A 72089-nucleotide genomic window follows, 5' to 3' on the forward strand; every position below is an offset into this window, starting at 1 on the left:
TTAGACTAAATACAACTAGTTCAACTAAGTTAAACTGAACACAACTCCATCAACTACTCATCCAACTCCACAGAACTCAACCACATGAGTTCTATCCGATGTCCTGCATGCAATAGCTCAACTGACTCACAAAGAAAACCTATTTCCTTCTAACAGCTGCATGTGCCACATCTGTAGCTCAAACTGAAGTGCTCCAAGAGGATAAGATAAAGTTTATAGTCTAAATATTATTATGAGACAATAATATTTGACTTTTCTATTTTTGACTAGCAGTCTAAAAATAAACTCTGATCACTCTTGTTGTGATCACTCCTACTGTGATCACTCCTGCTGTGATCCAAAAATAGACTTTGCGCCATAATTTGCCTGCGGGCCCACTTAGTGAAGGTGACTCCTTTCCACTAAGCTCCATCATCTTGTTGCATTCTCAACAAGCATTTCTTGTTGCACACTTTTCAACACTATAATCCGGACACATGCGCCATGATCCATCCTTCTTGTGCACCAATATTACTGGAGCAGAGAAAGAACTTTGACTAGGTTGAATTATACCAGCCTCTAGCATTTCTGCAACCATACGTTCAATTTCACTCTCTTGGGAATAGGGATATCTGTACGGCCTGATGTTTGGAGGAACACTTCCTAGAATCAAATGAATAGCATGATCATGATCACAAATAGGTGGGAGAACTTTGGGAGTCTCAAATAACTTGGAATGATTGTCCAAGACTTTTTGGAGATCTGGAGAAATAGATGATTTTGATGTGGGAACCTCTAGCGAACATAATTGTGCAATTACACCTCATTGTTCCTTCTTTAGAAGCTTTGTCATACTATTAGAGCTGATTATCTTTCTTTGTTTCCCTGCAATACCCCTTAATTCAACTTCCTTTCCTTCCGCAAAAAATTTCGTGAAAAGTTCTTGAAAATTAAAAGCTATTATACCCAAGGATTGTAGTCATTGGACTCCTAATACAACATCAACACCACCAATTGGAATGGAAAGCATAGGGCTATTCAATACATATTCTCCCTTGGATAGCTTGATATATGGCACTTTCCAGAGCAATTTATGATTCCTCCACTTGCAACCATCACTTGACACTCTAGTGTTGGATATAGGAAGCAATTCAATTCCTTTGCTATCTTACAATGAATAAAATTATGGGTACCTCCCGAATCATTCAACACTATTACCTTTTTCTTCTTGATATGTCCTTCTATCTTGATAGTTTTAGGAGTGGTAAATCCAGCCAATGCATTACAAGATATGGTCGGATTCATTTCTTCTTTATCTAGGATTTGTTCCTGGAGTATATCCTCTTCTTTTGACATTTCTTGTTCCTTTTCTTCCTCCTCTTCACAATATATGTAGAATAATTTCTTCTCAGCACACTTATGACCTTTAGTGTATTTGCTATCACAACTGTAACAAAGCCCTTTTGCTATTTTTCTTCCAATTTTTGTGGTGTCAACCTTGTAGGTTGTGGAAGGCTAGGGGCAACAACACTTCCATCTTTATAGTTGTGAGTGGTAGGCTTCTTGGTTGCCATAATTTTCTTTCCATTTTTCTTGCTAACCTGAATGCCTTCTCCAATGAATCAAGTTCCCAAAGGTGAACCTCATGTTGATTATCCTTTAAATTCCCTATGAACACATCAATCCTATGCTCCTCTGGAATATCTTTTATCCTTATGTTCAATTTTTGGAAGTCCTCAATATGCTCCATCATTAAACCCTTTTGTTTGATATTTATCAATTGGCTAAAAAAGATGTTGCTTTTTGTATCCTCATAATGTGCTATCATTTCTTCTGTAAAAATTTCCCAAGTGACAATTTGTTTACGAGAGCAAATCCATTGATACCCTACAAGCTAATTTGGTTCCAAATATAGAGTTGCAATATGTACCTTTTGTGTGTTTTGCACATTATGGACAATGAAAAATTGCTTCATCTGTAGTATCCATGTTCCAGGATCCTTGCCATAAAACTTCCTCATATCGATTTTTGGAACAGGTGGGTCTTCAATCCAACATTAGAGTGTATGAAATCATGACTAACATTTATTTTGTTCTCATCATGAGTTTCCTTTACTACCCTTTCACCATTAGTGACCATTTCTTGTAGCAACTTATTCAAATTTATCTTCAATTCTTTCATCTCATCATCCATGCCATCCATCTTAGCGTCCATGCCATTCATCTTAGCTTCCATGTCATCCATATTAGCTTCCACACCATGCATCTTATCTTCCACGCCATCCATCTTAACTTGCATGACATTCATTTTAGCTTCCACACCATTCATCTTGGCTTCATTTACCTTTAGTGAGAGTGAAATTTGTTGTACCTGGTCTTGTAATTTTGATATATCACGCTGCATTTCTTCCTCTTCTTCATGAGTCATGCTAGAGATTTTAGGTTGCTTACTAGGTGTTTCCATTTTATTTCTTTGGTACATTAATTAATGCTAATAATTCTTCACTATTCCCTTTGAATTCCTTCAAACTAATTTTTCAAACCAATCTTATGCAAAATTAAAAAAAAAAAAAACTACACACCTTTTTTTCACTTTGTAAGAGCTCAATATTGAATCCGTTGTATCTCTGTAATTGCAGATCTCGAATATCTAAAATCTTTTTCTGCGATATCCCTTTGAGTCCTCTTTCTAACCTCACAAGTCTAATCAAGATTGGATTCTCCAAGGAAGAGTTATGCCAAATTTCCCATGGTGACCTGATTATAAACTAGTTCAGTCGAGCAAACTTGTACGATGTGCGATGGGTCATTTTTTCGACCTTAGTACCTAGATCTGATACACCGAAAACTAAAGGAAGTCCTCTTTCTAAAACTTCTGACGAAATTTCAATCTGATGCTCAAAACAAAAGTTATGAGGATTTTCCCCAGGTCCTCTATTTGGAATGTAATTCGGGAGTTTGTGAAAACCCTAACTTCATCAGATCATAGCTCCGCAAATATAGCAAAACAAGCTTTGAAATTCGGACCCGAAGTTTAGAGCGATTTCGGCTCAAATGGGTTTTTTTTAGCGTCTGAAACATCGCAAAAAAAGAAGAAGTAAAGTTATAGCAAAAATTCCACGATGACTTGTTTGGAGCAGTGCAACCCTAGAATCCAAAGCTATGATACCAAATGTTAGGAAACTAGCTCACACAAAGATAAAAAATATAGATCAACGCCTTAGAATTCAGCCTCTTCGAGGGGGCAACCTCCTTTACATTACACAAATGAAAAATTCTTGGATGATACAAATGACTAAACCTCCCTTCTATATATAGGAGTCTAAGGGGTCACAATATAATCAAGCTGACATAACAGTGATAACATAAGGGCACAAAAATAACAATAGTGGGTTTCTATGGGGCATACTAATAACAATATGGGAACAATAGGGCCACAATAATAACAATAAGGGATACAATGACAATAGTAATGAGGAAATCACTAGTATTATAGAGGCCTAACAACCTTAGCTTCCTTTTACCCTCCAGCTTCTTAGCATCTCACATATTGTCCTTAAAACTAGAGATAATAGTATCTTTGATACTGTCCTTACTTCCCAGAATGTTCTCCTCACAAAATAAATATCATTTATAAACCATTTTGATTTACTAATGAAATATCGCTCCCCTTTCAAATTTAGCTATAAGAAAAGATCATAAAAATATATTATAATATTTCTCTTTATAAATAAAACTTACAACTTACATGATGTTTGGTAACTTAATTATCATTAATATATATATATATATATTTTTTTTACAGAATCGGGTACTTATGTATTATAAAATCCAACAAAACAGAGTTCTAGTACATAAGGGAAATAAGTCTGAGAGCTGAGGATCAAAAGCGGGTTCGCAGACCCAGATTCCTCGTTGCTTCTCTTGGTTAAACAGAAAGCAAAATGAAGACGACTATATTGTCTAACGAAGGAGCCACCTATCCAGCAAAATTTACAATGCATAATCTTTATGGAAGATTTTGAGTGGCGGAATCATCAGGAAGCGGGTCTTTCCTGAAACTGGCTTTGGTTGAAGCCTCTGCTTGGTAGCTCTGAGTTAGGGAGCGGATGTGTTCGATGGCCTCCTCCAGGTGGCTGCATCTTTCCTTCAGCGTTTCTATCTCCGCCTTTCTTTTCTCCAACTTTTTGCGCTTCGAATTCCTGTCTGACTGATAATCTTCCTTCAGCTCAGTGAGTTGCTTAGTCAGGCGATTGATCATGAAGGTGTGGGTTTTGCACATGGTGCAATCCTTATTGTTGAAGATCTTGTCAAGGGGATTGCTGGCCTTGTCTGGAGCAGAAGTTTGACCCTGTTGGTCTGCCATTCGTGCTGCTTGAAGCTGAGGAAATTGTGAATGAGGAGGCGAGCCGAGATCAAATGGGGGAAGGAAACCAGAGGGGAGAGCTGTGAGAGGGAGGGGATAAGTCAGAAGAGGGAAAGGCGGAGCTGCACCGGGATGGCCGGAGAGAACCAGAGAGACCTGAGGAGCTTTGCTGCCACTGTTTATCCAACTGTTAGCGGAATTAAACACAGAAGTTGTTAAAACGGAGGTTACCTTGACCCGGGAGCGCTGTGCACGTTTCCGATGAGATCGATCCGCTTCAGGAGAATGTCGACGCCTGAGGATTTCGCACTGTAGGAGCCCAGTGACAGTGGAGTGTGCGTGATCGCTTTGCTCTGAGCTACTATATGTAGGTTGATGAAGAGCCCCTCCTTGCTTGGGCCAAGGCTGAGTTGGTCTGTTCAAGAAGAGATTGAGATCTTCAGGAAGAATCTTGCTGCACGCGAAATGAGTGTCGGTGCGTTGAAACAGAGGGTCAATGCAGAGAATATCTGCAGAGTGATTCTGAGACTCATGTGAAAAGATGGCTGATATGTCATGGAGCGGGAAAGAGGACCTGATCAGAGAGGAATAGTACCAGTTTGGACTATCGAGAGGATAAGGCAGGAGGAGAGAAGGATCAATATGATATCGATCTCGGGCGAAGCGGAGTCTGAGAAGAGGGAACAAATCTTGCTTCAAATTCGACGTGCGATCTCCAGAAGAGCTGAAATGATGACTTCCTGAAGAGTCAGAGGTGAGAACACTGGGGGAATGAGAATGCCATGTTCTGGGATCGATGGGAGGGGAGAAAGACGGCGGAGAGAGGGAGAAAGGAGAGATGGAAGATGAGTGACCGATGAAGTGATTGCTGATATGACAAGTTCCGAGGGCGCTATTTTTGTAAGCTGTCTGGCTATCTGGTTCCTTATGGTATCTCCCTTTCATATATTCTCTCATTCTCGCGAACCTGCCCTTGCTGCCTGTTAACTGCCTTGCTGGCTAAGTAATCCGCCTCGGAATTATTTTCTCTTAGGACGTGCCTTAAGGTTACTTCACCCAGATTTTTGATGTTGTCGATAATTCTCTGCCTTATGTTGCTGAGACCTGCTTTGTTGAAGTCTTTGCCTGTGTTCATAGCTGAGATAATGATGGCGTCCCTTAGTCCCAGTCTGGAGAGGATCTCTGTACCTAGGAATAAACTGTATGCTTCAGCTATGTTGTTCGAGGCCTTTCCAAGTCCCCATTCATAACTGCATATGGAAATCCCCTTATGGTCTTTAATTATGCCTCCTGCCCCTGCTTCTCCGGGGTTTTTCTTTGAGGCGCCATCGAAGAAAAGAAGGGGGCGATTTTGATTGAGAATCCATTGGCTTACCTCTTCTTTAGTTCCCCTGATTTTCCATTTGGAAGGCTTCTGATGTGCTTTGTTCTGGAGGGGAGGACTCTGAGAGTGGCTGATGTTAAATTTACTGTACCAATCCTTTTCCTCTTGAGTCCAGCTCGTCTGGTCTGGAGGGGTTATGAAGTTAGCGCTGACAGCTTCAGAGATGTTAGCAATTGTTTTTGCTATGACATTGGCTAGTTTAGGCGTTTTGCTGTTGAAGACGTGATTGTTCCTAGCTAGCCATAGATTCCAGCATAGGGTAGGAGGGATGCACTTCCACACTCTAATAAGATTGTTCTTGCCTTTTCTAGAGTAAGGGAAATCCTTCTTCCAGTTCTTCTGTAGAATGTGCATTTGGTCAGGGATTGCCCGAGTATCCAAAGGCCTTGTTAACTGGTTCCAGCAACTTTTAGCAAAGGGGAAGAGAAGGAAGGAGTGTTGGATAGACTCTTCCTCTGATCGGCAGAAATAGCAGATCGAAGGGCCTTGAATTCCTCTCTTTCGCAGATTCTCAGCTGTGAGGATTCTCCCTTTTAAAAGGGTCCAATTGAAGTGTTTTACTTTTGGGAGGCATTTTGTCTTCCAGGCAGCAGTATGAAGGTTCCATTTTGGTGCAGGGTTTGAGTTTTGTAAAGATTTATATCCTTCTTTAACTGAGAAGGGCCCTCCACTAGTGTCCCAGATGTGTCTGTCTTCTTTCTCCTTGTTGATTGGTGCTGATCCTGAGAGTGACAGCTTCAGAGTGAGCCAGAGCTCTTTGAGGTCCAGAGGGAGTTGCAAGTCTTTCCAGGCGTACCATTTATTTTGGTTCCACAGAGATATATCATACAGGGTGATTATCTTTCTTTCCTCCATCCAGTTTTGCAGAGGCCTGAGCTCTTGGAGGAGGTTTCTAGGATTAGAGTTCATTATTATGTCCGACCATATTTTGGAGTTCTTTCCATTGCCTGGGAGTTTGGAGACGTTTTCTCTAAAGTGTGCCAAGACTTTCTTGATAAGGCGCCACATCGGAGTGCATGGCCTGTCTGCTATTGGATCATTGAGGATGTTGGAGTTTGGACCTCTGAGATATTTCCTTTTTATTGTCTCCACCCACCACGAGCCATTTCCTGTGAGGATCCTCCAGATCAGTTTGAGCCCTAGCGCCTGATTGGAGAGGCTTGGGATTTTTATGGAGAGGCCTCCTTTTTCATATGGAAGGGTGACTTGTTCCCAGTTGACAAGGCTAAATTTCTTTGTGTCCTGTTTGCCTCCCTGCCAGAGGAAACTTCTCATTATAAGTTCCATATGCTTATGAATACTTGCAGGGGCCATGATGACCGCATATTGGTAAATTGGGAGACCTGAAAGGACAGACTTTATGAGGATGGTTCTGCCTGCAAGGTTTAGCCAAGAGGCGCCCCAGCTCAAGAGAAGGCCTTTCATTTTTTCAATGTGGTTTGTCCAAACCTCTGCTTTGATGTGATTCTTCGCCAGGGGCAGGCCCAAGTAAGGAAAGGAGCTCCAATTTTTTTGAAGTGTAATGTCCAAAATTTGAGCTATTCTCTGTTGTGTCTGGTAGGGCACATTCCAAGTGTACAGTTTACATTTTCTATTGTTCATTTTGCCTCCGGAAGCTTGACGAAATGCATCCAGCACTCTTTTGAACCTCCTAGCCATCAGACTGGAGGCTCCCCCAATTAGTAAAGTGTCATCCGCAAATAGCGAATGATTTATCTCCTTTATTCCTCTTTCAATGCGGATACCTGTGATTTCTTTTTTGGTTTGAAGATTTTCTAGATGAACACTCAGAGTCTCCGCCATGATAATGTAAAGAAAGGGGGAGAGAGGGCAGCCTTGCCTTAGCCCCCTGGAGCTTCTAAAGAAATTGCTGGGGCGACCATTGATCAGCGGGGCAGTCCAGGTGTTGGAGATACACCCGGTGATGATGCTAACAAAGTTGGGGGAAAAGCCAATTTTTTTTAGGACTGCACTTAAGAAGGAGTGGTCCACTCTGTCAAATGCGTTGGCCATGTCCAGTTTGATGATCATTCCACGTTCTCCTCTATTGTGACTACTATGGATAGCTTCCTGGATTAGAATAACATTATCAATGATCTGCCTCTTTGGGACAAAGCCGCCCTGGTTCTCTGAAATTAGAAGAGGAAGATAATTCTTCAGCCTGTTGGCTATGATTTTTGTTATGATCTTGTGTGAAACATTACAGAGCGAAATGGGCCGGAACCTATCAAAGGATTTGGGATTTGCTTCCTTGGGAATCAAGGCTATAAACGAAGACTTGGTGTTGTCTCCCAACTTGTGTTTTCTAAATGCATTTTTAACCATTCTCACAAAATCTTTCTTTATAGTTTCCCAGTGCTGCCTGTAGAATGCAACTGTAAAACCATCCGGCCCCGGGGCCTTGTCTAGCTGCATGTTGAAGATAGCTTCTTTGATTTCTTCTGCTGTGGGATCTTGCTCCAACTTGTTGTTGTGTTCCTTTGTTATTTTGTTCTCTATTACACTTAGGAATGCCGCGCTGTCATGTTGTTGGGGTTCTGCCGTAAGGAGAGCCTTGAAGTGGTGGAGTGCTGCGTTTTTTATGTCTTCTTGATCCCTCAATTCCCTCCCTTCCACTTCTATTTTATCTATCTGATTGTTGGCTCTTCTGATTTTGACATTGTTGTGGAAGAAAGAGGTATTTTTATCCCCAGCTTTCAGCCATAAGCAGCGGGATTTCATTCTTTGCTCCTCTTCTTCCACGCGGTTTTGCCTGTACAGCTCTTTGTACAAGTTTTTTTCCTTCTCTAGATCTTCTGGTGTGTATTGCATCTGCTCTTTTTCTTTGTGCCAGCTCTCCATCTCTGTTAACAGGTCTGTTTTCTTTTTCCTTTCAGAGATTGCTTTCTCTTTCGCCCATTGTTTTATGACTGTCCTGAGATGTTTTATCTTAGTTTCCCAAACGAAATGTGGCGAGCCTATTACTTCATTTGCCCATTGATTTCGGACAAGGGTGCGAAAGTCCTCATAGGAATCCCAAGCTTTATTGTATTTAAAGGGAAGAGGGCCTAAATTTGTTCCTTTGTCCAAGGTGAGGACCACGGCCTTATGATCTGAGGCTGTGCCATGAACAATGTAGCTCCTTATTGCTTGAAAATTGCCTGCTACACCTTCCTGTATTAGGATCCTATCCAACCTCTCTTTTATATTGTGCGATCCTGTTCTCTTGTTGGTCCATGTATATTTGCCATTCGACAGAGGAGTGTCTATCAAGTTGAAGAGCTGAATGATGGTTTCTAACTTGTCTCTTGATGGATCTGCATGGTAGTTCCCACCATATTTTTCTTCCACATGCCTAATTAGATTCAGGTCTCCCCCTAGTATTATCCTACTGTTATGAATGGTGGTGAGGTCTGCTTCTATCGAGTTCCAGCAGCTGGCTTTGTCTCTGTAGTGGTTAGGTGCATATATATTATAGATATGATAAACTTCTTGATTGCTTTTATTCCTTAGATCTGATCTGATCCACCAATTGCATAGCTAGGAGTTGATGATTTCCCACTTGTTCTTAATCCATAATGTTCCTAAACCTCCTGAAGCCCCATCTGAACCTTTTGAGATGCCTGTGTAGTTTTTGAATCTTTGGATTTGGAGAAGAAAGTCCTACTCGATGGTTTTGGTCTCCTGGATTAGGAGAATGTCTGGCTGTTCCTGATTTATGAGATCCTTGATTGCTTTCATCTTTAAGGAAGAGCCGATCCCCCTACAGTTCCAAGAGACCAAATTCATTATTTACCAGTTATGGGGTGGGATCCTGACTTCTCCTTGGCCTTTTCACCACTTCCTTTTAGCTTGCCTAGGAATGAGTCCAAGGGTTGTTGGGTACCTGTTGCCATCTCTTTGGCTGCTGATTCATCCCTTAGCTCTTTATTCGATTTTCGACCAACTTTTCTCGGAGGATCTGATGGTTGGTTGGCTTCTTTTGCTTTGTTTCTAGTGAGGATTCTTTCGATGGTAGGGGGGGGGGAGGGGGGAGGGTTGGAGCTCGGAGAGACTGGGCGAGGAGATTGTGGGGGGGAGGGCGGAACTTCAACTGCTAGGGATTCGAAGGGGTTGGAGGAGGAGGGAAAGGCTGAGGAAGGAGGAGGAGGAGGGTTAGGTTGGTTTGGAGCCGGAGGGGTTGCGGAGCTAGTGCCCGGATGAGAGGAGGACTTTTTCCTTTTGACTTGTTCCCATGGTACTTCTGCATTTTCCTCATTATGTTCTACTTCATTTACTTTTAACTTGCTACATCTATTGGCAAAATGACCATACTCGTGGCATACCTTGCATTTGAAGGGCAGCTGTTCGTAGTCCAGCTGCTGGATGTGCATCCACTGGTCCACCTTTATCTTAATGGCTTCTGGCAGTCCTTTACCAAGATCAACTTCAACGCAGATCCTTGCGCATGCATGCATATTCTCCCTTGGTTCCGATCTGTCTATGTATTTTCCAACTGCATTGCCGATTGCTTTAACCGATTCGTCCCCCCAGCAGTGCAGAGGCAAATGGGGGAGGTGCACCCAAACAGGGACCGCGTTGGGGATGTCCATTTCCGGATCGAAGTCCGGGGTCCATCTGTTCAGATAGAGACCTCTTGTGTCCATGAAGTAAGGTTCATTGCGAAAGATGAGGTGTCTGTCTTCTTTAGTCTCGAACAGGAAGGTGAAGTATCCTCGCCCGCAGAATCTGATGGCGATCTTGCCTTGGATCATTGAGCTCCAGTTGCGCTCCACCCATTTTTGGACAGTTCTTGGGGATGGCCAGAGTCCCGTGAACTGACCCACAAGACCTCTTTCTGAAAGAGCTATTGCCGATTTCCTTGGGAGGGAAGGAGGTAGGATCACCTCAGGGATCTCGTCCAGCTTTTTTATGAACTTTGAAAGAGAGGGGCGGGGTCTGGCATCGGGGTTCGCTGACAGAAGAGAGGCAAAGATGACCTCTGGATTCTCAGAAGCAGGGGGAGGGGAGGCGGAACCTGCCATTGCAGGCCCGCAGAGAACGACAAAAGGGGCAGGCCGTTAGGCAGCCGAGACCCCGAAGGTGGGGTCCGCGCAGAGCGAAGGGATCAAGGGAGCAGCGGAGGCCCAGCCAGGCAGAGCCTGGGGGCGAGGGCAAAGGCACGAGGGATCGATCAGAGGGCGCAGATCGCCATTCCCGCGTTCGAAGAACTTGTTAATTATCATTAATATTTAATATAAATATAATTTTATAATTATTAATGGTTAATATGAATTAATACAAAAAAAATAAAAAATAAAATAGTTTTTAATAATAAATTAATATTCATTATTATATTATCCATATAATCAATTAATTAATTTAATAATAACTATATTATTATATTAAAAATAAATTATTAAAATCATAATATAAAACAAAATTTCAATAAATTATTATTACACTTCCATTACTTAAAGTACTTAACTATTTTCCATAAAAAGTGGTACATTATCTCTCCACCCATGATTTATTGCAGTTTTTTCATTGAAACTTTCACCAACTTAAGCACAAAATTATAATGCAATTCAAACTCAACTATATCTGATTTAATGTACGTGAGAAGCAACCATTTACGGATTTATAATTTCTTTTTTAGTAATGCATTATTACAAATTTTCAGTCCACCACAATCAAATAATTATACAGAGGTGGGTATTTTTTCTCATAACCAAAAGAGTCATATAATTTGATGTTAATATTAATGATAATTTTAAAATTAAATTTTATATATAATAATAACCTTAAAATTATATATAAAGAAATAAAGCTTAATAGTTCAATTTATTATATTGATTTATTGCTTTGTTATAAAGTATTATTTAAATTATGAAATTCAAAGTTTAAATTTTTATGTTCAAATGAGCTTTTTCTGGCCTATGGCCATCGATAATCAGAATGTCACACATGGAGTTTTTTGGCATTGATCGTTGATTACAACTCTGATCATGTGGCCTTCCTCCATCCATTGTTCTCTATTGTGTGAGAGGTTGCTTTGTCACCATCTCAGCTAAGGGCCTTTTCAACACATTCTTATTCGATGTTGTAGTAATGGACAAAGGGTTGCTTGATTTTTCTGAAATCTCACTGCAATCCTTACTGTCATAGGAAGAGTACGTGTCACTCCTTGCTAAGAAACCCTCTCTTCACCACAAACTTGGCCTTACATTTGATCCCAATGCTTCAATGGATCCATGCAGGATGCAATTTAGTTTCCATGAACCCTCATCAACATTGGAGCCTGCAAAGGAGGGTACCGACTCTTCTTTAGCTCCCATTTACTCTAACATTCAAAGCTTGCTCCCACTCCAGACTTTTCCTTCCTCTGATGGAGTTGGCCCCTCCTCCCTATCTACCCCCTCCCCTTCCTCTGTTCACCATTCATAGCTTCCTCTTCCATTGGATCTTGCACACCATAAACCGACTAAGTGTATAAGGCATAGGAAAATACTAGCTTTGTTGGATTTTGGTCATGATGTGTCATTGGAGGCCATTCCATTTTTTTGGACAAAATCCTTATTAGGAAATTCAGTGGCAAGGTCATCTTTGAGAGAAAATTCAAAAATTGGATTGAAGCTAATTGGAAACTGTGGTTGGGTTACTCCCCCTCCTATTTTCTCATGGCGTAGGGGTGGTTGGCTTTTATCTTCTCAGTAGAGGACGATGTCTTGAAGGTTTTGAATGTTCAGTGGATTTGGGGAGTTTCCACTCTTTTTCTCAAGCCATGTTCGCTAGACTTTGACCTTGTTTATGAGCCTTTTTGAATTGAAAGGGTTTGGGCCATACTAATAGGGCTTCTTCTTTTCTTCTGGTCAAAATAAATTCTTCATGTTGTTGGGAAAAAAATTGGTGTTTTCCTTCAACTGGAAATCTCTTTGGAAGATAAATGTGGTAGACGCTTGTTATGGATGCAAGTGGAGGTTGATTTAAGAGATGAGTTGTTGAATGAAATCAATCTAAGTACTATGGGCAATGATGCATCCATACTATTTATTCCTTAAGATTGATTGATTCTTCACCTTGTCCTGAGGATGGACCACACTAGTTGGTTCGAAACATCGTCCAAATCCTGATAATGTGATTAATTCGAAAGACATCTATCTATATATGGACCTTTGATTGGAAGCAGAGAATCAACTATTGGAGGATTCCATTCATATGTTACATTTTTCATGATACAAGCCATATTCAGGCACAATGCACATCTTTCAGATCATGAGCCATAATATACAAAAATATTTGGAAAAAGAAGGGCAATTCATCCCCCGTCGCTCCATCAATTTCGGCTTCTTTAGCTACAATTTGAGGAGAGGATGCGACTGCATCAAAAATTCCACCATAAGTATTTCAAGATCCAACTCCTCTACTTTACTTCTCTTTTTCATGACTATTTATGCTCTACTTTCTCTAGTCTCTCTGCCCTTACCTGATCTTGACTCCCCTTCTATGCCCATGAACTCCCACACCCCTCCTGCCCTCACTTCTTGCTCAGATCCCTCTTTGATTAATCTTTCTAATCCTTGTGTTTCCCTTCCCTTTACTTTTGAATTTGTGTCGGTGCATGCCTCCTCTTACCCTCTCATTATCCCTAATAATATTTCCCCACCTCACAAGTCATATGGCATGTGCGATTGACTGAGAATAAAGGAGGAAATCCCCTCACGGGGTGACCTGATAGTGGTATGTATCCTAAAAAACCTGGTTGGCTACAAATTTCAAGTTGTTTTAGACATTAGTAAAGAGAGATAATCTACAATTTCCAGGTTAGTAGAGTAGACCCCGAAAAAATGATAATCCTTGCCTTCAATGCCAGAGGGATGGGGGAACTCAGAACCATATCACATGTTAAAAAAAAGTAGCAAGAAATGTTCAAATTGACTTTTGCCTTAGTAAAATTGAGTAATTCAAATTTCCACATCAGCAGGACAACTTGGAGGTATTTAACTAGTGTGACATGGATCTTGTCTCTCAGTTAGCTCAGTAAATTTGAGTTAGATGGATTGAAGTTTAGTTATGCATGTGTGATTACTACAGTTTAGTAATCCAGTTCAGTTATTCTTAGTTGTATTCAGTTAACTGGCCTCTAACTATTGTTGGAGTTAGTTTAAGGTCAATTGTGTAGTGGGACAACTGTCTAACTCATAGATCTATCAATTAACTGATCAATCAACCCAAAATAGCTAGTGCATGCAAGGAATTCAAATTTCTCGGCTAAAGTGGAGATCAGTTGTAAACTAGTTTTGATTGTGCAAGTGTTGCATGCAATCATTGATCAATCATCGGGAATTGTGCAATCAATTTGAAGGAAATTCCTATATTTTAGGGGCTAATTTCCTCAGGAATTGTGCAAGGAAATAGGAGGCTTGCTGAGCAAAGAATTAGCTAAGTGTTGGCCAGAGTTTGTCATTGGGCAGAGAGAAAAAATATTCTTTTGTAGGTTGAACTTAGAGCTGAAGTTAAAAATTGCAATAGTTTATTTGTTCATTTGATTAATGCACAATGGCTTGAGGGTTTTTCCTAGTTGGGTTCCGCTAGATATCACTGTGTATTTCTGGTTTGGCTTATTGCATGTCTATGCATATTTTTCTAAATTGTGATTTTCTTTCCACATATGAGTAGAGCAAAATTGTGTCTCTTGATTTCAAGTTCAAATATTGAGCAGTTGTAATTTCTATCAAATTTCTACATGGTATTAGAGCCCTGAAATCACTTTAGAACCTATATTTATAACTTGTCTCTCAAGAATTTCGAAGTAGCAGCTTTAGTGCAACAATTTTTCTTCAGGATTAGAAGAATACCTTTCAATGGTCTAAGATTGGAGTATGCCTTGGAGGGTAGCTCAAATTTCATAGCCTACAAGGAGGTCGTGCTTGATGACAATGGTGTGTTAGAACATGTTAAAAATGACATTGCAAAACCCCAACAATTAGATGCAGAACAATTAGGCTAATGGAAGAAGGATGTTGCAAAGGCAAGAAGAATTATTTTGGAAGGTGTGAGGGACCATGTGGTCTCAAATATCCATGGAAAAGAGACATTGTTTCCTATGTGGAAGACATTGAATGAGCTATTCGAAAATAAAAGTGACCATAGAAAACTGGCCCTGAAAGACAAAATTCAAATCATTAGAATGTAGAAGAATAATACTATTCTGCAGTGTCTCTCCAGGTTTACACAAGTTCGAGATGAGCTTGGAGGGGTTGGGGTGAATGTAGAAGAAGATAACCTCGTAATCCTAACTCTTCTAGGCCTTCCAAAATCCTAGCACAACTACTAGGACTTTGTGAATGGAGGGAAAAATTATCGAATTGGGAAAGGTTTTGGTTTGATTTGGTTCAAGAAGATTTTAGGAGAAATAATAGAGATGGAACATCATCCAAGGCTGAGGATGAAGAGAATTTTTCATTTTTTGGAAAGGGGAAGAAGTGAAAAGGAAATAAGACCTAGAGGAAACCTGAATTCAGCCAAAATAATGGCAAGAATAAAGACTTGAGCAAGATAAAATGCTTCCATTGCCATGAATTCAGGCACTATGCAACAAAATGTTCACACAAGAAGTCTAACAAGAAGCCTCAGGAGGAGCAAAGGGTGAAGCACTGGCTTCGCAATTTGAATTATACTTCACCCTAATAGCATTCATGGCCAACTTTATTATGGGGGCTGTGTGATACTTTGATTGTGGTGCCTCATTCCATACGACAATATAACACCCTCCTCCCACACTTACCGAAGCTAACCATTCCACCGGGGTAAATATGTGAAGAAGGGTTACTATGATATGATTCAACTCCCCAAGTAGAGTTATGGAAGTGGAATCGACAAACCAAATACAAACTGACCTTCCTCAGGAGCTACAGGACCCAAAGGGGCTAACCAACCACTCCAGGTGCCAAACCCCTGAGTTAAATTTATTTTCAACTGAACTAAACCCCTAGTCGCTCCCATGAAGAGACCTCCATGTAACTATAACCCTTCATTTTCTCCCACAACAAGGCCTCCATGCGACTGTGGGCTCTTTCACCTAGTTCCGTGCCAACGACTATGAGATTTACGCCACTTTTTCAGGCTAGTCTCCAAACCACTGCCCAAAACTTCATAAAACTCTTACGAATGATAAATGACATAAGGACAAAGCCTTTCACACAAAACTTAGACAATAAATTGACCTAACCAAACCTATCCATGATAGACATTTCATCAAACATAACATGAACATGTAATCTACTAACCATAACTACATGTCTGATCATAGGGGTCTCAAACTTATATGAGATTAACTAAGAAGGTCTAATGCCCTTTCATAATAGCTGCAATAACATTTTTTATTCCATGCATTCATCAAACATGTTAAGGACCATAGACATTATACATCATATAACCAACAAATAACTAGCATAGAAACCAACAAATAACCAACATATAAACTATGGAAACTCAACCATAATATCACCCTCATAATTAATACATATGCTCATAGATCAAAATAGGGAATTACCTCATATTAAGACATGAAAATACCAACCAAGTCGGGGACTTCCACGTACCACCGACCATACACTAGGTTGAACCAAATCTTTCTTTCATCCAGTCACCCCTGTGCCTAATTCCAAGCATGAATGTGGGATCTCATGTAATAACCAAAACAAAACCAAACTAGGGATTCTAGAGGCCAAATCACCTCAACCATCAACCAATGATTCCAACTCATGGTCGGACATCACTAACCTTCACTCGATTAGTCTCTACTCTCTATCCAAGTTGCCTAGGGCTCCAGAGTGTTTGTTCCAACTTGGCTCTAACACTAGTAACTCAACCCATAGTGTTGTAGGGATCCAAAGCATTTTTCCAACCAAAGCTTCAGGATTAATAACTCAACTCACCAAGGGTTCCAGGACTAGTAACTCAACCCAAGTTGTTCTAAGGCTTCTAGAGCGTTTGTCAAACTAAGGCTCCAGGAACTAATAACTCAAACCACATCCATAAGGAACATGAGCACCAATCAGAAAACAAAAGGGAAAACCCATAACACCATGGATATCTGAGAAAAGGCAAGGCCAGGAAAAACCACTATCAATCCAGGAAATCCTCCATGCTAATAACAACTCATAACCAAGGAACCAAAAGCATGTACGATGTATGCCAAAACTAGCAAGGAAACCATACATGCAACTCTATACCTACAAAGAAATCCCAATGTAGTTGCTGAACCAACTGCTCCCTTGCACTATCCTGCTTTCGTTTTCCTTCTTTCTCCAAATCCAATGTGCTCCAAGAATACTTTGACCAAGAGTATGAGAGAGAGAATATAGAGAGAGATATCCAAGCTATCACTATCAAAAAGCCATGAAATGATCCTCATAAGCCTTTTTATCTTTCAGGCCTCTAATCTATTCATTTTCCTTCAATTTCCCTTGCATGAAAATATGTGACCTTTCACCTTCCTTTTCTCATATTTTCCATTATTTTCATAAATAAATGCCAATTAATGTGTCTTTTCCTTTTAAAATCCTTTCCCATTGCCTTTTCCAATTTCCCTACCCATAATAAACTTAAAGTGACACCCACTGGGATGTTTTTCCCACCATTCATCTTGGAATATGTGTCCCATGACCTTGGTCTTATATATATTTACAGATAGCGTGCAAGGATTTTTTCAATAGCCTGGAGGAGAAGGATCTCCATATGCGTATTGAAATGGGGGATGATGGAAGGTACAATATTATAGGAATTGGTACTATCAACTTTGGGAGGGAGAAAGCCTCTCCTCTTCACCTCAAAGATGTTATGTTTGTACCTAGGTTGAAGAAGAACCTAATCTTTGTACCAGTATTGGAGGATCATGGTTGTGACTTTATTTTTAGTAAAGGGAAAGCCTTCTTGAGACACATAGTTATTGGGAAAGTGAAGTACATTGGAGTTTGAATTAAGAATATATACAAACTTGAGGTGGGAGATTGCATTGCATTAGGCAGTACGACTGAAAAAGTGCAAAGTTGAGATGTTGTAGAAATTTGGCATAGGATATTGAGTCATCTACACCATGGTGCCTTAAAAATCACACAAAAAATTACCACTGGTATCCTGAAAGGCTCCCTTGAACAACATAATGTCTGCAAGGGCTGCACATTGGGGAAATATGTCAAATCCACCTTCAATGGATGAGATATTAGAGCAGATGCAATCTTGGAGCGAGTCCACTCTGATGTTTGTGGATCCTTTTCTACAAGTTCGACAACAAAACATAAGTACTATGTTATTTTTATTGATTATTTCTCTAGAAAATGATATATCTTCTTCATGTGGAAGAAGGATGAAGGTTTCTCAAAATTTGTTGAATTCAAAGCATTGGTGGAGAAGGAGACTGGGAATAAGGTGAAGGCTCTTAGGAGTGACAATGGAGGTGAATTTTTTTCGTGTGCCTTCAAGGATTTTTGTGCGAAAGAAGGTATTCGAAGAGAGTTGATAGAACCCCATAACCCACAACAAAATATGGTAGATGAGAGGAAGAACAAGAGCATAGTGGGAGCAACAAGGGCCATGTTACATGATTAGGGGTTTTCATTACATCTATGTGAAGAATCATGCAACACTGCATTTTACTTGCAGAACCAAAGTCCTCATAGGATAATTGGTATGATCACACCGTAGGAAGCTTTCTCTGGGATAAAGCCTATTGTGTCTCTTTTCATAATTTTTGGAGATTTAGTTTATTTTCATATCTCCAAGGATTTGAGGAAGAAAGTTGAGTCTACAACAGAGTTGGGAGTTTTTTTAGGATACGCCGAAACTCCTCACAATTACCAGGTGTATTTTTGTTCATTGAGGTTGACAGTTGTAAGGAAAGATTTCAATTTCGATGAGGATAAGGCTATAGATGCACTCTATAATGAGAGATGATTATCCCACCAGAGAAGGAGCTTCTAGCTCGAAAGGAGGAGCCTTAGGATGAGCTTCAGGCAGTTCTGGAGCAGCGACATGTAGAGGAGCAGTCAAGAGGTAAGGTGGATTTACCCACTCAACCAGAATCTTCTAGAGAGGGGATAAAGAGAACAATAGAATATGATATATTGTTGTAGGATGCTAGAGAGAATGTGGGAGCCCCCACATCACAACACAGGTAGAGGAGGTCACCTGATATGTACATCAGTTACATGGCTCTCATGATAGAGCTCGTTGAGACAAATCCTTCTCTATTAGAGGAAGAAATTTTTGAACCTGTTTAGGTTGATGCCATGGTGGAAGAATACAAATCCATCATGAAGAACAATGTATGGATGGTGGTGTCGAGAACAAAAGGTAAATTAGTGGTTGGTTCGAGATGGATGTATAAAGTGAAGCATGCCACTGATGGGAGCATCAAGAAGTACAAGGCCAAATTTGTGGCCAAAGGATTTTCTCATATAGATGGAGTGGCCTTATGAGGAAAATTTTCATTGTTTGCAAGATATTCCCCAATCAGATCCATTCTAGCATTGGCTAAAAAATATGGGGTGGAAAATCCACTAGATGGATGTGAAGCTCGCGTTTATCAACAATTTTGTTGAGGAGGAAATTTACATAGAGTATCCAAAAGTATTTGAGACATATGATTGGGAGTCACATGTGTGTAGACTCTAGATAGCATTGTATGGTCTCAAGAAGCCACCTTGAGCATGGTACACTCAAATTGACAATTATCTCAGTGGATTGGGCTTCACTAAAGGTGAAGTAGATGCGAATCTTTATCAAATTGTTGTAGATGGTAAGTTGCTTATTCTTGTTTTTTATGTCGATGATTTAATTTTGAGAGGTGATGAGTAGCATATCCATTCTTGCAAAGGAATTTGAGATGAAAGACATTGGCCTCATGCATTACTTCCTCGGGCTGGAAGTGTGGCAAGGTGATGGTGAACTTTTTGTGTCTAAAGACAAGTATTCTACCAACATACTTCAGAGATTTCACATGGACAATTGTAAGCCCATGGACACGCCTTTAGTAAAAAACTAGAGGAAGGAGTATGCTTCTTTAGGTGAGGAAATTGAAGCTAACATTTACATGAAACTTGTGGGTTCACTGATGTATGTTGTGAACACACAACCTGACATGTGCTATGTAATCAGCCAACCTAGCCAAGCTATGGTGAGGCATACGAAATTATATTGGAAGGAAACAAAGCATGTGTTATGGTAGCTTAGAGGCACTATCCATTATGTATTATGGTACAAACAAAAAGAGGGAGTGAAGCTGCAAGGCTTCACTGATGAAAACTGGTAAAGGAGTCCATCTAACAAAAAAGTACATCAGGTGATATCTTCAGTGTTGGGTCCACAACTATTTCCTGGTATAGCAGGAAGCAGAGGTCTGTGGCATTCATCTCAGGAGAGGTTGAATACATGGCTACAAGTCAACCAACATGTGAATCAATCTGGATGAGGAAAATACTTGTGGGACTATTCAGTTAGGAGATGGATCTGACAATGATATATTGTGATAATCAGAGTTGCATTAAGCTCTCTGAGAATCTGTTATTTCATGACAGGTCCAAGCAAATTGATATCTCATATCATCATTTGCAGGACTGTGTGAAGATGAGAACTATGTTGCTATAGTACATTCCAACTTAGGAGCAAGATGCTAACATCTTGGCAAAGGCATTGTCAAGAGGTAAATTCAAATTCCACAGGTGCATGATAGGGGTGGTGGAAAATTCCTTTCTTGCTAAGAGAGAGTATTGAAAACATGTATCAAGAAAGTATCAATTTGAATTTAGCCCAATCAAATTGAGTATATTGAATTTCCACATCAACACAAAAACTTGGACGAAGTTAACTAGTGTGACATGAATATTGTTACTCAGTTAGCTTAGTAAATTTTAGTTAGAGGGCTTGGATTTTAGTTATGCATGTGTTATTTCTAAATTTTAGTAATCGAGTTCATTTATTTTCAATTGTGTTTAGTTAACTGACCTCTAACTATTGTTGGAGTCAGTTGAAGGTCAGTTGTGTAGTGGGACAACGTTCTAACTCAAAGATCTATCATTTAACTGATCAATCAACCCAAAATAGTTAGTGCATTCAAGGAACTATAATTCCTCGGATGAAGTGGAGATGACAAGGAAGTGTAACATCAGTTGTAAACTATTTTTGAGTGTACATGTATTGCATGCAATCGGTGATAAATTCTTAGGAATTGCACAATCAATTTGGAGGAAACTCCTATCCTTTAGGGGCTAATTTCCACAACAATTGTGCAAGGAAATATGAGTCTTGGTGAGAAAAGAATTGGCTAAGTGTTGGAAAAAGTTTGTCATTGAGAAGAGAGAAAAGTTATTCTTTTGCATGTTGAGCTCAGAGTTGGAGCTAGCAATTGTAATGGTTTCTCTGTTCGACTGATTAATGCAAAAATGCTTGAGGGGATTTTCCCAGTTCGGTTCCCTAGAAATCCTTGTGTATTTGTGGTTTTTCTTATTGAATGTCTATGCATGTTGGTTTAAATTGTGATTTCCATTATGTAGATAAGAAAGTTGAATAGTGTCTCTTGTTTTCATGTTGAAATCTTGAGCAGTTGCAATTTCTATCAAATTTCTACATCACATCCAAAAAATATATATTTATGCATAGAATCAACATTCTACTCATCCAAGAAATGATGATTGAAATCTTCATGCATGCTTTGTCATCGATCCATCTATCAAGGACTAGTCCTTTACTACCTCAGATGCAATGGGTCATTGTAATAGCCCCTAGTTGATTTTTCATGTAAATAAAATAAAACCAAGGTCATGGGATATGTATTCTAAGGTGAATGGTGGGTAAATATTGCAGTTGGCATCACTTTTGGTTTAGTAATGGCTACGGAAATTGGAAAAGGTTTTGGCAAAGGTAAAGATGAAATAAATTGTAATTCAAAATGAGAAATAAAGGAAAATAAGAGAAAAGGGAGATGAAGAGACACAAATATGCATGTAAGGGAAATTAGAGAGAAAATGAAGGAAAATGAAAGAAAAAGGAAAAAGGAAAGGAAGAGACTAGATATCAATGATAAAAAGGCATATGCGAAATAGTTCACATCTTTTGACAACTTTTGGGCACACTTGGAGCATTCGTGGAGAACTCTAACATTCACTTGGACTTGAAGAGAAGTAATCAAGCAAGCAAAGGAATCTGTGGGAAGCGGAAAAGAAGATTGGATAAAAAGCTACAACAGGAGTACATTGCAGGTAATATGTTGCATGTGTGGTTTCCTTGCTGAGATTTGGATGCATGGTACATGCATTTGGTTATTCGACTATTTTGTTGTCATTGGAGTGGGCTTTTCCTAGATTGACAATGGTTTTAGCCTTTCCTTTCCATTTCTTGTATAGGCATGATGTAGTGGGTTATCTATTTGATTAATATTTGGATGGATGATAGACTTGGATCTTGGTTGAGGTGGTCTTAGGAAAATTCCCAAGGGTTAAGGGTGGATATGGGCTCTCTCCTGAAACTCTTGACAGATGGGTGGAGACAGGAAAACTCCTCTAGAGTTGGTGAAGAAAGTCAAAGGCATCCAAGCTTGTTTAGTGTTAGTGATTTATAGATTGGCTTAGGTGAAATATATGTGGTTAAGGGTTGAGGTGGTTTGGTTTTTGGAAGCCCTAGTTGGTTCACTTTTTTTTTAACCCATATGATCCCACATTCATGCTTGGAATATGGCATGGGGGTGATTGGTTGAAAGAGAGATTTGGTTCAACCCAATTTATGGTCAGGTGGTACATGGAAGTCCCTGACTTTGTTGGATTTTGCATATGATTAATATGATTTATTTTCCTATTGTGATCTATGAGCACATGTAATGGTTATTGTGTTGATCTTATGGCTTGTTTATCATGTATTATATTCTGGTTATATGCTGGTTATAGGCATGGATGAATGATGTGCTCGTACTATGGATCTTGTTCATGATTTGATTAGTTATGGAATGGTTAATGTATACATGGGCTAACAGGTGTTGTTGTAGCTAGTTTGAGAGGGAATTGAGCCTTCTTGATGATTCTCTAATGAAGTTAAAGAGAACTTGAACAAATATGCATTCATGGCTTATAGTTACTATGCTTGCCATATGTTTGACAAAACATCTATCGTGTATTAGGAATGTCTTCGACAAGATCTAGCTTTAGTGTTGATTGATTAGAATCTAGATTATCCAAGATATGATTATGGAAAGTTATAGGTTGTTCTTGGTAGTGGCTTGTAGGCTAGCCCTGAAAAAGCGGCACTGATCTCACAACTGCAGCCTCCAAATTAAATAATTTCAGTTATAACTGAATGCAAGAAGGCACATGATTGTGGTTGGAGCCTTCCACTAATGATACATAGTGTGTCAATCATGTGGTTGGGGTGTAAAGTCTAAGAAGTGAATGTTCTATCTCAAGGATTGATCACCAATGGTTGTTGTCACTCACTTGGATGATTTAGTTTCCCTGAGGGACGGCAATACATTTCTAGATAGTAGACCCTACTTGCATAACTAGAACTTGGAGGTTGGGTCATGTGATAGTAACACTCAACTCATGTTTACCCTAGAGATCTTGTAAAAGTGGGTAAATGTGGGATGAGGTAGTTACAGTTACTCTAGTGTTCTCCTCACGGGTTGGTGCCTATATCTAAAGGTCATTTCTTTTTTGATACTCAATTATACTATTTTTGTTTATATGGAGATATGAAAGCATGGCATCAAAATTTCTGATATGGTCCATATGTGGAAAATTGGGAATGTCTGCCCTCCTTGGGAGCACTATTTGATAAAAAATTTATTATTGGAGGTGATTTAAACCTCACTTTATTTTTCCAAGAGGTTCTGGGACAAAATATAATATTTAAAGCCCTCAGTGGCTTTTTCAGTAGCTTCTTTAAATGTTTTTAACTTATGGACTGAGAACCACCAAATCTCTCTCCCACTTGGTTTAACTTATAGGACAATGATAATGCAATTCTTAAATGACTTGATAGATTCCCGATTTTAATTAATCTCTTTGCCTTATTTTAACTCATACAATAAATTGTCTCCTTAGGAGGCCTCTCAAATCATCTTCTCATTATTCTCCAATTGATTTATTATAGGAGTAGGCCTCCTCTTACTTTACACTTTAACCATTCCTAGTTTTAGGGAGATGGTTTCAAAAAATTTGGTTAAGGAATCTTGGGTTCATTTATCTGCCCCTAATCTTGTCTCTTACATGGGCCAATTCATAGAGAACATATCCTATCTCAAGGAAGTTATAAAGTCTTGGTAATTTCACCTTAGGAAAAAGAAACATGCTCGTCTACGAGAGATTGAACATCTCATTAAATCAGTTTATGAAGAAAAGTATAGGGGAAATTTCTTAGTAGCGGAATTAGCTTCTTTTCACTCCATGTAACATGAAAGACAAATGCTCCTAGAAAAACAAAAACTAGATTGGTGGTTAAAAATTTGAGCAATCTATATTAAGGAAGGGGATAACAATAACAATTTTTTCATCACTTTGCTTCATATAGGATGAATAAAAAGTCCATTTGGGGGATCCAAAGGGAAGATGGATATTTGGACCATTCTTTCAAAGATATTTCTAGGGAAGGAGTCAAATCCTTCAAAATCCTTTTAAGAGATCCGACTGCTTGTCCCATCTAAGAAATTTTGGATATTGTCTCAAAATTCTGCATTGTGATTAATGAGGAAATGAAGCAATCACTAGAGGAAGACACTTAGAAAATGAGCTAAAAGAGGCCATTTTATCTATGTGGAAGGGGAAGAGCCTTGGCCTTGATGGCATACCATTCAAATTCTATATGTATTTTTTTTATTCCCTAAAATGAAATCTACTCAAGGTGGAGTTGGAATCCTAACATACAAGGAAGTTTTTAAAGGTTCTCAACTCTACCTTCTTTGTACTTATCCTTAAGAATCAAGATAGGACTTCTTTCACTAATTTTTGTCTAATCTCCTGCAACAATGCTATCTGTAAAATTATTTCCAGATAGATCAAGCCTCTTCTAAGTGACAACATATTAGAGGAAAAATTTGGTTTCTTGAATGTTAGGTAGATACATGAGGTAGTCTCACTAGCTCAGGAAACTCTTCATTCAATGAAGACACATAATTGTATGTTGTGATTGTTAAATTGGACTTATATAAACATTTTGATAAGTTAAGTTAGATTTTCCTATGATTGGTGCTTATTAAGATGGGTATGGGGCTTCCTTCCATGAATTGGAACATGGCATGTCTTTAGTTACCTTCTTTAATGGTGCTTATAAATGTAACCCCATCCCCTTTCTTTAGGGATTCTCAGGCTTTAAGACAATGGTGTCCTATTTAACCCCTTCTATGTATACTTGTAGTAGAATTTCTTAAAATTCTCATACATGAGGCTGATTCTGAAGGAGTTTTTAATGAATTGGGGGTGGTTGGGAACCATTTTCTCACACACCTCTTCTTCGTTGGTGGAATTTTGTTCTTCTCTACAGGAAATTTGGGTGATATGTCTTAATTGAAATTGATTATTGATATCTTTTGTATGATTCCTAAGGTGTTGATAAACATTCAAAATTCAATTTTTATCCCTCACTCCCTCAATGATCAGGTTTCCTTACAAGAAATCCACATATTCCCTTTCTCACATATTTTGTTGGATACTAGCTTCAAATACCTAGGTTTTTACTTAAAACCAAATGCATACCATTTTGCGGATTATTATTTGCTCGTTAGGAACATTGAAGAAATTATTTTATTTTGGGTTAATAGATTTATATCAAGAGAAGGCATATTAACCATTTAACCCTTTTGAAACCCATGTTGGAAATTATTCTTATTTATTGGTGCTTTATAACAAAAGTTCCCAAAGGAATTATTGTTAGAATTAAGAAAATATAGCTTTCATTTTCTTTGTGTAGGGGCTTGCCAGGGTAGCATCATTCGCTTGGTGAAGTGGGACAAGATAGCCCTTCCAAAAAATATTGGAGATTGGGGAGTTAATAACATTTGTTTACAGTGAATTTCTAGCTACCTATAATATTTGGAGGATCATTCATAACACATCTCTCTTGCAAAGTAATCTTAAATCCAAACACATTCCCTCTTTCTCTCCTTTGTGGATTGGATTAGGAAAGTCTAAAATTCCTCCAAGGGGTCTAACGTGTCGAAATCACTGATGTTATATTTCACCCTTATCAAAGATTAGACAACATGGAGAATAGGAAATGAGAAATAGGTTAAATTGGGTCTAAACCCATGGTTGGGTTTAGGGAATGATTTTCATCTATCTCCTCCTCTGATTGAGCACATTCAGTAGGCTAAATGAATTTATTTGGTTGATATCAAATCCTAATCCCCCCAGCCCTAGGGTAGAGATGGCTAGAAGTCAGCTACAACTATGGGACTTTCGGGCAGTATGACAAATGAATGGGAAGGCTACATTGGTATTATGTCTTCAAATTTTATCAGATTAAAAGACAATATCGATGATGAACTCACTTGACTGAAAAATATCAAGAATGGATCTTTCATTGCAAAACTTGGTTGTAATCTTTACTCTAACTCCCTTTTTCATGGCCAAAAGGTATGGTGTTGGGATTCTCTTTGAAAATTTCAGACCCCTCTTAAAATAAAAATTACTTTTGGTTAGCAGTGAATAATAAAATTCTTACTTGGGACAACCTTACAAAAAGGGTTGGGAGGCGCCAAGTAATTTCTCTTTATGCAGATCATCAAATGAATCTACCACTCATATTTTCATTCATTTGTTCCTATATAGTGTATATTATTGATAAGGATTCCGCAAAGCTAGGTTTTAGTATTCTTGGGTCTAGGATGATCCTTAAGAATGTTTTATAAAATGGTGTGAGGACGCTACTACTCCACATTTTGAATCATTCCCATGCATTCTCATTAAAATGATATGGTGGTTAAGGAATAACAACACTTTCTCCTCTTTGGATATTCTAATAGGTATGATTGTGGGATTGATCACTAAATTATGCAAAGAATACCAAATTAATCCAAAGAAAAAAAAATTAGAGTTCATGTGATGCCATCACTTGACCTTTCCATTCCATAGGGTTATTTTGATGGTGCCTCATAGGGCCATTCTGCCAAATGTGGAGTGGTTGTAATATTATTTCTTACTTCATCACACTACTTGCAGGTTAGATATGCTTTAGGTTTTGGGTCTAACAAATAGGTATTGTTTATTGCCTTAAGAAAAATTCTCTCCATTCCTTCATTAAAAAAAGTTATAAATATTTAGGTGTCAGGGTATTCCAAAATGGTTATTGACTAGGCAAGCAACAAGATTACTATTAAAAGATCTTCTTACAACATACTCTGCAGGACATTTGGGAGGCTATGTCAAATATCGAATGACTATCTTTCACTCACAAAACCAAATAATTGAATACCAAAGAAGACTCTCTCTCCAAAGAAGCACTAGAATTGTAGATAGGAACAAGGAAAATTTTAGAATTCATCAATGGGGAAGAGGCTGAAAAGATCGACAACCATGTGTAAAATTCTAATTCACTATTATAAAGAGATTTTTTATCATGGCGACTAGTTCTATAATTCTTTATGTTTTTGAAGTAAGTGTTGTAAAAAGATCCATTTATATATTCCTAGTTAGAAAAAACCTTTTTTTCAAATGCTATTTTTGTTGGATAGGTAGGAAGAAATTCCTAGTCTTAGTATTGGTGTTCAAAGTCAGAAATATGTATATCCAAATTTCTTGTATATATATATTTCAAATGGAAAAAAAAAATGTAGCTTGCATCTATTAAAAATGCCTCCTACAAATCAACCTATTAAATAATAAATACAAATGTATGCTTATTATAGTTCTTTAAGCATACTTTTAACAACATATCATGATTAGGTTACCTAACAATGAACAATCACAATTAATGTATAACACCCATAACAATCACTATTGTAAGTCTCACTCAATAGTTAAGCATTTTTCTTCTATCAACACTTAATTTAACTTGAAATTTCTATCATTGAACCTCTTATTGTATATGATTTTTTCTCAACTATGTTGCAAATTTGTGGATAAGCTATAAATTTAGTAAGGAGTTATGCTTAAATAACATTACTTGATGATTTACACTAGGGTTCCTACTAGATGGATTTAGCAATAAACTTACTTAGAAGTAGTGTGTGATTAAAAAAATTGTTTACATTAAGTGATTGAAAAATTACACCTTAAGAAATTTGATCTCTCTCACGGTTTGATAGATCTCGATTTAAGGTGGATAGTTAGGTAGACAATTACATCTCTCCAATATTTGGATGAACAACTTGCAATGCAATCAAGTATTAGTAGATTTTAATTTTTTTGGTTTATGGTTAACTAATAAAAAAATAATCATTTTTAAAATTTCATTAATATAAATAATTATTCATTACCTTGTTTTATTGCAAACTAATGAAATGAACATTATTTTTTGGATTGTAAGACAAAATCATAACAAAAAGTAAATTATTATTATTATTATTATTATTATTATAATATGGTAAAATTAACAAAGATTTTATTTTTAATTGTAACTCAAATACAAATATAAATTTATTTTAAAACTAATTTGTATTTTTTTTACTCTAAAACCAACTAGTATTTTATTTTTTATTTTTAATTAAATCAATTTTTATTATTATTAGTTACATATAATAAAATTATGATCTTATTTGTTTTTAATGCTATGCAAAGATTTATATTAATTGATAAAAAAAATACAAGATTTTCTTCTTGTGCTTATTGATTTACCACTGAAAACTAGGTTAGTAACATAAGAGGGTTGCCTTTGGCCATATAAATAGTGGATAATTAATCAGACAATCATATAAACTAGAAAGTTTAATAAAATCTAAAATTTTACTATGAGTATGAGCCCTATAATTTCCTTGGATCATGGATTTGTTTCTCCTAATATAGTAAGTACAAATAATTTAAAACAATAAACACTTAGCTATATGTAAAATCCACCTGAATAGTATTAGGTGTCCCTATGTCATCTTCAAAGTTGGAAAATTTCAAATAAAATGCCTTTTTTGCGAACATGGAAACTTTAGAATTTAGTTTCTTCAATTATAGTTGCACATCAACAATTTTGAGCAAGATAGCTTCTTGAGCTTCCAACCGTCCCATAGGCACGTTATCCATGACAATTTTTAGCATTCTAGTACAATTATAGGGTTTGAATGTATCTACTTTGCTTTGTGTGGGTATTCCTTGTAATAGGGGTTCAATTGCCTACATTTTCCTCAACTTCAACGTTAGAAAGCAATCTTCATCCCACCTATGATTCTTGTGCAGTATTGTTAATTTCCTTGTGAATCACAAGTGGAGTATTTTGCCAAAAGGCCACAATGGATCATTCTGAACTTTTTTGAGTTTGTGGGTAAGGTGTTTATTGGTTGACACATCATCTTTTACAGCCCAAGGGGTTGTTCACTCTTAGCATGATTGAACAAGGGAAGGGATGCTTCTTTTTAAAATCTCGTGCGCATGCAATTTGGAACAAAACACTAGCTTCCAGACTATGGAAGACTTCAATGAATAACCACATGTGAGGAGCAATATTAAGTCATGTGTAAACAAAGGTTGGGTGGGGAACTAGAGAAGTAAAAAAAACCAAGAGGCCACTCAAAAAGAGTAGATGGTTGGAAATAAATTCCACCCTCATGTTTACTGAAGTGGCTTTAATCATGAACCAAAAGAGAATTAGAGTCAAGGCACAAAGCAACTTAGGAGCTAGGGCGTTAGGATAATTTAGGAGGAATGCAAACCATAATAGACGTAAAGTTGAGATACAAGAATACTTGGAAGCTAGGAACTTAGCATAAACTAGGAGGAGAGTCACTTTCTTAGCAACTATTAAAATAGAACCTAGAAATCTAGGAATTCCAAATGAGAAATGAGTGAAATTGGAAAATATGTATGGGCTCACTTACTAGTATTTCCCTTGAATTATAACCTTCCCAAATGTCTTCTGCATCAATCAACATGACTGTAAATCCACTACAATTGTTACAAGTGCAATTGTGATTAATTATGGAGGAGGTTGTTGAAATATAACCACAAACTAGCTTTGAGGTGGGAAATACCATGTATTTCTTTGCATGAGTAATGTCTCAAGCTTGTTCCCAAGTGTGTGTATCATTAACCCACCAATTTGAATGGAATTGATTAACTATCATAATCGTGGGGAGTATCCAGATTTGACACCTACGATGAGGAGAACAATATACCAAAAATAATCCTAATGTTAACAAATAGAATAGATGAAATGTCATGGATGAGAATATGTTATCTCAAAGTTATTCCTTTCCATGATTTTATGTATATTTGAACCACCTACTGTTATGGAAGGGAAGAATATGGATTAACACATAGCTTTGTGTGATCCAAGCATAGCCAATTCTATTTGACATATAGATCCATGTGTGCTAGAAAGCTCCCATCTCACATGCTTACTTTCTCCCTCTATTGATATCCTTATGCCTCCAAACATTACAATGCATTAAGCTCATCATAAGGTCTACATTATTGCTTATGTAAAAACATCTGGCCATTGCTAACATGAATGTTTGAGGGTCACATTATCTCACATGTTGACTTTCTCTCATTATTGCTATCTTTATGCCTCCCATGGGGGATTCACTCAATGAACCTTTGACATATCATGCGCATTCATGGCATGTTAAACAATACCCATAATTTGACTACATATTGGAAAATCCCTCTAAATCACATTATTTAACCCCCTACCAATATGGACCCAGTACAACTTCCCAATTTAAAAAACCCTTACTTCCACTAGATATTGTAGGTATCCATTTTTTCATAAACATTTTTTTATACCCCTTTCTATTTTTTCATTAACTTTAAGCTCTATTTTTTATATTTGCCAATATAAAAACCCTTTATCCCCTATATATCCCCCAATATATTATGTCATTTTTCGTCAATATACATCCCCCATTATGAACCCACGTGGTATGATATTGCTCCCCCAATGAATCTCTCCTGATGCCTCCAAACATTGCAAATTACAATATTACTTATGTAAAAACATCTTGCCATTCCGCCTCTTTGAAAATCACATTGTTATCGTAAAGAGAAAAAACATTCTTACAACCACAAAACCTTTATAATATTTAATACTCTCAATTTTAATTGTGCATACTAAATTTCAACATTAAAAAACCACCTCAATGATCTATTCACAATCTCCTCTTTAACTAATACTTAACACTTCATTACCTTATACATACACACTTCAAAAAAAAAGTATACACACGCTACAATTATTAATATTGCTATGACTTTTACACATACATACACACCATCTAATGCACCATAAAATCAAAACAATCATTAATAATTACACTAATAAAACATTTCTAATTATTAAATATATTTTTTAGTATTAAAGTGTATTAGTATATAATGCACCATAAAATGAAAACAATCATTAATAATTACACTAATAAAACATTTCTAATTATTAAATATATTTTAGTATTAAAGTGCATACTATAAAACACAATATAAAATTAACCATTTTCAATAATAATAATAATAATTATTTACTTTATTTTAAATCATATATTACTAATCCTAATTGAATAACTTATATTTTAAAATTATTTGGGCTCTATAATTTTGTTTAAAACTTTTCATTTTAAAATGCCATATAACGTCATGGTGATTTTATAATTATATTTAAAATATAAAGTGATTTTGTAATTTTATTTAAATTATAAAAATAATATTGTTAAATATCTATTATCAAATAGAAAATATAGATACAAAGCATGCTCAATAATTGACATTTTTTATTTTTTATTTTTTAAATTTGACCAAACTACTATCCTAGATACTTTATTTTCGTGGAGAATTGCTTTTATTATGACCTCTAAACTCTAAATTATATATATAATTTAATTATTTTGGGCAGTAAGAGTATCTTAGCACAACTTGACGGTGGTTAGGTGTAATACATTAATGGATAATGCGGTTAGCATTAAACAATATAATAAGAATTATAAATGTTATGTTTAAATATAATGTTGTGTGAATAAGTTACTTTCAATTCATTGCATTGTGGTGTTAAACTAGAAATTGTTAGGTATTATTAGTCTTTATTGAAGGTATAGTAATTGATTTATCATTTAAATACATATAAATTAAATCTATAAATATCATGTTTTGAATTAAATTTTAAAGATAATATTTTTAATTCATTGAATTGTGGTGTTTGGGGGGGGAAAATGACAACGACAACAACTATATTGTTAGATATTGTTGAAGATAGGTATGATAGTAATCGATTTGAATAAATATCATATTTTGAATTAGAGTTTAATGATAACGTTGCGTGAATAAGATATTTTTAATTTATTCAGTTGTGGTGTTTGAGGGGAAATGATAATGACCATATTGTAAGGCATCATTTGTCCCTAATATAATAAATTGATTCATCATTGGAATAGATAAATGTTGTTTTCTTTTTTTTTTTTTATATATTTTTAGTAATAGATTAAGCGCATACATATATATAATTAAATATTTTGATAAATATGACTTATTATAATGTTATTAGTTTTAAGATTTTGAAGTGTTATTTTTAATTAAAAACATGTATATTAGGTTTTAAATAATTTTTAATAATTTTGGAATATTATTATGGAATTATGAGTGGAGTATTGAATTGGATTTAAATAAGTTTGTAATTTTTTGATAATACACATGTAACACTGTGCTATACATTTAATCCACTTGCAACTCAATTGATGAGAAATGTGTAATTTTTAAAGTCATTTGCATTTATAAGTAAATACTTCGTGATACTTTTAATGATGTTTTTTCATGGATCTTTTTGCTCTTTATAGTGCAATTAGGAAGGGCATAATTCTATCTATTATAGAGACGGAGGTGGATGGGAATGGGCATTGAGAGAAAGGTGCATTAAGGAAGAGGTTGAGCAATTATAAACACTTTTTATTATTTAGGCAATATCTATGTTTTGTAAGTTTCCATTACATCTTAGTAAGTGATGATACATTGAAACTAAAAATTTATTAGACCTATAATTGTATTGAAAATTCTAGCCATATATTCTCTCTAACTTTGGAATTCAAACCTAATTTTCCAAGACTAAAAGGTCATCATGAATCCTTGTTTTCATCCTCTCTCTAAATCAAAGATTAAGCATTCATCATTTTAACATGTAACACTTGGAAAATTTCTTTCATTTTCATTCGATTTGATATAAGTTATAATCAGATGATGATGTCAAGCAAAACTTAGTAGAGAGAGATCTAACTCTTTCCATCATCTACACAAAATATATAGATTTTGAATATTAATATGAATGGACCAATCAAATCCAACTTTGTGTGCGAAGAAAATATAATCTAATGAGACATCTCATCACTTGTGTACATGTTTTAATTCTTTCTATAGTGAGAGTGAAATATATTGATCTTCCATTTTTCAAGTTATAAAGTTTTTTAGGATTCATAAATGACATCTTGAAAAAATAAAATCTAATCAACATCAAATAGAAATGCTATATGGAAACTACATTATTAAAACACAAAATTCTTTGTTACATATTTGAAAAACAAGCAACACTATCCCATGAATTCACTAGATTAAGTTTTCAATAGATGGGAAAGAGCATGCATGAGGACCTTGTTCACAATTTTGTTTATAGGGATTTGAAAAGTAGGAGAATTAGTTAACCCCAAAGGCATGACCAAATCTCATAGCTCCCTTGATGTGTTCTAAGAGTTACTTTGGGAATGTTTTCTTTTCTTAATATGATATGGTGGTATTATGATTTAAGATCAAGCTTTGTAAAATAAGTCGCTCAATGAAGCTCATTTAATAGCTTCTTATCGATATTTGGGATAAGGAATTTATGCTTAATGGCGATTTTGTTTAAATATCTATAATTGGAAAATATCCTACAAGAATTATCTTTTTTACCATCAATATTGAAGCTATAATTTAACTCCTACTATGTTGAATAATACCAAAATATAGCTCATCTTGTACCATTTTCTCAATCTCTCCATTTTGCTGATGAGGATATCTATAAGAACCTTCATTAGGAGACTTACAGGTATTAATTCAATTTGATGTTCATGATCTCTAGATAGGGAGATAAATTTAGGAATTTCTTAAAAGACCCCATAATGCTTTTCCAAAGTGCATTTTATTTTCTTAAGAATATTTTCATCTTCCTACTTAACTTCCAGAGAATATAGTTTAACCACAACTCCCTTACTACCCTTTTTAGGATCTTCTCCATTTTATGAGAGCTCGTGACTTGAGAAGGTCCAAAATTTAACCCTTTGAGTTCATATTGAATTTATTCCAATTCAAATCAAATGAATAATTCATTATAGTTTGTACAAATTTTACCCAATGTTCCCAACCATTGCATCCCTATAGCAACATACACACCTACAATTGGAATGACATACATTGGGCTTTCCAAATTATATGCTCTAACATACCGAGTTTACAGTTGGGGCATTTTCCTATGAAATCAATAATCCCGTTTGGATACTAAAACTTGCAAATTTGTCATTGGATATACAAAACAATTGAGGAACAATACTAATCTTTTATCAATGAAGTTATGGCTACAACCTGAGTCAATAAGAACTATGAGCCTTTTGTTCTATATGTAAACAATAATCTTTAGGGTTTGAGGAGATGACAAACTTGCCAATGCGTGAAAATATATCTCACACTTCTCTGAATCAATGTTGTGCACAATTTCTATAACTATTTCCTACTCTTTTAAGTTGATAATTTCTCCCTCATTTCTTTTGTATGTGGCTGCATTTCCCCTTCATTGTTATTTTCTAAGGTCAACAATTTTTTCTTCACATTTATTCCATTTTTTTCATTTGTCGTTACAACCAAGGCATAATATTTTTCTCTTCTTTTCTCCATTTCCTTCTATTATATTCAAATAGGTTGAGGTAGGGTTATTGTATAAACCCCATAATGATCTCTACTTCTTGTGTATGCTCCCACTTGTATGTATCCTTATTTTTGGATTCAATATGATGGAAAAATGCATATATTCCATAATAATTTATATATTTTTAGGAAAAAATTGTGTTTAATATATTCTTTTAATCCACCCATGTAAGATTCCAACAAATTCTCATCCCCTGTGTTATTCACCCTTGTGGCCAAAACCTGAAATTTTGAAATATAATATTCAATATGACCAAACTACTTGATTCTTGTAAATTAACTAAAGTAGTCTTGCTCCTAAGTTTTTCCATATTATGTTTCTAAGACTCTTGTAAATAAACCCTAATAATAATAATAAGAATGGGGATTATTTTTAACTACCCATTGATACCATTGATAGGATTTTATCTCAAAGTTCAAAGTTTCTATGTGAGTCCTTTCCTATCATCCATAATATTATTTAATTCAAAATATATCTCTATTTGGTGCACCTAGGTAAAGACCTTTGTTCCATCAAAATTCTTTAATTCAACCATGGGAAGGTTCACTCACTTAGGAAACCATCCATGAGTATCTCCACAATTGGATTTAAATCCACTTGAAAATTTCCTATTATTGGCATGTTATTAAACTTTAACGTTGCCTTTATTTTCATGAGTTCCTTCAGACACGTGATCAATTTTAGAACCCTCCCATTTATAGTTTCTATAATATTTTGCTCCATTCTGTCCATCTTTTGTTCTAAATATTTCATCTTATTATCCATGTCTTCCTTATTTTCATCCATATCCCCTTCAACTAATTCTTGCATCTATGACAAATCAATCTTCATAGTATTATTTATTTCCTTAAATTGACTCTTCAGCTTGGACGCATGGCATTGCATGTCTTCACTTTATTTATGAGTCATGGATGAGATTTCTAGAGGTTTAACTGGTGAAGTAGTTTTTGAATCACCCTTCAGATCCATGTGAATAAATAATAATGATCCTCTATTTCCTCTTTACCACAAATTTTGAATCAACAAAAAGAGATCTTCCAATCAAAAGTTATGGTAATTGTAAGTTAGATACCTTTCAAAACCCTAATTTATAGACTATCTGGATGGATGACCACTTTCCTAATATGTCTATGAAATTGAGCCTTGTTTAATATGACATTTTGGTTCGTAGTACATTGATATGTCTTTTGTATGATTCAATTATTTTGACCAAAAATTGACGTGCCAAATGAAAGTTATGGCAACCTTCCAAAAACATGTTGGATTTGGACCTCTTTCCAAGAGAGAACTTGTAAACCATGCCACATGTCCAATTTTTCAAATATAATTTTGATATTTTTACCTAAGGTACTTTGGTAGTCTCCTAAGAGCCTTGAAAATTTCATACTCTAAATTGTTCTCAAGAAAAAATTATACTGAGAATGCTAGATCACTCATTTGAAACTAATATCCAGATCATCCGTAAACCCTAAATTCCATAGGATATATCTCCAAAATTTTAATGGAATATAATCTAAAATTTTGATTAATGTACCTAGATGTAGCTCAATAATATGATCAAAATTTCACAATCTGCAACTTCCCACAAAAAAATTAAAGTAAAAATTTTAAGATCACTTGTTTGAAACTGATTTCAAGACCATTCACAAAACCTAAATTCCATAGGGTATATCTCCAAAAGTATAGGAAAAAATATGAAACTTTGATCAAATGTTCCTATTGATGGCCAAAAATGCCCTCATCAACATTTGGGAGACCACTTGATCAGAGTCCCAAGTTAGACTCTTTTTCATCTGGGTGAGATTAATAATAAGTTTAGAATAGTTATAGGAATAAGGTAACTAGACCCATTTAACCAATCAGAACACTAATATATATATAATTTTCCTTTGTCAACTAATGTATGTTATTGCTTGTTGTCATCAGTAGGCAAAGGGAAAATACTTTCTTTCACATAGCATGCTTGCAAGAGGCAGTGTTTTGTGTTATAGTTGAAATGAGGGCCCAACCAAGCCGCAAGGAAATTTACTCCTACAAAAGTAGACTTTCATAAATGCATTGAACTAATCTAAATGCAAATGCAACCTAATCTATATGCAAGACACAAAAGGAAATCCTAATTTTTATTTAATCAAGGAAAGGAATAAACCTTTTTTCCTAGTCAAAAGAAAAATATAAAATGAAATGGGAAAGGGCTAGGAGTGAATTAAGGTTAAAATGTGCTTACAAATCATAGAAATAGCTCATGTGATTGGTAAGCAGTTCAATGCAGTAAGATAACCTCATAAAACAGTTATCAAAATACCTTACATACATATACTTAAATTCAATCATGAATGAATTCGATAATAGATATGCAATCATATTAAAGAAATAGTTCTTTCAACCCAATAGAAATTAATTCAAGACAATATGGTAATTGATTGATAAATATTTAGCAGCCATTACAAGCAAGGCCTATCTAATTCAATATCTAATTCTGACTTATATTTGTACAAACCTGTAAAGATAACTTTACAAGATTTAATTAGCATAAAATAAATGAAATCAACAATAGTGTTAATATCAAGCATTCCTATACTAACCATGAATATAAATAAGTCAAAATAAAGTTAACAAGAGGACATACCTACAACCTACAAATTTATACAATAATGAAATGAGATTCAAACTTATTATTAGCTCCAAATGCTTTTGCTTTTGCACAACCTTGAGAATCTTGATCTCTTTCAAGACGCAACTTTATCCTATTGCAAAATCCTCTCCTCTCAAAGGTAAAAGCTCTATTTATTTTACAGAAAAGATCTCTCTCTTTTACAATAGCGTAATTGAATTTCTCCTCCTATAGAATTCTTGATCTCTTTCAATAAGTAGCTTTATAATAGTGCAAAATCTTCTCCTCTCAAAGGTCAAAGCTCAATTTATTTTTACAGAAAAGATCTCTCTCTTTTACAATAGTGTAATTGAATTTCTCCTCCTATAGAATTTCTCCCTATAGTCCCCAGATCTAGAACCCTCCAAAGTGTATGTTTATGCTCCTTTTATAACAGTTGGAATTTGTTTTACTTATCCTTAAGCTTAGGCTTCAAATCTTCCATCCTTAATCTACAATCCAAATTACAAGCTTTTATTAAAACCAATATAATCTCCATAATAAAATAAAAACTAAATATAATTAAAGCTAAATAAAAAAATCATTAAAATCTAATAATAAAATTAAATTTAAATTCTAAGATAACAAAATATAATTTAAATATCTTCATATTTAGAGTAAAAACAAATCTATTCGTATTATATTTATACTAAAAATAAACTTAAAAAAAAATTAATCAAAACTAAGGTAAAAATAAAATCTGTAATAGCATGTAAAACAGTTAAATTTACACTAAAATTTACTTGTAATAAAAACCAGACTATATTAAAATTTAATTGAAGATAAAAACTAGACTACTTTAAACTTTAATTGAAACTAAAATATGAAAATAACTTACATTAATCTAAATAAGAACTTTAAATAAAATCTAATGAAGACTATATCTAATTTAAAATAAGAAATAATAAACTTAATTTAATATTCAATTAAAACTAAAAAATAAATAATTAAATAAATATTGAATCAAAATTAAGGACAAAAACTGCAGTCGTAAACTACAATAAAAACCAAATAAATAAAAACTAAAATAATAAAAAATAACTTAGTTGAATATATTTTAATTAAATTAAGATTAAATAACAAAAGAATTAACCTGCACTAAAACTAATCCAAAATTAAAGTTAAAGTAACAAAAATAAGCTTGTATCCATTTGCGGTGGCATATGTGAAAGCTACCTACGCACAGAATTCACCATGACTTGAGTTAATGGTTCCACCACTCTCCCTTTACTCCTCCAGGTTAAGTTTCACCGCCAGAGATCGTTCGGCTTTCTAACGCGATAATTACGTCTTTTATCTCGGAATTTTGCCTACTCCAGCTTCAAAATTTAAACCGTATTTACAATATTATGAGCACACTTATTTTTATTTTTTTCCAAAAATATAATTGATTTTCTATTAATAAAAATAAGAAGCTACATTGAGTAGACGTATAAAGCATTTAGGGGTTGTCTCATGGGACCAATGTGCATGACACATACATAGTAGCCAGGTTATCAAAAAATAGAAATAAAATTAAAATTACAAATTGCAAGATAAATTGAACTTTTTTTTGCCTTTTTTCTTTTGGACTTTTTGTGAGACCCCAAGTGATGGAGTAGAGGTGACAATTTCCAACTCATTATTTCTTGTAAGGTTTGGGACACCTTTGATTGAGTCGAAGCTTTCACACACATGAGATCGCTTGGTTCCACTTGTGCCTTGATTGTTGTTATTCCCCTCTACATGGATTTCAAGGATTAGAATAACCACTGAGTTGTTTGGATTCTTTGATTGTTTGTTCTATTCTTCCTCCATTTCTTCTCCCACCTATTGTGAGCCGCCAACTCATTATTTCTTGTAAGGTTTGGGACATCTTTGATTGAGTCGAAGCTTTCACACACATGAGATCGCTTGGTTCCACTTGTTCCTTGATTGTTGTTATTCCCCTCTACATGGATTTCAAGGATTAGAATAACCACTGAGTTGTTTGGATTCTTTGATTGTTTGTTCTATTCTTCCTCCATTTCTTCTCCCACCTATTGTGAGCCTTGTTTTTCTGTCTCCTCATGTTGTTGGCTTTCATCCATTTCTTCATCCTCATCATCTGATGAAGAAGATTCTGGGAATTACCATCCTTTTTGCTTTTGCATTATCTTCTTTGTTTGTTTGTGTGTGTTTTGCAAATGCCTTGTTTGATGGAAAACCCTGCATCGAAAAGAAGTATTTTCAAAATCTAACCATTGTATCCACTTGAATGATCCGAATGGAAAATGGCATCAACCCATGGTACTCATCCACCCATATTATTCATTGACCCATGGTATTGTAAATGGCATCCACCCATGGTATTGTAAGTGATATCCACCCATGGTATTCATTCACCCATGGAATTGGCCCGTGGTATTGTGAAATCCACCCATGGTATTCTTTCACCCATGGAATTGACCCGTGGTATTGTAACTGAAAAATACTATAAGTAACAAATCACATTTTGTAAAAGGACAGATTGTCCGCCACAATGTAGCCTTTACAGTTATTATCGGTTTTAATAAAAAAGTTTCTTTGTGGTTTTGTTTATTGGGCATTCTCCTATTTTTCTTCTGGTAATGCAAGTTTTCAGATCTTGGGGGTCTCTCCTCCCAAGATCCATTTCAATATTTCAGATCTTGGAGGTCTCTACTCCAAGATCCATTTCAATATTTTAGATCTTGGGGGCCTCCCCCCAAGATCCGGATCAGTGGTATCAGAGCAGGTTACGATTCCATGGGAATGAGGGTTTCATGCATATTTCAGTCTCAATTTTTTTGCAGGAATTTTTTTTGGGCGGCGACTTTACAAATCAGATCTGAAACATTTGGTACAAAATTTACAAAAAAAAAAATACTAGATCTAGAATCCTCTCGAAAAATGACCCAATTTCAAAAAAAAAAATGGGTCGAATCGGAGTTTGGATGTGGGAGATATCGCTGATTTAAAATCAGCTATTTTATCAGAATTTTTGTGACGGCGGAACTGTTGCAGCGTGAATCTGAGATTTCAGAGTGTATAGATAAATATTTCCATCACATGGGAAGATGCAAAATGGTCCTTCTGCTTCCAAAAACAGGTTATAATAAATATTCTGAGTTATATTGATTGAGTTATGCCCATTTTAATTCTGGAGTAGCATTCAAAGTGGGTTCTCATTGGAGACGTGCCCTCCCACCCCACTTTAGTAGGCACCTGCTTCACATTCATCAGTTTCAACATAGCAGCATTCGGCTTGGGTTATTTGGAGACGTTCCCTCCCACCCCAGGCTATGTGGGCACCTGCTACTTCATCATCAACCAACATCATGGTTATGGGTCATCCACAAACCCACACTTCATCGAAGTCCATTTGCTAGGCCACACACTGTCAGTATCACAGTTGGTTCCAAGCATTACAGGGTATCTCTATCCTCGGATCTTCGTTCATCGTGGTTATGGGTCATCCACAAACCCACACTTTATCGAAGTCCATTTGCTAGGTCGCACACTGTCAGAATCACGGTTGGTCACAAGCATTACAGGGTATCTCTATCCTCGGATCTTCGTTCATTATGGTTATGGGTTAACCACATAAAACCCTTATCTTCAGTGGCTCTTCATATTCAACAAAGGCTTCGCAGGAGGGAAATTTACGCAATGGGGACCATTGCTTCTTAAGGAGGGAGGAATGATCCGAATGGAAAATGGCATCAACCCATGGTACTCATCCACCCATATTATTCATTGACCCATGGTATTGTAAATGGCATCCACCCATGGTATTGTAAGTGATATCCACCCATGGTATTCATTCACCCATGGAATTGGCCCGTGGTATTGTGAAATCCACCCATGCTATTCTTTCACCCATGGAATTGACCCGTGGTATTGTAACTGAAAAATACTATAAGTAACAAATCACATTTTGTAAAAGGACAGATTGTCCGCCACAATGTAGCCTTTACAGTTATTATCGGTTTTAATAAAAAAGTTTCTTTGTGGTTTTGTTTATTGGGCATTCTCCTATTTTTCTTCTGGTAATGCAAGTTTTCAGATCTTGGGGGTCTCTCCTCCCAAGATCCATTTCAATCTTTTAGATCTTGGGGCCTCCTCCCAAGATCCGGATCATTGAAATCTTTGTGTGTTAGGTTAATACAATCTGGGAGACCTTTACTTAAATCCATCTCCACACAAATACGTGCAAAAGTGAAGATCCCTTTGTCCATTCATTCTCGGTTCGTCTCTAGGAACCTTCCAAAAAGTTTTCTATGCCTTCTAAGACCCGACGGTTCCAAAAAAGAAGTGGAAGGTTATGTAGCCTTACCCATACTAGCATTTTTGTAACCACCGTTGAGTTTGTGTCAAAACGAGGAAACCATGGGGTTACAAAGAGACCCGCCCTTCCCTAGAACCACGGTCCATCATTTATGACATAATTGTAATCTTTTTGGGTATCAAACTGAACCACAAAAAAACTTTTTGCGCACAGATAAATATCTCAATTTCTGGTCTAGTTGAGGTAGATCCACTCACTTTGATCTTCAGATTTTGGCCAGTAACCATTAAATTGACAAATGATGGCTTTTGCTTGAAAAGTGTTGAAGGGATCACTTACTTCTAGTTATTCGATGGACAAATCTGGAGCTTTTTACATCTTTTCTACAATGTATGGACCTACAATTGTCAGATTTGGGATTTTTTTGCCCTGTGTGACAGCTTTCCCTCTTAATGCATCTTTGAAAGAAGCCTGATCCTTGTTTGTCAATGATGATCTAGCTGGTGTGCTTGTTCCTGGGGCAATGCCTTGTAATCTTAAATTCTGAATAATAGAATTTCTTTGAATCCCATAGTCTTTCAAATGGATCTCTTCCCGTAATACTTTCCCAGAAAAAATCAAACTTTGTGATGAAACAGAAATACCTATAGCATCTTGTGCTTTTTTGCTCAAGATCTATCCCAAGATCTGTACCCCCTACCTATATCATTATCGATTTCGCATAGATGGTTTTCATAAAAACTTGATATAAATCCTCTAGATCTGAGATGAACTCTCTGCCCGCATTTGTTGGTTAAGAACATAACCTTAAGTTACATAAACACTGCTCTTCACAACCTTTGCTCTTTCCATCAGATTGTGCCCATCACTGTTGAATATGAATTTTTGCTTTGCATGAAACGCTGCTCTTCACAACCTTTGCTCTTTCCATCAGACTGTGCCCATCACTGTTGAATATGGATTTTTTCTTTGCATGACGCACAAGTCCATTGTTGAGAAATGGATGATGACCATTTTTCACCGGTAGAGCCCAATGATAATGGATGGAGAAAACAACAGCTGCCTCTGTCCAGAAGCATGAGGAATCTGAAATTTCTTGGCGACGCAATCACACCAAACAAAAAAGGTGTCAGCAATGAAACAGGATACAAGGGGGCTCCTTTGTACTGACATGGGCGAGGAACTCCTCAACGTGTATAATCATATTAGTCCCCAAGGATTCCATAAACTCGTCATGGTTCAACAATCTGTCAAATTCCACGGGCAGTCCATCGCCAACCTGAGCAGAGTGGATGTCGAGGCCCGAGCTCTTGGCAAAGGAGATCACAGGGTCCTCGCCGTTATGGGCCTTGATGATGTTGGCATGGCAAGATTCTGTATTAACAAACGTGACAATAACGCCCTTGGCTGCAAGCTTCTTTGCGAAATTAAACATGGGAATAATGTGGCCCTGCAAGGGATATGAAAACACAACCACATGTAGAGGCTTGCAACACCCTTCATCACCATTGCTATCGCTAACTCCATTCATATTGCTGAGAAGCATTCGAGTCATTGTGTCGTATGAGGACTTGGAAGTAACACGTACACTTGTTACAATATAAAATAAAGATATATGGTTAAATGGGCTTAATGGTTAAGACCATGTGTTTCTTTTTAAGACGCTAAAAGTTCAAAACCAGAGGGGTAGAGTATATATGCCATCGTAGACTTAATAGTCAAATAATTGTAGGGAAATGGGTCCCTTGTCCCACAAACAAAAAGTAGTGGACTATAAATTAAAATATATAAAAATACAACCATGCTCAATCATGCTCAATCAATAATTCAAAGAAGGAAGATTAAACCTCTTAAACCAATCAAGGGAAAAGCGTTATGTAAAATGATCATGGATATTGAAGTCGTAAGTATCTCTACTATTGATGTTTAATTTGATCATGTTTTTGCATAACTCAATGGTATAAAGATATTATAATTTATTTAAAATAGGGATATTTCCAATAAGAATGAGTTCAAAGAAAAGAAGATCACTAAAAATTAAAACTAATAGTTATATCTAATTGCTAGAATATTATTTAAAAGAAATTTTGATGGTATGTTGTTAAGATGTTTGAATCATTTAAAGGTTTAACAATTTTTTCAATAATTACATAAAGGAGTTTGTCACAAGAACTCTGTTTTCTTTTTTATAATTAAAGACATTATTATTAGAGTTAGCTATTATTGGTTCACATTATTTAAAAATGCTTATGTAATGATCATAAAATGTGTCCCTTGGCTGGAAATTCTTAAGGGTGAAGAGGGAAACCATGTTGTTGAAACCTATTTTGGTAGAAGGGTCATTTTTCACAATGAGGTTTGGATTTTATTCATCTAATAAATTTAAAATTCATTAAAATTCATTCATATGTATTGACTATTATAGGTTATTTAAAAAATTGCTTAAAGAAATATCCTTGAAAGTTTCTAATTCAAAACAATTAATACAATTCTTGAAAGAAAATACTCTATCTCGATTTGGCATCCCCAAAAATTTCATAACAGGAAATGGTTCTATATTTATATGATGAAAGTTTACAAAATTATGTGGAGAATATATGAAATCATAATGGGACAATCATCTAATTATTATCCTCAAGGAAATGATTTGGTTGAATCAACTACCAAATCCTTGTTTCAAATACTAAAAAAAAATCTACAAATCAAAGGAATTGGCACAAAATGTTATTGGATGCTCTTTGGGCAAGAAAAATCACTCCAAAGAGTAGTACAGAGGATTCACCCTATACACTTGTACATGGAAAATAATTAAAGTTACTAATGCATTTGGATTCGAATGTTCTAGAAATCACCACTAGAATTAAAGGCGAAGAAGAGGTTACTCCAATCTAGACATGCTATTATCAACTCATTCAATTAGAATAGGAACAAATAGAAATGATGAAAAATATATAGAAAAATAAACAATATGTTCAAATAAATTTTGATCAAAATTCTACCTTGAAGGATTTTTTGTAATAATGAACTTGTGTTACTCTAGAACAAAGAAAAAGACAATCCTTTTGTTCATACAAATTTTGAAGCCCTTTAATCTAGGAGCTATGAAATCAAAAGAGTATGTGGATTTAATTCTTATTTTCTAAACATATAAATGATACTATTTGAAAATTGCATATAAATGGGAAACATAACAAATACTTATTAGTCCCTGTCGTCTCGACATGGGATTATAGTAATCGAAAATGAGTAGGTTAGTATTAGTTGAGTAGCTTGTTAGTACATGCTAATCGAATATAATCAAAGTTTTTGGTAACAAAGTGATTTACTATATTATTTAGCCTCTTCCCAAGGCAGGGAGGCAAAAGCATAGGTTATAATGATTTGGTTCTTTAACATTTTGAAACTACTACCTAAACTAATGCTAGCATTAGTGAAGTGCATTAAATGCTAGCTCGGAAAATGTAGGAACATGAATACTATGTTTGATAGCTATGCAAACTATGCAAGAATATATTGAGTTTGATAAGAGCAACATCTGTACAACACATGTAGTTGGCTAGAGCACATGATGGTTTCAGAACACATGCTGCTAGACCACATGGCGGTTGCATGTACTAGCCATGTTGTACGAAGGGAAGCAACATATCCATAGTTTGCAGAGAGGCTGAATAAATTGCCTAAAAGCCAAAAACATATCACAAAGTAGCTCTTGCTACTCTTGCTTCTCCTGTTACTGTACCTAGAGTTTCTCCTGAAATTTAGATACCCCTGGAGCCTAGAACTAGTATTTGTTCCTATTAATATAGATTGAAGCCATTTGAGCGGATATTGATGGTTCTCATTGCCAGTTTCTCCTTGGTTGCTCGCAAAAAAAGTCAGGAAATTCCGATTCACAGAGTTGGTGAGCATAGGTTTTACCAAAGGAAGATAAGATGGATTAGAAGGAATAGTTGCAGAGCCACAAAGATCTGAAACTTCTGTGTTGGATCTATGTACTAAGCTACGCTTATACAGAAATCAAATGGAGTAGGAATTAAGCAAGAACAAATTTAGATAAATGAGAAAGAAGGCCAGGCCCTGAAGAACTAGCTTCAAGAAGGTGTAGTTAGACAATTTTCCTTTTCTTCGCAGGTTCCTTGTGTAGCATCTCATCTCTTTACACAAATTTTCTGAGTTTTTTTGCGAAATACACAGGATCTGCTTTTGTCACTGCAGAAATATTTCCCTTTTACATGTCGACTACCATAGAGTCAAAAGAAACATCACATCATTAATAAACCCAGACATAACACATAATTTATATATGAAATTACGTGCAGGGAATTTATTGGCATCATATGCAATAATGGTAATGGAGATTGATGCATCCAGAATCTGAGACAACCTTTACAACTATTATATTTCTTTGGTTGTGCTCCATAGCCGTTTTAAGCACCATTTTCTGCACACCCATTTTCCCCTAGATGTTCACTTTGTTGGGGCTCCCAATGGACAGAACTCCTCTTTACCATCCCCAACTCTACTGCAGCAAATGTAGTGACTTTGTCCCTCTTTCTTCCAACGAATGAACCATGAGATTAGAGTCTGATAGGACTTTATTGAGAGCTCAAGTACGCACTGGAAATGTGAGTTATCGACCAATAGTTTGGGGAGATTATTTCGATCCTCTGCTCTTTAAAAAACTTGGGCCAGTATGTACATGGATTAGCCCTCCAAAAGATGAATAAACTCGACCACTTTAGGCAAAACTTCAACCCACAAAATCTGAGGTAAGTTATGTCTCTTCACCGCTAGCATTTTCTTTTTCTTTTGTTTGTATAATCTATAATCTGTCACCTTGTAACAATTTAATAATTTGACACATAACCTCTGAAAAATGTAACAGTTGTTGACATAACAAAGTAATAATTTAATAATTCGGCACATATTGCCATGTGGACCCACCGTGAAGGGCACATGTCTCATCTTCTATTCTCTGGAACATACCATGGGTCATCTTAAAACTTTGCCGTCTTTACCCTTGGTATAGTTCATTTAGTCACGGAGGGCATCTCTGTGACTAGTTTATTCCGTCATGTGCTCCATCTCTCTGCAACAAAACTAAGTGGCAAAGTACACCCGAAAACTAGTCTATCTTGATCTCGCACCCCTGGCAGATTATGTAGTTATTTCACCATCTAGCTATGGTATTTTATTCCTTCCACCACCACGCTTTGCTGCACCATGCTATGGAACATTCCTTTCACCAGTTTATGCTTTTCGGCGAGATACATAGCCTTTTAGTTATCATGACCCATATTCTTATGTTCCAGATCGATAGTGAGATCCTGAGTCTGATGCTCATGTTATAGATGGAGATTCTTACCTTTGTGATCATGATGAAGAGTTTGATGCTTGAGAGTGAGAGACAGATGTTCCAGATCGGGATTATTGTATTTGTGATAGGGAGTAAGAACTCAGCCCTCTAGACATCCATCATTGACCCACTCCCCATCTAAACACACGACCAATCTTTGACTCTGTTCTTCGCTATACCTCGTGCCACATTATGTGAAGCAATGTTGTAGTGATTACTTTATTTTTTTCAATTTATTCCAGTTGATTCCTTATAGAGTATCATATCCTTTCCTTTTTATTCCTATTGTTAGTGTCGATTACATATCTCCACTTAGACCTTTGCCGCACGGTTCCAAACAGATTCACCAGCAGCATCTGGCTCCTCAATATCTCTTCCAGTTATAGCTTAAGATCCTCTAGTTGCAGGGACAAGAGATTGAGTTTAGCTGGTTATAGGAGAATAGTGCCTAGTTTACCTTGTTGAAGGATCCAAACAAGCAGCATATCGAGATCGAGAGCAAGTAGCCTTGGGTCCATATTCAAATTCAGTTGATCGAGTGAAAGCATCCGAACCAGAACCATATCATCAGGGTGTAATATCTATATCCTAAGATGATCTCAACTTGGAAGGAGGGGTGCTAACCTTGGTGTTGGCAAGGAAATAACCGCTAAATCAACTTGAGAAAATGGATCAATTGGCTTAGGAACCAGATCTATATGTCTATCTAACCAGCGGAGATGTCACAAGATATGGGTTCAGACTATCATTGGCATGGTGGTGGTCTGGTTGCAGGTGTAAGGGATAATCGTTCAAATCCAGAAACGATGTCCTCAAGCACAGGTGGAATTTCTTCTTCAATTTTCCTTGGAGTTTCAGTCATCCGCCTCCAAACTTAGCTATTCTACTAAAAACAACAGAATTGTTATTATTACTCAGAATATGGCAGAGCCTCACTTACCACAGAACTAAAAGGAAAGCAAAGCTGTAGTTAATAATTTCTCGGGTCCGAAATCTGAATTAGCTCATGTGTACCTTTACCACGCGATCATCGTCAGATCGCACCTTTCACAATGAACGACTGTGATTGACTGGAAATCAACTGTAATAAACCACAATTCATACGATATCGCGTCTGATTTCCAAATTAAACCCCGTGCATGTTAACCATACGACTATCGTCGGATTGACCTCCTTTAATCAGACGGCCCCGATAAACTTAGGTATTAACTCAGTTGAATGATTTTTTGCATCTGTTTTCTGGGTTAATGTTCGCACTTATGAGCACGCAACCACCATTAGATATCTGCCTGTCGATCAGAAGGCTTGGGTCTTTTCCTAGGTTCTCACAACTTTTATCAGTGTTTTGCTCCTTCCGCCAAGGTTTTAGCGCTTTTGATAGGTTTAGATTGTGGTTAAATTGTATTTCTTAAAACAGAACCAGGCTATTCCGATACACAAAAATGAAGATTTTAAACACAATAACACACGATTATTACATAATCTAATTCCAAGAGCTGAACTAGAAACAACACACTCAGAGATATTCCGAAGGAATTCAAACCTCCGAGATTGACCATTCATACATAGAATACATAGAGACACAAAGATATTTCAATTTTTTTTTACAGTCTAGTTCTCTATAGCCAAATCCAGCCAAATCCCATTACAATGGTTCAAAACTTACATAAATACCTTACATTCAACAATTTGATCCTCAATCAATGGATCGAATCTATCTAATCCTAGATAAATACCTAAATTGCATGATATTCTCCCTGAGAATCTCAACTAAGTTTGAACTACTTGGATTAATTAAAAAAACATTCAAATACCTATATTCTAGCTCAAATCCTATCTAGAAAACTTTGTAAAATGATAGCTAAAGGACCTCACTCCTTTGCTTGTAAACTTTTTTTGGATTTTTGGAATAAAACGAAGCCTTTTGTCTTCAAGCCTCATGCTCCTGCATTAGACTCTTGAGGAAAAATTTCTTCATGGGCTCCTGTCCATGAGCTCTTCTACAGAACTGCCCAACTTCTGTAGCATGGCAGCTGTCACCTAGGTAGCATCAGTAATTGGTTGATCTTTCCACTTGATGAAGTGCTGAAAATACTCCTGCCCCTTGTCCTTTTACACACTCTCTTATCCAATATCTTCTCTGGCGGCAACGAATTTGTTACTTGGATTAATTACAAAATCATTCAAATACCTATATTCTAGCTCAAATCCTATCTAGAAAACTTTATAAAATGACAGCTAAAGGACCCCACTCCTTTGCTTGTAAACTTTTTTTGGATTTTTGGAATAAAACGAAGCCTTTTTTCTTCAAGCCTCATGCTCCTGCATCAGACTCTTGAGGAAAAAATTATTCATGGGCTCCTGTCCATGAGCTCTTCTATAGAACTCCCCAACTTCTGTAGCATGGCATCTGTCACCTAGGTAGCATCAACAATTGGTTGATCTTTCCACTTGATCAAGTGTTGAAAATACTCTTGTCCCCTTGTCCTTTTAAACACTCTCTTATCCAATATCTTCTCTGGCTGCAATTCTTTTGTTGTAGGTAACTGTTTTACCCAATCCACCTCTTGTTCTTCCCTGTCTTCTGCTATGTCATCTGCTTGTCCCTTTTCATACCTGTACAAATCAGCATCATTGAAAATTGGAGATATTCCAATACCAGGGGGTAATTCAATTTCATAAGCATTTGCAGAAAATTTCCTTAAGACTCCGCATGGTCCAATTTTCTTAAATTTTAACTTGTTATACTCCCTTTTTGGAAATCTTTCCTTCCTTAGGTGTGCCAAAACCAAATCTCCAACTTCAAAATTAACTTCTCTCTTCTTCAAATCTGCTCTGTTCTTGTACTTTGTGTTGCTTTCCTGTAACTGATGTTTTACCTGTTCATGTATTGTTTGAATTTCTGAAGCAAAATCTTCTCCTTGAGCACTCCTCATTTTAGCTTTACCCAAATCTCTTAATTCAGACACTCCTCTTGGGTGCATTCCATAAACTATATGGAATGGACTCTGCCTTGTACTCCTATTAGGAGAATCAATATAAGCATATTCAACCTGTGCCAAAACTTGATCCCACTGTTTCGGATGTTCATTTGCAAGACTTCTCAGAAGATTACCCAAGCTTCTATTTACAACTTCAGTCTACCCATCAGTCTGAGGATGATAAGCAGAACTAAAACTCAGTTTAGTACCAAGTTTCTTCCACAAGCTCCTCCAGGAATGACCAACAAATCTGGTGTCTCTGTCTGAAACAATGCTATTAGGTAACCCATGCAACCTTACAATTTCCTTAAAGAACAAATTAGCAATATGAGTAGCATCACTGGTTTTATAACATGGAATAAAATGTGCCATTTTTGAAAATCTGTCAACTACTACATAAATTGAATCATTGCCTCTCTAACTTTTTAGTAAACCCAAAACAAAGTTCATACTTACCATATCCCAAGGTCTATCCGGAATAGGTAATGGAACATACAAACCTATGTTTTGGCTCTTCCCTTTGCATACTAACAGACTTTACAATTCTTCACATACTTTTCTACTTCAGATCTCATCTTCAGCGAGAAATATAACCAGTCCAATTGCTCATAAGTCTTGTCTGCACCAAAATGTCCTCCAAGTCCACCACTATGTTTCTCCTTGATCAAATTTTCTCACATAGAACGATTTGGTATGCACAACGGATTTCTTTTAAACAATAGTTCTTCTTGCAAGAAATAATCCAATCACTCACTTCTTTCTAACAAAACAAGATTCTTACAAGCTTCAAATGCCTCTTTAAAATCTAAATCTTTCTCATATAATTCCTTAAGAAAATCAAAACTCAACACTTGAATTTGAATTTCTTGAACTCAAATTCTTTTTCTACTTAAGGCATCTGCTACTTTGTTTGATTGACCGGTTATATGGTTTGATACAAAATTAAAACTTTGAAGATATTCTACCCATTTTGCATGTTTCTGATTAAGCTTTGGTTGTTGCATAATGTACTACAATGCATGGTTGTCTGAATAAAGTATAAACTCTTTAGACATGAAGTAATGTCTTCACTTCTTCAAAGATTGCACCACTGCATAAAACTCCTTGTCATAAGAAGAATATTTATTCTTTGACTCATTCAATTTTTCACTGAAATAAGCTACAGGTCTGTCCTCACGACTTAAAATAGCTCCAATGGCTTCTCCACTGGCATCACACTTCACTTGGAAATGTTTATTAAAATCAGGCAAAATCAAAATAGGTTTCTCAGTAATATTTCTCTTCAACAGCTGGAAGTTCTTTTCTGCTTTAGTAGTCCATTTAAATGGTTGTATTTCCTTCTTTATAGTGTCAATGATATAAGCATTGATCTTACTAAAATTCCTTATGAATTTCCTATAAAATCTAGCAAGACCGTGAAATCTTCTTACCTCAAAGATACATTTTGGTGAAGGCCACTCCATGATTGCCTTGATCTTCTCTAGATCCATCTTTAACCCATCAACAGAAACAACAAAACCCAAATGTACCAACTCTTCCTTCATGAATGAACATTTCTTTAAATTTAACAGTAACTTCTCTTGTTGTAGCCTCTGTAAGAGATAATTCAGATGTCTCCATGTTACTCTTTTGATCTGTTGTAAACTAATATATCATCCAAATATACTATTACAAATTTACCAATAAATTCTTTAAAAACTTCATTTATGAGCCTCATAAATGTACTAGGAGCATTTGATAACCCAAAAGGCATTACCATCCATTCATACAATCCTTCATTTGTTTTAAAAGCAGTTTTCCACTCATCTCCCTCTCTAATTCTGATTCGATGATAACCACTTTTTAAATCCAACTTTGTAAAATATCTTGCTCTACTCAAACAATCCATCAAATCTTCAATTCTAGGTAAAGGAAATCTGTATCTGATTGTTATCTTGTTGATTGCTTTTGAATCAATGCACATTCTCTAGCCTCCATATTTCTATGGACTCAACACTGTTGGCACTACACAAGGACTCAAACTCTCTCTAATCAGTCCCTTATCTAACAGTTCCTAAACCCGTTTCCTGATTTCTTCATTCTCTATGGGAGTCATCCTGTAAGCTTCTTTATTTGGTAAATTTGCTCCTGCAATCAAATCTATATGATGAATGATTTTTCTAATGGGTGGTAACTCATCAGGAAAATCATATACAATGATATCACAATAACTGTCCAGCATCCCTTGAATTTCAATTGGTAAATCAGAAACTTTAGTGGAAGTAATTATTACCTTGGGTTTGAAAATCAATGCAAAATTTACCTCATCCTCTTCAATCTGCTGCAAGTACTCCTTTCCACTCAGCAATAGAGTCTTTGGATCAGACTTTCTCGATGCATCCTCTTCTTCCATAGGCAACAATGTATGATTTACACCATCTTTACTAAATTTGTATGTATTCTTCTTTCCATCATGCATAGCTCCTCTGTCATACTGCCAAGGTATTCCTAGCAATATGTGACACACATCCATAGGCATCACATCACATAGAATTTTGTCTCTATATTTGCCCAACTGCAACTCCAATTCACACTGCTCATTCACTAACGACTGATATCCCTTTTGAAGCCATGACACTTTGTAAGGTGTTGGATGTTTATTTGTTTTCAATTTCAGCTTGTCCACCACTTTTGTAGAGACCAAATTATTTGTACTATCACTAGCAATTATCATCTGACAACATTTCCCTTGAACCTTGCACACAGTTCTGAACAAGGTCTTTCTCTACGCTAGTTCAACAATTTCATTTGCTGGCTTTAACAAAACTTTTTTAACTACCAAAGGTTCCCCTTTCTCTGGTACATTTTCTTCTTCTATTACCTTTGCTGCTTCCTCTTCAATCTTAGCAACAATTTCATTTCTCTAATTTATTCCTATGTTTTCTGGGCACTCATAGGCTCTGTTTCCCAGCTTGTTACATTTGTAACATCTGACTTCTCTTCCTCTGCCTCTGTCTCCTCTTCCTCTGGAAAAACTCCCTCTACCACTTGCGTCATCTCCTGTGGGTGCATGTTGACTTGAGCTGCTACTAGCTCCATCTCTAGGTGCTGTAGACCTTCCTCTAGCACCTTGATTTCCCCTTCCTCAGAAAGTACCTCTATTTCTGGCAGACTGCTTCCTCATGAGTTTTTTTCAACCTTCAATACCATCTGATAAGCCTCTTCTACTATTTTAGGAGACAATACACTTATCTCATCTTGAATCTCCATTCTGAGACCATTTACATATCTTACAACCTTCTCATCTATATCTTGAATTTGTCCAGCTCTTATGCTCACTTTGTAGAATTCCTCTATGTATTCCTTCGCTGTCATAGACCTTTGTCTAAGATTTTGCATCTGTCTAAATAATGTCTGTTGATAATCACTTGGAAAAAACTTACCTTTCAACTTTTCCACCATCCTGTTCCAATTTTTAATTGGTTGTTTACCAAGTCTTCTTCTTTCTTCCTGCACTCCATCCCACCAAAGTGTTGCATGTCCTTTCAATTTTGTGACAACAAACTTCACTTTCTTTCCTTCTTTTGTTTCTTCATAATCAAATAATTTCTCCATGTCATTAATCTATTCTATCAATTCCTTAGGGCTTAAAATTCCTGTATAAATTGAAACTTCAAGTCTAGGTTTAGATGTGGATCTCAATACTGACTTAAAGAATCTCATTTCAGGAGTTACATTTGTAGGTTCTTCTTCTTCTGCAACTCCAACTTCAAGCTCACTGACATCTCCAGCATCTGCATCTCTTTCCATTTTCACTACTTCTAATCTAGCCTACATCTGTTGCATAGCTTCTAATACTTCAACATTTGCAACTGGTCTTCTTATTCTTCGACCACCACCTCTTCCTCCAACTCTGAAAGCCATGTTGGATTTCTTTCTCTGATCCTTGAGATCCTATTTAGTGTCAGTAGGCTGCTTTGATACCAAAAATGGTGGTCTGGTTGCAGGTGTAAGGGATAATTGTTCAAATCCAGAAACGATCTCCTCAAGCACAGGTGGAAGTTCTTCTTCAATTTTCCTTGGAGTTTTAGTCATCTGCCTCCAAACTTAGCTATTCTACTAAAAACAACAGAATTTTTATTATTACTCGGAATATGGTAGAACCTAACTTACCATGGAACTAAAAGGAAAACAAAGCTTTAGTTTATAATTTCTCGGGTCCGAAATCTGAATTAGCCCGTGTGTACCTTTACCACACGATCACCATCGGATCGCGCCTTTCACAACGAACAGTTGTGATTGATCGGACCTCAACTGGAATAAACCACAATTCATACGATATCATGTCCGATTTCCAAATCAAACCCTGTGCATGTTAACCATGCGACTACCGTCGGTTCGTCCTCCTTCAATCGGACGACCCCGATCAATTGAGCTATTAACTCAATTGAATGATTTTTCGCGTCCGTTTTTTGGGTTAATATTCACACTTATGAGCGCGCGACCACTATTATATCTGTGCCTGTTGATCGGATGGCTCAGGTCTTTTCCTAGGCTCTCACGACTTTTATCGGGGTTTTTCACCTTCTGCCAAGGTTTTAGCGCTTCCGCTAGGTTTATATTGTGGTTAGGTTGTATTTCTTAAAACAGAACTAGGCTATTCCAATACACAAAAATGAATATTTTAAACACAGTAACACACAATTATTATAGAATCTAATTCCAAGAGCCGAATTGGAAAACAACACACTCAAAGATATTTCGAAGGAATTCAAGCCTCTGGGATTGACCATTCATACACTGTTGGGCATGGAATCCCCCCTAAGGCATGTTTTGGGGCTTAAAGCCCAAGTTTCGACTAAGTCCATTGTAAATATTCCGCGATTTGTGGGCGTAGAGCGCAAAGTCATAATAGAGTCATAGGGTTGTCCACCCTTGTTTTTGTAATGTAATGTCGGTTTGAAAGATCTACCCATGGTCCACGGACCATGGGATTGTATAAATAGAGCGAGGCTCTAAGTGTAGGAAAAAGAATAAAAAAAATATGAGTCTAAGGAAGTGGTGAGGCATTGAGTTGAAGTGCAAGTCGTGTCTTTGGGTCGTAGAATAGGAGAAGGCTTTGCAGCTGAGTGCGTAAAGGCCTAGTAGTCCACAGCTGGGTGCGCAGACCCCTGCAGTTGAGTGCGGAGGGTGGGTCGAATCTGTAACCATTAGAAGAATTAATAAAATAGAAGTTTTACCATATTTATGTGTATCTTTTCCCGTTTTATGTATTATTGGGTATGAATTGCAAGTCCATTTTTTATTTACTGTGCGAACTCATATGAATGTGCTGAATAAGAAACTATAATATAAGACATCTATTTACACGAAGATAACTAACTATGATAAGAAGATAAGTAAGATATCGGGTGTGACTAAGGGAAATAGTGCAGATCACTGCTACAACAGCGCGAAAGCACCACAACCTTTGGTTAGCGCTATGCGAAGGTTAATATATCAAGGCGCGAAGGCCAGGGAAGTGTGTGAAGTATCCTGCACGAAGGGACTGACAGTTGGACCGAATCAACCCCTCAGACATCTCAAGGGTGCATGAACCTGGTTCTAGCACCCCCCATACTACTTCAGGTGAGACCTCAGTTTGTGCCCCGCAGACTGTTGCCTAAAGGGTTTGGCTAATTAACTCCGAACCTGGGTCAGGCCGCAACAAGCCAACAAATGGTTCTGTTGCCGAGACTGGGATCTGCATAGAGATGTTTGATGTCGTATCACTAGAATCCAACTAAGAAAGGAATTGAATATTGTTTGGATAGGAATATTCACGAGTTCGCGGTGCAAGAGAATAGGAGTTCGTGACTGTCAAAAGAAGAGTGGTTATACTGCTACCTATACATAGAGATCCACGAAATTTTCTTCGCATCTTTCCCTACTGAGTTGTACGAGTGGATCGAGAAGCTAGCAGATAGCCAAGGAGGGTGCAAGCTCGACAGAACTATTGTGTGGAATCCATAATTGGTGCGCATATTGGAAGCATTGGATAATAAGATCGCATGCACTGTTGATCACTGGCTTGATCGAATTACAGGAGGATTTATCACTGAGTTCACGATAGATACTTTAGTAGACCGAAGTCAGAGGCATAGTCAATCAATGGGTTCAAGGAGACCACGATGCTACCAGGTGAGACTCCTTAGGAGTTGGATCAAAGACTAAAGTGCACAATTCGCGAAGCTAATATGACTTTGACGGATGGACAACACCGCGAATGGTTTGTAGCATCACTAACGTTGCATTTAAGGAACGCGTTTTCACAACAGAGGTTAACAACTTAGGCTGAGGCCTTTGAGATTGCGATGAGATTGCATGAGACCCTGATATAGGATCCTAACCTGGGAGTTTAGCAGATCCATGCACTGTTGAAAAACTTGTGGCTTGAGATGTAGAGTCTGAAACAAGATAGGACAACTCACCAGAAGTGCACGACGAGGTATGGTGCGTAAAGTACAAGGGTTAGGGACATGAAAAGGACCACTACCCAATGTTTGCGAATTACCTCGCAGGAGGAGGACCGATGCCATTAAGACCGGAGGCACAAGCAGGACCTAGTGCAGCACCTCCGTTGTGATGCACAATTTTTCAAGTAAGAGGAAAGCATTCCATAGACAACTGCCATTTATTGCAAAAGTACACGCAGAATTCGCAACAATGGTTCCTGTAATTTCTGTACATTAGTGGGACATGATGAGCACACCTGCAGAAGCTATGAACTGATGATGGATAGGACTCCCACCTATAGAGCTCAGGACGAAATGCGCCCCTTGACTAGAATGCAGGGATGGCACGAACCAGATTTCAGGGGCGTGGACGAGGCCGAGGTGGAGGAGGACATGGAAGAGGTCACGAGTAGCTGATATGTTACAATTGCAGATGGCCAGGACATTATGCCTGCAATTGTATGAATCCAACGTGTCCATCATGCTTGTATTGTACATTGTTTGATCATGAGATGGAGGATTGTCCCACACTAATAGCAACGTTGCGCGACAAGGAAGTGCTCCAACCTCCCCCAACTCATAACTTGCAAATGATGAGGTCTGAGCTGCGCGAGGAAGACCCTAATGTGAATATTGTGCTCCGAAGTGGAATTACAATAGGGGATGATAAAGGCAAGAAACCTAAAGATAGTACTTGGGTTCGCAAGGCTCTGATGAAAGAACTAGAGTTTGATTTGGAGCGCGCTAAGGAAACCTTCATGGAAGCTAGGAAGAGCTTCGCTGATGCCTCCACTTCAGGAATCAAAGATAGACTGGAACCAGAAATGGACCCATCAATGCTCACGACATTATTGGAGACATGCATGAAGCTATTGTGCGACAACAAGGCTATAAAGGGACTGCAAGAACTTATAAATAGATGTGCTGGAACTGCGCCAGGAGAACCACGCATAGTCTGAAAGATCAGAAAGCACACGATAAGGATGATAAGAGAGATGAGATTGACTGCGCAGATTGGGGAATATGAGATGGACCAAGTGGTTTTGGATATAGGATCGGACGTGAACATTCTGCCGAAGCGTACATGGGAGCGCATGGGGAGGCCTACACTGCAATGGTCTCATATCCAATTGTAAATGGCGAACCAGAAAAGATCTTACCGATGGGAAGATTGTAGGGAATCACCCTAAATATCAAAGTAGAAAGCGCGCTGGTAGATTTTGAAGTGATAGAGATTGTTGATGGAAACAATCCCTACCCTACACTATTAGGGATAGATTGGGCCACTGACATGAATGGGGTGATAAATCTGAAGAAGCGCAAGATGATTTTTGAGAAAAAGTCTCTACGCGTAGTCATACCTTTAGACCCTGCAGAAGGATCGCACTACACTGAGCTAGTGCGCGACTATGAAAGCGACGATGACTTGGACTGCATCTACAAGATAACCGTGCGAGAGAAAGACTTGGTAAACCCCACCACAGATGGACGGTTCTCATGGGAGCATGAAAGCTCCTGCACATCGGATTTTGATGAGGAGATAGAGCGATGGCAGAACTAGTTACATGAGGTAACCACGTTGAACTGCAACATGATGACAAGATCGATGTGTTTCGTATCAACATAGGTAAGGGATCTAGCTAAGTATGATGGGTTAAGCGAGGTAGATGACTTTTTGAACATATTCTAAAGAGAGGTGTCGAAACATCAATGGTTTGAGGCTTTGAAATGGGTACTGCGCGCTACGTCGGTGAGGTGGTGGGGCACGCACCAAAGAAGCTTTGAGGATTGGCGCAAATGCAGGAGACTGATGCACATACGATTTGGGAAACCTCATATGTGATTAAAAGACAAGTACGACAGATGGAATGATCCACGTGCATAATTGTCCAGATGGATACAAGCATATCTAAAAAACCTGCGCGGTTGCACACAAACTTTGCAATAGGAGACATGGTCAGTAAGCATATGCGGGCAAGGCAATGGTGTGAACGACCCCTCCGGTTGGAACAACAAAGTATGGAAAGAACAAGTGTGCAAAAGGTTATCCATGCAGAAGCCTTTAACGAAGTATGCGAAGCGTTGAACAAGGTACACAATGCACAGCGGATTGATTGGGACCTGCGCGTACCAGCAGTTCTGTGTGCTTATAAGACAACGTGAAAGAAACTGACGAAGCAGATGCCTCCGAGGCTGGAGTATGGAGCAAACACTGTGATCCCCATAGAGTATAAAGTGCCTAGTTCACGCATAGTAGCGCTGGTAGATATGACAGCTTGCAGAGCCTTGGGGGAAAGGATCGCGTAGATGAACAAAGCAGAACACTTGGGACCTGAGGAAGAAATCTGACAGGGTGATTTTGGGCTGCAAGAACTTATGAAAGAAGAGGTACGATTAAGGGAAAAAAGTGCTATGGTGGAAGTAGAAGTCAAGAAGCGTGAGGATGAAATAAAGAAATATTTTCTTGATAAGAAAACCATGGTGATAAAATAGGGTGCGCACGATCACATTGATGAATTTGGAGACTACCACTGAGAGTTGATCAGCCTGATGCCTTGGCTTGGACCGCATATTACTAAATGAATCACCCATGGTGGCGCACTACAGATGATAAAATGCATGACGCAACCAGTAACAATAAAAGGTGGATGTTTTCCAGGAAAAGTGAGGGATGACCGGTTGAAACCCTATACAGGTGGCGCGACCACCTGAATAGCCATGTGAAGTACAATCTTAGCACCCCCGACAGTTGAAATGATGCACGGGACTGTAGAGCCTTGAACTTGTACCTCCTTACACACCCTCTCAGCCTTCTTTTCCCATTCATTTCCTCCTTTTTCCCACTCATTTCATCCACCAAGTTGATTAAATCATTGTATTTTAGGACTTTTTACATGGTTTTCTAACTACGTTGATCACTGTTGTTTGGTTTAGAATTTTGGTTCAGAGTGCTGCGTTTCCGCAGCCAACACAGGTTTCCGCAGCTGATCCAGGTTTCTGCAGCCAGCATAGGATTCCGCAGCTGTTTTATTAAATGATATGTTACAGGTGTCCTCCGAGAAGATGAGCCACATGGGCAAGTTCCAGGAGTCAAGGACATGGGACGTGTACCTCCAGATCACCCAGAATAGCCATAAAAGCCCGCGGTCAATGAGGAGGCAAATACCGGTCAACAGAAGTGTTCAGCGGTGGCACGGCTTTGCGTTGCTCTGTTTTTGGGCACGTGAAGCTAGGTGGCATCATCCTCAGCCACGGAGACAATCTAGAAGCACGAATCCAACAGCCATACTCTCCAGATTGAATGAACACAATGACAGTTACCTAGATCTGGGGACACAGAGGATTCACGTGTTTTTAAACAGCTGGTTGAATAGCATAGATCTCGTTAAAGTAGTTTGCTTTCTCCTTATAAATAAAGCATCCTTGAACACTGTAGAGTCAATCGTTTTGTAATCGTTTTTAATGTAATTTTGAGCTCCCCACTGTACTTTTACATTTGCTGTCAATACATGAGAAGACTGTTTTGCATTTAAGCGTATAACTGCTCCTTGAACCGGCTGAAGTAGGCAGAGGGCCCCTGTTTGCTGAAGCCCTGTACAGTAACCTTTAATTTCTTGCATTTCTTTTTCTTGTTTCATGTATATTAGCTGTACAGATGTCTTTTAAATTGCTGCGTTTTTATTTCTTTTCAACATGTATATTAGCTGTACATAAACTTTGATTTCTGTTGATTTACATTTTTGCACTTTTATGTTCATGACTGATCAGTGTGTTATGCAGGTTTCTTAGCCAAGCCCGGGACAGTTTTCCTTCTTTTCTTTTCATAACTAGTGGCATGCGTGATCATCTTGTCTATGTTGCTGACCTTCATTGTTTTGCAGTTTTGATTTTCCTTATTGTCATTTCTTTAACTTGTATATTTACTTTCTGCTCTTAGATATCAAGTTGTTCATCTATTGATGGTTCCTTTTCCATAATCAAATAACTTTATTGGGAGCCAAAATATCACTTAGTATAGCTTGATTTAGTTGCTTTAGAACTTACATTACTTGACTTATTCATAACTGTTTCTTACATGATAAATTCAGCTGAAAGGCAAAAGGTTAAGAGAAAGTTAAAGTATTGTGACTAGTCTCTTTTATGTAGTTTCACTTAGATTTCACATTGCTTAACATTTCATGATATCTTTTCATAGAGAAGATTAAGTTGAAGAGTTGAAATAGTGTGAGATAGTTGTTCTTAATTTTAGTTGGATTTAATATAGATTTCATTTTCATTTTCATTCAGCAGCATAGATACTGGGCCGATGTCATTAGTCCTTTATTTGATGTCTTTATTTTCCTTTAAGATTTGATTTTATTGCAGTTGTTGTTCAAGCTTTCTTGTAGAATACTTTTTAAGTTTTGAGAAATCACTTAGATATCACCACAATCATCCACATTTCACTTGCTTTATTACATTTCCATCACATCACAGTAGGAAAGATACATTCGAAAACAAACTTAAAAAAGCTAAAAACGACAAAAGACTAAGAAAACGATTACCTAAGTACATATAGTACACATCACTTCATCAGCTTACGAGCCCCGGGTTGACATTTAAAAGTTGCAATTTAGACATCACTAAATTGACCAAACATTTTGGCGCCGTTGCCGGGGAAGTGAAATTAGGTAGCTAATTTCTAAAAAAAAAAAAATTAAGAAAATTTCAAGGAAGGAAAATTGATAACCTCTCAAAGTATGCTCTCCTCTTGCACCTAGAGTGATCTGGAGGATCAGAAAAGAGAAAGTTATTGGTTTAATAGTTTCTTGAGTATGCTCTCTTCTTGCACCTAGAGTGACTTGGAAGATCAGAAAGAGAATTATTAGCCCGAATTGAAGAAAAATAAAAAAAAAATGACATGCATAGAGCAAGATATTCTAGGGGAAGGTTTTTAGCTAGAGCCAAGAGTTCGATTTTTACAACTCCATCTACTTCAAGGAATAGACAAGAGACACCTCCATCATCTCCAACTTACACTCCTAGCCCTAGGATTCCTGGAATTCAAGAGGCAGGAGTCGACTCTCCCACACCTTCCATCGAATTTGAATTAGAAAGAGATCCTTTCCTTCCTTCTACAGAAAGACAAATTGTAATTGAAGAAGTAGAATCATCTGAAGAAGAAGAGGGAGAAATTCCTTCTCGTTCACCCTTTGTAGAAGAACCAGAAGACTCTGAAGTCTCTAGGGAAACTACTATGATAGAGGAAGGAGCAACTGGATTTGGTAGAGGTAGAGGTAGAGGAGGAGGAGGAGGAAACAATGGAGGAGGTAGAGGTAACATTGGGGGAAATAGGGATGGAGATAACTCATTTGGATTTCCTATAGTCGATGAGGACTCCCGAGCCACCATGAAAAACATCTCACCATCTGTCCTCCCAAACTTCCATGGGTTAAGGAATGAGGACCCTGAAACATTTCTATTTGAGTTTGAAGTCGTGTGTCGAACTTATGATTATCTGGAAGACTCTCAAAAACTCAAACTGTTTCCTTCAACATTGAAAGGAGCAGCCTTGAAATGGTTCATGGGATTACTCACTCAATCCATTAGGTCTTGGAATGATATGAAACAAACATTTTTGGATAGGTACCTGGACTATTGTATGCCCACCAATCACAAGGATGAGGTATTCAAAATGGTGCAAAGAGAAGATGAAAACTTCGAGGATTTACTTGAAAGATTTCAATACAACCTGAAAAGAGCAAAAATGAGTAACTTAGATGAGGAGACCTTGAAAGCCCTTCTATTAAAAGCCATTAGATATAAATGGATAGATATTTTGAACATGATGGGGAAGGGAGATATATCTCAACTTTCACTCAATGATATAGCAGAGCTATGTGTCCATCTCTCAAGGGGGAAATCTAAAACTCAAAAAGGGCCTAGAGATCCTTCTCTCATCAGAGCAAACAAATCTGCAACTGGATCAGTAAGTAGGCTGAGATTGGCAACATGCTTGATGAATTCAAAACTGACATCTTAGGGAGTCTTAGTGAACAACTAGACACCCTTAAGATTCACAATAAACAGAAAGCAGAAGCTGAGGCTTTGGCCATCTTTTGCCCAAAATGTAGGAAGAAACATGCTCTAAGGGAATGTCCCTTGGATGCAAAAGTTGTAGAAACATGTGTAATTTGTTCAGAGAATCATGAGACCAAGGATTGTCCTTCAATTCTTGGGCTCAAAGCTGTCTTTCAAGAAGATCCAAATACAATCGAATCTCTCTGTTTTGTTGCAAGGAGACCTTGGCAGGGGCAACAAAATCAAGGGTTTAGCAACTCTATGAATTTTCAACCCCCACCAAATTGGAATCCTTGGCAACAACCTTGGTCCCAACCTCAAAATCCTTTTCAATCATGGGTACAAGGTATGCAAAATCCTTATGGGAGATTTGCTCAATTTTACCAATATCCTCCATCTTTTCAAAACCAACAAGCTCCACAACTTCCAAATCAAAATCCACAACTATCATTGCCATTTCCACAACAACAACAACCTTCTCAACAGAATCCAAATTCTCAACTCTTGCTTCCATTCCAACAGAAGTCAAATCAACTTCCTTCTCAGCCATTGCCAAACCCCAATAATAAAAACCCTCAAAATGCTTACATGATGGAAGGTCAACAATTTCCTACCTATATGATTGTTCCTCTCAATGAAGTACAACTCAGATCAGGTAGAGTCCTAGATAAACCTTCTATAAATGCTCAAAAGCAAAGAATTTTTGAGGAAGAGTCTCTTGAAGCCAATAAGGGTTCCGAAGCATCTCTTCAAAACCCAAACACTTAAAAAGAAAAAGAAAAAGAATTAACCCCCACAACTCCCATAGTTGAGCAACCTGCATCTTTATTCACACCTCCTTTTCCTGAAAGATTACAAATTGACAAAGGAGTGGAAAAACAAATTTGGTTGCCTGACTATAATTTTCTAGATCAATTGAAGAATGTCTGTATCAAGATTCCCTTGTTACAAGCCATTAAAGAGATTCCTATTCTAGCAAAAACAATAAAGGAGTTAAGTCTTAAAAGACCAGGAAGGAAACCAAGAGATACCAGAAGGATCCACCTGGTAGGGAAAATTGCAGATATCATGATGGGAAAAATTACTATGCAGAAATATGTAGATCCCGTTAGCCCAATTGTTAAAACACATATCAATGGGGTAGAAATACCAAATACTTTGATTGATTTAGGGGCTGCTATCAACATCATGAGTAGACAGACTATGGAACAACTAAAACTTCCTAATCTTCTTTTTACACCTACCTTATTGCAACTTGCAGATCGATCAATTATTAAACCAGATGGTGTATTAGAAGACATTCCAGTCTCCTTAAACTCTTGGGAATATCCAGTGGATTTCATGATTTTAACTCCCAAGAGTAATCTAGGAGGACATCCTCTTATTTTAGGAAGACCTTGGCTAGCCACAGCTGATGCTTTCATAAGTTGTAGGTCTGGGGATATGTATATTTCTGATGGTAATTCGACAAAGAAGTTCAATCTGTATCCTCCAGCAAAAGCAATTACAGAAATAGGAGATAATGAGTGGGTTGATGATGAAGATACTATACAACCTGTCTTTACCATTTCTGAGATTAGTGAAGATAGTCAAATTCTGAACACATTAGAAAACTTTGAACCATCTTCAAAATATGACCACACACAATTTCAGTTGGATTCTGACATTGAGTGTCTATCATCTAGACAAATGTCTCTTTTCTCTATGGAAGAGTTTGGTAGTTCTGCCATTGAGATTTTTCCAGGAAAAACATTGAATATCAACAGAAACTTGGAAAAATCACAACAGGGGGAGCTAACCAAAATCTTGCAAAAACATTCTACTGCATTTGCATGGGAGTATACTGATATGAAAGGTATTGACCCTAAGACTTGCATTCATCACATCTACATTGAGGAAAATAGTAGACCAATCAGACAACCTCAAAGAAGGATGAATCCAAACCTTAGGGAGATAGTGAAAGAAGAGCTCCAAAAGTTACTTAATGTAAACTTCATTTACCCCATTTCAGATAGCCGGTGGGTTTCTCCTTTGGTTATAGTACCTAAAAAGAATGGTAAATGGAGGGTTTGCATTGATTACAGGGAATTGAACAAAGCAACTTTGAAGGATCACTTTCCTTTTCCCTTTATTGATCAAGTATTAGATACTTTAGCAGGCAAAAAGTATTTCTCATTTTTGGATGGTTTTAGTGGTTACAATCAGATTCAGGTAGCACCTGAAGATCAGGACAAGACCACATTTACCTGTCCATGGGTAAATTTTGCTTACCGAGTACTTCCTTTTAGATTATGTAATGCACCCGCAACATTTCAAAGGGCAGTACTAGGAATCTTTTCTGATCTAATTCATGATTGTGTAGAGGTCTATATGGATGATTTTACAGTTTATGGTAATTCATTTGAAGAGGCATTAGAAAATTTGGAAAAGGTCCTTATAAGATGTTAAGAAACAAACCTTTCATTAATTCATGAAAAATGTTTTATGATGTTTACTGAAGGGATTGTTTTAGGACATCATATTTCAGGAGATGGAATTAAAGTTGATAGATCAAAAGTTGAAGTCATCTCCAAGTTACCTATTCCAAATTGTCAAAAAGATGTTAGAAGTTTTCTTGGATTTACTGGATATTATAGAAGATTTATTGAAAACTTCACCAAGATAGCATCTCCGCTCTTCAAATTACTTACAAAAGACTGTGAATTCAATTGGGATCCTGACTGTCAATCTGCATTTGAAACTTTGAAAACAAGAATATCTGAAGCACCCATTTTGAGAGGGCCAAATTGGAAACTTCCTTTCCATATTTCTACAGATGCTTCAGATACAGCTCTAGGAGCTGTGTTTTGTCAAAAGGATTTAGTTCCTTATGCCATTTACTACACCAGTAAAAATTTGACTCCTACTGAGTTAAATTATACTGTGACTGAAAAAGAGTTCTTAGCCGTTGTTCATGCAATCAACAAGTTTAGACACTATATAACTGGCTATGAAACTTTTGTCCATACTGATCATTCTGCAATTAGATATCTCATGAAAAAACCTGTTACTAATGGTAGAGTTACAAGATGGATTTTACTTTTACAAGAATTAAATATTACTGTGTTAGATAGACCAGGGAAACAAAATACAATAGCTGATTTCTTGTCTAGAATCCAAAATACTAACGAAGATTCTCCTGTAGAGGATAAGTTTCCAGATGAATATTTGTTTGCAGTAACTACTAAAACTCCTTGGTATGCAGATATTGCTAACTATTTGGTTACAGGGAAGCTACCTCCACACTTATTTCCTAATGAGAAAAGGAAAATTATTTAGGAGAGTTCAAATTATTCATGGATTTCTAATGAATTGTTCAAAACAGGGCTAGATTGTGTGATCAGAAGATGTGTTCGGGAAGATGAAATGCCTGACATCCTTAAGGCATGTCATGATGAACTGTGCGGTGGACACTTTGCTGACAAGAGGACGGCCTATAAAATCCTTTCTTTAGGATATTATTGGCCTTCTCTCTTCAAAGATGCAAAACAATATGTTAGAAGGTGTGACAGCTGCCAAAGAGTTGGGAGACCAACTCTTTCAAATGAAATGCCATTACAGCCACAGGTACTCATCGAACCCTTTGAAAAATGGGCTTTAGATTTTATTGGACCTATTAATCCACCATCTAGACAAAAGAAGTATATATTGGTTTGCACTGATTATGTTACTAAATGGGTAGAAGCCAAGGCATTACCTTCTGCCACTGAAAATTCGGTTGTTCAATTTCTTTTTGAGGATATTTTTACTCGTTTTGGTGTCCCAAGAGAAATTGTGACAGATCAGGAAAGTCAATTTACATCTAACTTGATGGAGAAGCTAATGGAAGAATACAAAATCAAGCACAAAAAATCTACTCTATACCATCCGCAAGCAAATGGTCAAGTGGAATCTACAAACAAAGTTCTTGAGATCATCATCACCAAAACTGTTCATCTCCACAGAAGAGATTGGGCAGAAAGGCTTCCTGAAGCCTTATGGGCCTATAGAACTACATGGAGGAACACAACAGGACATTCTCCCTATGAACTTGTTTATGGGAAAGAAGTCCTGCTCCCCATTGAGTTTCAAGTCAAGACCTTCAAGATGGCAGTTCAGTTGGGGATGAATCTATCAGAAGCCCAAAAGCACAGAATGGAGTAGCTGAATGAGCTAGATGAAATAAGACAAGATGCAATTTTAAGGATTGATCTAGTTCAACACCAAAGAACTAAGTGGCATGACAGATATATCAAAGAGAAAAAGTTTCAAAAGGGAGATTGGGCGTTACTGTTTGATTCTAAGTTTAAAGACTTCAAAGGGAAATTTCAGACTCATTGTCTTGGACCATATGAGATTGATGAAGTCTTTAGCAATTGAGCAGTTCGAGTCAAGACTATTGATGAGTTTCAAACTCCTCTCATTGTGAATGGCCACCGATTGAAAATTTATCATAAGCCACTCTCAAAAGAGGACTTTGTCAAAATGTTTCAAGAAAATTCTGCAATGAGGTTGGTGGGGAAGAGTCCTTCTCCTCCATCAGCCTAGTCTTTGTTTCTTTTAGTTAAAAAAAAAAAAAAAAAAAAAAAAAAATCTTTTGTATAAGCCTGAAAACCAATCATAGATTGGCAGTCTTATAGAGAAAATGTAGAGTGAAAATCAGGGGTACCTGACACTCTATATTTTCCAAAAAAAATATCTCTTCCTTTCCATCTTCACCTCACTTGTCATTCCACTTCACCTCCATCTCATTTTCATCTCCATTCCACTTCACTCCATTTCATTTCCATCTCATTCCACTCATTTCATTTCATTCCATCAATAAAAGTCCCCTTCAGGACTATTTTCATTCAGTTAGTTCTTTTTCTAACTATCTTTGTGCAGTTAAAGGGGTGTTGTCTTAGTTTCCGCAGCTAGCACTAGTTTCCGCAACCAGCATCACTCTGTCTCTACAGCCAGCAGCACTCCGTTTTCAAAAAATCACAGTCAAAGGTTAGCATCATCATCACCAAAGGCAGCAAAGATATGAGGCATCTGCAAGATCAAAGAGCAATAATGGGTTAGAAGCCTTAATCAACAAATGGCAAACTTCCAAAGGTATGATCAAAATCTCTACCAAATAACAATTTAATGTCATTGTATGCATAGTTATTAGATCATGGAAATTCCACTAAATACAATGATTTGATACGGCAAGATCCATATCACTCCTCTTCCACGATGATAATCCATCCACCTCATTCCTTTCTAACGGTCCCATAATCACTATTAATTCAAACTCAAAATGGGATTGCTCTTCCATTTATTGGCCGTACTTTGAGACGTGACCTATTGTACTATGGCTCTCCTCCACCATAATTTCCGCAGCCAACGTTGAGACGTGGCGTAAGTCATCTGATCCCAAAAGGACTCAGCCGTTATTCTGCCATTATCACTCCACTCCCGCATGCATTGAACTCGTTTCTGTTATTTATCCTTTACTCCCTCATACTCATACTATTTCCTACTCTCCATTTCCGCTGCAACCTCCATAGCTTTGCTCTAAACCCTGATTACAATCACTGCATACGCTTTGCATTTCGATTACGGCCACTCCACTTACCTTAAGAATCCCGTAATCAGCTCGTTTTTCCCTTGAACGTCCACACACAGTAAAATTTTCAGCCGGGGTTGAAAGACGAGAATGGGAAAGTTACTCAGAGCTGAACCTGAGGGCCCAAAATACCTGGAGGGGTATCCGCAGACGAAGGAGTCGTTGAAGAAAGCAAAGTGGCTAAAATTTATTCAAAAGTTCAGAGGTTATAATAAGGAAGTGACTAAAGCTTTTGCCAGGTCCTTTAATGGACACGTAGTGGAGGTAGGGGATTTGAAATTTACAATAACAGAGGCCACAATAGCAGCAACAACCAGTTTACCACAAGAAGGAAACAGATGGTTTAAAAACAGGGGTCTGGATGATCAAGGATGGAAAGTCATGCTCAAAAACCCAGGTATGGATACTTCTATATTTACTAAAGGAATTCCTGTGCATGTAATCAAAGAAGAATGGTCTACGCTGTTATTACTTGTTCAGAAGTTTATTACATGCGAGGGTCGTTTTGGTACCATGTACATGTATCATGCAAGGATTATGATGAATTTTATGGAAGGCCATGCCCTTAATTTACCTTACTTTCTGTTAGCAAGCCTGAAGAAAATGAGCTCTACTGTTCAGAAACATGTAGGCCATATTGAATCCCACCTTTACCATCACGGGCTCATCAGAATTCTCATTGAAGATCAATTGAAAAATAATAATGATACTTGGGAAAAGTTTTTGATCAGAAATCACTTCCAAGAAGTGACTGAAGCCTCTGCCAACAGTTCCCCAAAAATCCAAAAACGAAGTAGGAGGAAAGAAAGAAATGTTACAGCCTAGGACCTTCCTACAGTAGACACTCAGGAAACTGTTCAGGAGGAAGACGAGGAGGGAGCTAGAAACAAAAAGCAGAAAAAGGACAAAGGTAAAATAACTATTCAAGAAACATATCCATCCCCTGAACCATCTGTAGAAGAAGAGTCTCAAACTCTAGCCGATAGATTAGCACATCTTCATGCTGCTGCCATCAAAAAGAGAAAACAAAAAGAAAAACAGAGTGCCCAGAAAGAGAGCACTAGTCCATACCTGAGAAGGAGCACTAGGCTAAAAGGGAAGGGGAATAAAACCAAAGAAAAACAGTCTTATTTTATTGATTTGGATAAAGAGACACTTGAGAAATCTCCAACTCAGCCAATCATTGAGCCAAGTCCTCCACGTGAGGAAAGCCCTTTTTAGCAGGAAAGAGAAAACAGTCCTCCTTCACCAGAATTTGAGTTCAGGCCGAGAAAAACACCTGAGGTAGATTCCAACCAGCAAGAAGCATATAACTACCTAGAGTCCTTGGAACAATCAGCTGCAGGACCAAGCACCATCTTGCCACTTGATGCACAAGTGCAGTCTTTAAAACAGGAAGTGTTTGAGCTAGAAGTCCTAAACAGGCATATTAAACAAGAAAACGAAGCATTAAAAGAACAGAGTAAGGTAGACAAGATTGTCCATGACAATACTATGCTCCACTTAGGACTGTGGCAAAAGAAGAATAGAAAGCTGAAGAAAAAGTGTAAGAAGCTGAGCAGGGCATTGATTAATTTGAAGTTCAGATGTCTAGTCAAGAAACCAAGGACCATTTTGGCATCAAGGAGAAAGTGAAGAAGGCTGGATGTTCTTGCAGAAGCATCAGAGCACATGGATTGAGGAAAAGAACTAAGTTTTGGTTGCATGAGGACATGCAACACCTTCATAGTGGGGGTATGTAGAGCCTTGAACCTGTACCTCCTTACAAACCCTCTCAGCCTTCTTTTCCCATTCATTTCCTCCTTTTTCCCACTCATTTCATCCACCAAGTTGATTAAATCATTGTATTTTAGGACTTTTTACATGGTTTTCTAACTACGCTGATGACTGTTGTTTGGTTTAGAATTTTGGTTCAGAGTGCTACGTTTCCGCAGCCAACACAGGTTTCCGCAGCTGATCTAGGTTTCTGCAGCCAGCACAGGATTCTGCAGCTGTTTTATTAAATGATATGTTACAGGTGTCCTCCGAGAAGATGAGCCACATGGGCAAGTTCCAGGAGTCAAGGACATGGGACGTGTCCCTCCAGATCACCCAGAACAGCCATAAAAGCCCGCGGTCAACGAGGAGGCAAATATCGGTCAACAAAAGTGTTCAGCGGTGGCACGGCTCTGCGTTGCTCTGTTTTTGGGCACGTGAAGCTAGGTGGCATCATCCTCAGCCACGGAGACAATCTAGAAGCACGAATCCAACAGCCATACTCTCCAGATTGAATGAACACGATGACAGTTACCTAGATCTGGGGACGCAAAGGATTCACGTGTTTTTAAACAGCTGGTTGAATAGCATAGATCTCGTTAAAGTAGTTTGCTTTCTCCTTATAAATAAAGCGTCCTTGAACGCTGTAGAGTTAATCGTTTTTAATGTAATTTTGAGCTCCCCACTGTACTTTTACATTTGCTGTCAATACATGAGAAGACTGTTTTTCATTTAAGCGTATAACTGCTCCTTGAACCGGCTGAAGTAGGCAGAGGGCCCCTGTTTGCTGAAGCCCTGTACAGTAACCTTTAATTTCTTGCATTTCTTTTTCTTGTTTCATGTATATTAGCTGTACAGATGTCTTTTAAATTGCTGCGTTTTTATTTCTTTTCAACATGTATATTAGCTGTACATAAACTTTGATTTCTGTTGATTTACATTTCTGCACTTTTATGTTCATGACTGATCAGTGTGTTATGCAGGTTTCTTAGCCAAGCCCGGGACAGTTTTCCTTCTTTTCTTTTCATAACTAGTGGCATGCATGATCATCTTGTCTATGTTGCTGACCTTCATTGTTTTGCAGTTTTGATTTTCCTTACTGTCATTTCTTTAACTTGCATATTTACTTTCTGCTCTTAGATATCAAGTTGTTCATCTATTGATGGTTCCTTTTCCATAATCAAATAACTTTATTGGGAGCCAAAATATCACTTAGTATAGCTTGATTTAGTTGCTTTAGAACTTACATTACTTGACTTATTCATAACTGTTTCTTACATGATAAATTCAGCTGAAAGGCAAAAGGTTAAGAGAAAGTTAAAGTATTGTGACTAGTCTCTTTTATGTAGTTTCACTTAGATTTCACATTGCTTAACATTTCATGATATCTTTTCATAGAGAAGATTAAGTTGAAGAGTTGAAATAGTGTGAGATAGTTGTTCTTAATTTTAGTTGGATTTAATATAGATTTCATTTTCATTTTCATTCACCAGCAGAGATACTAGGCGGATGTCATTAGTCCTTTATTTCATGTCTTTATTTTCCTTTAAGAGTTGATTTTATTGCAGTTGTTGTTCAAGATTTCTTGTAGAATACTTTTTAAGTTTTGAGAAATCACTTAGAGATCACCACAATCATCCACATTTCAATTGCTTTATTACATTTACATCACATCACAGTAGGAAAGATACATTCGAAAACAAACTTAAAAAAGCTAAAAACGACAAAAGACTAAGAAAACGATTACCTAAGTACATATAGTACACCACACTTCATCAGCTTACGAGCCCCGAGTTGACATTTAAAAGTTGCAATTTAGACATCACTAAATTGACCAAACAGGGACTATAAAATACTCTGCCTAGGAGTTGCATGATGTTCGAGCTGCGCGCAAGAGCAAGGTGTCACAAGGTTCGCGACCGTGCAAGGGGGGCTACGTTGCCATGTAGGTTGGCTAGAAAGTGGCTGTTGTAGTCACTATTCATTATGTGATGCTTGACTTGAGAACAAATGGAGCAGGTGACAGGCATGTAAGATGTGCTTTATGGGTAATATTTGGGAAAATTTGCCGCCAAGGGAGCATTAATGAACCATATCTTGGGGAACGGTCGAATTCAAATTCAAAAGGCGCTATAAAATACAAAGGGTTGTCGTGCAAACAACACTTATTCATTTGTGAATTGAGTTGT

The 72089-nt window shown here is 37.1% G+C and overlaps 1 protein-coding gene across 1 annotated transcript; it reads right to left on the bottom strand.

Moving 5' to 3' along the window:
- Positions 1–10767: 10767 nt before the first annotated feature.
- Positions 10768–43219, bottom strand: LOC149212113 (UDP-glycosyltransferase 86A1-like). Its single transcript, XM_089388562.1, has 2 exons — positions 42836–43219; positions 10768–10917 (listed from the first exon to the last, which is right to left on the bottom strand). Exons 1-2 carry the CDS (start codon positions 43217–43219, stop codon positions 10768–10770), a joined length of 534 nt encoding a protein of 177 aa, XP_089244688.1.
- Positions 43220–72089: the final 28870 nt, after the last annotated feature.

This window comes from Pinus tabuliformis, chromosome 1_1 (assembly GCF_031772625.1).
Source record: "Pinus tabuliformis cultivar Carrire ecotype Pingquan chromosome 1_1, CPIR1, whole genome shotgun sequence".
NCBI lineage: Eukaryota > Viridiplantae > Streptophyta > Pinopsida > Pinales > Pinaceae > Pinus > Pinus tabuliformis.

What these genes read in the sequence shown, in the direction of transcription:
- LOC149212113 (XM_089388562.1), bottom strand. Translation starts at nt 43,219, where the DNA reads ATGACTCGAATGCTTCTCAGCAATATGAATGGAGTTAGCGATAGCAAT. An exon ending in TTGAGGAGTTCCTCGCCCAT is followed by an intron (nt 10,918 to 42,835) that starts GTCAGTACAAAG and finishes ATAATTAACAAG; the next exon opens with TTCTTCGAACGCGGGAATGG.